At 36.4% G+C, this 70,895-nt stretch overlaps 8 protein-coding genes across 8 annotated transcripts; 3 read left to right on the forward strand and 5 right to left on the reverse strand.

Moving 5' to 3' along the window:
• Positions 1 to 6,503: 6,503 nt before the first annotated feature.
• LOC108821063 (uncharacterized) lies at positions 6,504 to 8,747 on the reverse strand. The gene is made up of 5 exons (XM_018594107.2): positions 8,581 to 8,747; positions 8,325 to 8,384; positions 7,568 to 7,701; positions 7,336 to 7,457; positions 6,504 to 7,232 (listed from the first exon to the last, which is right to left on the reverse strand). The coding sequence occupies exons 1-5, from the start codon at positions 8,594 to 8,596 to the stop codon at positions 6,929 to 6,931; spliced, it is 636 nt and encodes a 211-aa protein (XP_018449609.1). The 5' UTR covers positions 8,597 to 8,747; the 3' UTR covers positions 6,504 to 6,928.
• A 13,216-nt stretch (positions 8,748 to 21,963) lies between these two features.
• On the forward strand, positions 21,964 to 23,508 carry LOC108820190 (protein FAR1-RELATED SEQUENCE 5-like). The gene has a single exon (XM_018593166.1). The coding sequence runs from the start codon at positions 21,964 to 21,966 to the stop codon at positions 23,506 to 23,508; it is 1,545 nt and encodes a 514-aa protein (XP_018448668.1).
• A 1,433-nt stretch (positions 23,509 to 24,941) lies between these two features.
• Positions 24,942 to 26,384, reverse strand: LOC108820192 (uncharacterized protein At3g43530-like). Its single transcript, XM_018593167.2, has 3 exons — positions 25,878 to 26,384; positions 25,644 to 25,805; positions 24,942 to 25,340 (listed from the first exon to the last, which is right to left on the reverse strand). The coding sequence occupies exons 1-3, from the start codon at positions 26,382 to 26,384 to the stop codon at positions 24,942 to 24,944; spliced, it is 1,068 nt and encodes a 355-aa protein (XP_018448669.1).
• A 48-nt stretch (positions 26,385 to 26,432) lies between these two features.
• LOC130499019 (nonsense-mediated mRNA decay protein 2-like) lies at positions 26,433 to 27,618 on the reverse strand. The gene is made up of 3 exons (XM_056992908.1): positions 27,444 to 27,618; positions 26,993 to 27,363; positions 26,433 to 26,657 (listed from the first exon to the last, which is right to left on the reverse strand). The coding sequence occupies exons 1-3, from the start codon at positions 27,616 to 27,618 to the stop codon at positions 26,433 to 26,435; spliced, it is 771 nt and encodes a 256-aa protein (XP_056848888.1).
• Positions 27,619 to 34,502: 6,884 nt separating this feature from the next.
• Positions 34,503 to 37,641, forward strand: LOC108821656 (sugar transport protein 5). The gene is made up of 4 exons (XM_018594652.2): positions 34,503 to 34,839; positions 34,925 to 35,244; positions 35,713 to 36,348; positions 37,021 to 37,641. The coding sequence occupies exons 1-4, from the start codon at positions 34,701 to 34,703 to the stop codon at positions 37,444 to 37,446; spliced, it is 1,521 nt and encodes a 506-aa protein (XP_018450154.1). The 5' UTR covers positions 34,503 to 34,700; the 3' UTR covers positions 37,447 to 37,641.
• Positions 37,642 to 42,625: 4,984 nt separating this feature from the next.
• LOC108818739 (uncharacterized) lies at positions 42,626 to 44,157 on the forward strand. The gene is made up of 7 exons (XM_018591663.2): positions 42,626 to 42,781; positions 42,891 to 42,942; positions 43,024 to 43,273; positions 43,365 to 43,517; positions 43,611 to 43,716; positions 43,793 to 43,907; positions 43,985 to 44,157. Exons 2-7 carry the CDS (start codon positions 42,892 to 42,894, stop codon positions 44,021 to 44,023), a joined length of 714 nt encoding a protein of 237 aa, XP_018447165.2. The 5' UTR covers positions 42,626 to 42,781; position 42,891; the 3' UTR covers positions 44,024 to 44,157.
• Positions 44,158 to 44,168: 11 nt separating this feature from the next.
• Positions 44,169 to 45,843, reverse strand: LOC108818738 (5'-adenylylsulfate reductase-like 4). The gene is made up of 4 exons (XM_018591662.2): positions 45,364 to 45,843; positions 45,094 to 45,281; positions 44,881 to 45,005; positions 44,169 to 44,795 (listed from the first exon to the last, which is right to left on the reverse strand). Exons 1-4 carry the CDS (start codon positions 45,562 to 45,564, stop codon positions 44,359 to 44,361), a joined length of 951 nt encoding a protein of 316 aa, XP_018447164.2. The 5' UTR covers positions 45,565 to 45,843; the 3' UTR covers positions 44,169 to 44,358.
• A 21,805-nt stretch (positions 45,844 to 67,648) lies between these two features.
• LOC108820197 (uncharacterized) lies at positions 67,649 to 68,383 on the reverse strand. The gene is made up of 2 exons (XM_018593173.1): positions 67,820 to 68,383; positions 67,649 to 67,741 (listed from the first exon to the last, which is right to left on the reverse strand). The coding sequence occupies exons 1-2, from the start codon at positions 68,381 to 68,383 to the stop codon at positions 67,649 to 67,651; spliced, it is 657 nt and encodes a 218-aa protein (XP_018448675.1).
• Between the last annotated feature and the right edge of the window lie 2,512 nt (positions 68,384 to 70,895).

The raw sequence follows: 70,895 nt of genomic DNA on the forward strand, positions 1-70,895 counted from the left end.
TGCTGATTGGGCAGGAGACCGAGTTGATAGAAGATCAACTACTGGCTATTGCACTTTCATTGGTGGGAACTTGGTTACTTGGAAGAGTAAGAAGCAGAAGGTGGTCCTCTTGCCCAGGTGCAGAAACTGAGTATAGAGCTATGCTGAAGCTTACAAATGAGCTGGTGTGGATCAAAGGGATTCTGAAGCACTTGGAGATTGATCAAGCTACACCAATGACCAATGCATTGTGATAAACCAGCTAATTGCACATCCAACTCAGTGTTCCATGAGAGGACCAAGCACATAGAGGTTGATTGCCACAAGGTTAGGCAGATGATTGTGCTCGGAGTAACTTTACCTTGCTACACAAGGAGTGAAGATCAGTTGGCTGATTGTGTTCACCAAAGCAGCTAGGCAGAAGACAATGGAGTCCATACATATCAGACTAGGACTCATTGATCTTTCTCCTAGCCGGAGCTGATCCCTTAGCTATGGAACTCTCACTCTTTTTTCCCTCATCAAGGTTTGTCCCACTGGGTTTTCCTTGGTGAGGTTTTAATGAGGAAGTTTCATGGCTTTCCAAGCTTTGACTTGTTCCATATGGTCAAGCTTGAGGGGGAGTGTTAAACTGAAGTGTATAAATGGTGAGGAAGAGTTCAGGATGAGTCTATGAAGCTAAGGGATCATTTGGGAGAAGTGGGTAATAGTAAATAGTGCCATGACAACTATTTACTATTACAAATGGTACTATAACACTGTTTGGGAGACTTGGAACACAAGTGAAGTGCAAGATCGATCAAAGGAGTAAGATAGGAGCGCTTAAGGTCTAAGAGGAAGAGTGGAACTGTTATTGACCGTTTAAGGATAAGGTTTCTTATCCCTTAACCAAAGCAAAAGCACAGACAGGCTGTAAAGAGAACTCGCAGCTCTTCTTCCCTTGACCAGGCGTGTGTGCATTTTGAGCCATGTATCCCATTGACTTCACATGCTTTCAATAGTATCCTGAAAGCCCTAGTCTATGCTTTCCTTTCCTTTATATACTGATGTATTGTCGAACTTTGAGAGCTAAGAAATAAGAAACACTTTTCTCTTAAGCTTTGCAACAATGGTTACATAATCTCTCTTTACAAACAAACTCTCTACTCGGATTCTCCTATTTCTCTTCTATTCTCTCAATACCAATCTTATTCTCTAAAATCATATGGTATCAGAGCCAGGTTGCTTTGGTATTGAGATCTGGGTTTGTGTTCTTCAGTTCGATTCAAGTAAAGATTCAAAAGTGTTCTTGGCGGGAAGAAAAACATGGAGGATAACTACAACAACAACAAGGTGATCTCGGTTCCGGTTGCTCTCAAGGGAGGAAGCAACTACTTGCTGTGGTCTAGGCTGGTGAAAACAGCTATTGGAGGCTAGGGCTTTTGGAGTCACATCACGGATGAAGCTCAAACAAAGCCAGTGGCCAAGGAAAATGAAGATGAGAAGGAAAAGAGCAAGCTTTAGCTGAGTACAAGCGATGGGTGAAAGATGACCTTATGGTGCTATCCGTGCTTCAGGGATCTCTTGAGCTGCATCTCCTTGAAGCCTACAGCTACTGCGAGACTCCTAAGCATCTATGGGAGGTGCTTCAAAAGACTTATGGTAACAAAACCAACTTAAGTCGTGTGTTGAGTTGAAGGGAGCTATCAATGCTCTTGTTCAAGATGGTGAGGAGTTCGCCAAGCACTTAGGGAAGTTCAGAGCTCTTTGGAACGAGCTGGAGGGCTTGCGACCCAACACTGCTGATCAAGAGACACTCGCAGAGAGAAGAGAACAAGATCAGGTGTTTGGACTGATGATGACTTTCGATCCAGCCTATAAGGATGTGATAGCACACATCTTGAGGTCTCCTACACTTCCATCCATGGAAGAAGTGTGCGCGCAGCTACAGAAGGAGGAGGGATCTATTGGTCTCTTTGGAGGGAAAGAAGGAACTTTCCTTGGCGCACAAGGCTGAAGAAGTACAAGCTAACAAGGCTATGTACAAAGGTGGAGATAGAAAGTATGGTGAGAGGTTCTCGGGTGATTGTGATCATTGCAAGAAGACAGGCCATAGGAAGAGCCAGTGCTGGGTCTTACACCCACACCTCAAACCGGTGAAGTTCACAAAAGGTGGAGATGCAAGAGCTAACCTTTCTGCTGAAGCAAATGGAGCTGGTCCATCCGGAGCTAGTCCAAGTGTGAAGGTGGGTGAAAGCGAGGGTAAAGCCATATTGGGCAGTAAAGAGTGGAGACAATGAAACCATAAGGAGGTCTGACATCGAGTCCCTCATCAAAGCTCTTAAGGAGTCTGGTAACACACTCGGAAACACTCTTGGTTACTCATATAATGCTCATCTTGTATCAAAATGTTCCTGATAGGTTGCTAGACATGATTGAGCATGCTTGTAGTTTCTGAAAAAGCCTTGAATGTTTCTGATAAGTTGCTAGAAGTGATTGAAAGCTTGCGGAATAGAAATGATCATCCTAGGACTCATATTGCTCAAAAATGCATAAGCCTTTGATTATTGATTCATGTGCATCTTCACATAATAAGTGATTGTAAGCTCATTAAAGATTTAGAACCGGCTCAAGGGCATGTTATGATTGCGAATGGTGCTAGGATTCCTATCAAAGGAGTTGGAAACTCAAGTTGTTTGATAGGGATTCTAAAGCCTTTTACATGCCCGAGTTCACTTCTTAATCTTTTATCTGTGAAAAGATGCACTAATGATCTTCAATGCAATGTTATTTTTCACCCCTAATGAGGTTATGTTTCAGGATATTGAGAGTAGAAAGCTCATTGGACAAGGTGTTACCAAGGAAGAGCTTTATCTACTTCAAGACACTTTACCCATTTCTAGTTCCTGTTGTTCTTTCAATTCGGTTCTTCTAATAATGATGCATTGTGGCATGCTAGACTAGGTCATCCTCACCTTAGAGCTTTAAGCTTGATGTTACCAGGTGTTGTTTTTCAAAACAATGATTGTGAAGCTTGTATTTTGGAAAACATTGTAAAAACTGTGTTTCAAAGATCAACTACTGTTTATGAAAATTGTTTTGATTTAATCCACTCTGATGTGTGGACATCTCCTTGTTTATCCAGAGATGGATACAAGTACTATGTCACCTTCATTGATGAGAAATCGAAATACACCTGGATAACTCTCATTAAAACAAAGGATAGGGTGATAGATGCATTCAAGAATTTTCATGACTATGTGACTAACCAATATAATGCCAAGATCAAGATTTTCAGGTCTGATAATGGTGGAGAGTACATAGGTCATGCCTTTAAAGACTATCTGTCCAAGCATGGGATCTTGCATCAAACTAGATGCCCTTACACACCACAACAGAATGGTGTGGCTGAGAGGAAGAACCGGCATCTGATGGAAGTTGCACGAGCTCTTATGTTTCAAACGAGTGTACCAAAGAGATATTGGAGTGATGATGTCTTAGTAGCTTGCTACTTGATCAACAGAACACCAACCAAGATACTAAAGGATCAAGCACCTTTTGAGGTACTTAACAAGAACAAACCAGTGCTAGATCACTTGAGAGTATTTGGTTGTGTGTGTTATGTGCTGGTACCAGGAGAAACAAGGAACAAGCTTGAAGCAAAGAGCTCTAAGGCAATGTTTATTGGGTACTCTACATCCCAAAAGGGATACAAGTGCTATGATCCGGATGCAAGAAGAGTACTGGTTCCAGAGATGTTAAGTTCATGGAGGAGAAAGGATATTATCAAGGCAAGAATTGGGAGGAGCTAGAAGAACTAGCTAGACCATCTGATAGAGCAGCCAGTCTACGGATGATATTTGAAGGACTTGGGATAGGAGTGACCCAGGATCAAGGGAGGCAACACACACCTCCTACAAATGGAACTGAAGAACCCACTCATCTTGATCATGAGGGAGGCAATACACCTGAAGCTGGAGGTCAAGGAGATCAAAGTTCAGGCAGTGGTCATGATCAAGTTGAGATGGGAGAAGGAAATGAAAGTCAGTCTGAGCAAGAGGATCAGACTCAACAAGAAGAAACGAGTGGAGTTCAAGAGGTACAATCAGAACCAGTGCAAGAAGTTCAACAAGTACCTGTCTTAAGGAGAAGCACACGGCAAAGGAGAGATGCTTCCAACTGGGTAAACACGAGAGTGTACTACAATGCCCAGGCTTTGGAGCATCCCTCTCAAGCTGTGTGCTCGTTTGCTGAGTTTCCAGAAGAGCATTGTGCCTTTCAAGTAAGCTTGGATGAAAGTTATGTTCCAAGAAGCTATGAATAAGCAATGCTAATACAAGAATGGAGAGATTCAGTCAATGCTGAGGCAGATGCTATGATTAAAAATGATACTTGGTATGAGAGTGAACTACCTAAAGGGAAGAAGGCAGTGACTAGTAAGTGGATCTTCACCATCAAGTATCTTCCAAATGGCAAGATAGATAGGCGCAAGACCAGACTAGTTGCAAGAGGGTTCACTCAGACATGGGGAGAAGATTATATAGATACATTTGCTCATGTTGCTAAGCTCCATACAATCCGGGTTGTGCTATCACTAGCTGTGAACCTAGAGTGGGAGTTGTGGCAAATGGATGTCAAGAATGCTTTCTTGCAAGGAGAGCTTGAAGATGAGGTCTATATGCTTCCACCTCCTGGTCTTGAACACTTAGTGAAGAAAGGGAATGTTTTGAGATTGAAGAAGGCTATCTATGGTCTCAAACAATCACCTAGAGCTTGGTACCATAAGTTAGGCACCACACTGAATGGAAGAGGTTTCAGGAAGTGTGAACTCGATCATACCCTCTTCACTTTGGTTACACCATCAGGTATCATTGTAATCCTTGTATATGTGGATGATATTATCATTACTGGTTCTGATAAAGCAGGTATCAAGGAAACTAAGGACTTTCTCAAATCTGTTTTTGAGATTAAAGACTTGGGAGAGATGAAATATTTCCTTGAAATTGAGTTATGTAGATCCAAGGAAGGCTTGTTCATCTCTCAAAGGAAATATACACTTGATCTCTTGAAAGATGTAGGTGCATATGGAGGCAAGGTAGCTAAGATGCCCATGGAGGATGGGTACAAGGTTCCACGTGAGGGGGAGATTGAAGATAGCAAGCCATTCCATGATCCAAAGCTTTATAGAAAGCTTGTAAGTAAGTTGATTTACTTAACCATCACACGGCCTGACATTTGTTTTGCTGTGAATCAGGTGAGTCAACATATGCAAACACCAAAGGAGCATCACTGGCGTATGGTGGAAAGGCTGTTGATGTATCTGAATGGAACTCAAGGTCTTGGTGTTTGGATGGGTTGCAACAAAAGCACTGAAGTGGTGGGCTACTGTGATGCTGATTGGGCAGGAGACCGAGTTGATAGAAGATCAACTACTGGCTATTGCACTTTCATTGGTGGGAACTTGGTTACTTGGAAGAGTAAGAAGCAGAAGGTGGTCTCTTGCTCCAGTGCAGAAACTGAGTATAGAGCTATGCTGAAGCTTACAAATGAGCTGGTGTGGATCAAAGGGATTCTGAAGCACTTGGAGATTGATCAAGCTACACCAATGACCATGCATTGTGATAACCAAGCAGCTATTCACATTGCATCCAACTCAGTGTTCCATGAGAGGACCAAGCACATAGAGGTTGATTGCCACAAGGTTAGGCAGATGATTGTGCTCGGAGTAACTTTACCTTGCTACACAAGGAGTGAAGATCAGTTGGCTGATGTGTTCACCAAAGCAGCTAGGCAGAAGACAATGGAGTCCATACATATCAGACTAGGACTCATTGATCTTTCTCCTAGCCGGAGCTGATCCCCTTAGCTATGGAACTCTCACTCTTTTTCCCTCATCAAGGTTTTGTCCCACTGGGTTTTCCTTGGTGAGGTTTTTAATGAGGAGAGTTTCATGGCTTTCCAAGCTTGACTTGTTCCATATGGTCAAGCTTGAGGGGGAGTGTTAAACTGAAGTGTATAAATGGTGAGGAAGAGTTCAGGATGAGTCTATGAAGCTAAGGAATCATTTGGGAGAAGTGGTGTAATAGTAAATAGTGCCATGACAACTATTTACTATTACAAATCGTACTATACACTGTTTGGGAGACTTGGAACACAAGTGAAGTGCAAGATCGATCAAAGGAGTAAGATAGGAGCGCTTAAGGTCTAAGAGGAAGAGTGGAACTGTTAGTGACCGTTTAAGGATAAGGTTTCTTATCCTTAACCAAAGCAAAAGCAAGACAGGCTGTAAAGAGAACTGCGCAGCTCTTCTTCCCTTGACCAGGCGTGTGTGCATTCTGAGCCATGTATCTCATTGACTTCACATGCTTTCAATAGTATCCTGAAAGCCCTAGTCTATGCTTTCATTTCCTTTATATACTGATGTATTGTCGAACTTTGAAAGCTAAGAAATAAGAAACACTTTTCTCTTAAGCTTTGCAACAATGGTTACATAATCTCTCTTTACAAACAAACTCTCTACTCGGATTCTTTCTATTTCTCTTCTATTCTCTCAATACCAATCTTATTCTCTAAAATCATAAGTTAATGATAACTTTCCTTTATGGAAATAGAAAACTAAGAACAAAAAGGTAAAATCAAAACACGAAAGAAAAGGAAATTTTAAACTCATCGAAGATGGTGGCGTGCCGATAAAGCTATCACGATGCTACATCACCAAGCCAATGCTTAATTCAGTCACATTTTTTCTTTTGCTATTAATATTTTTCTAGAAAAAAATCAGATATAAAACAGAATCGGGAACACGCCTCCCCTATACTTCTGCTAGGCAATAACTTTAGGTAACAAGCCTCCTCTACGCATCCTCAATCTTAAGATACTGGTCCGGAAGAGAGCTTGGAAAGTAGCTTGTCGTGCCAGAACCAGAATCAGGGCCAGAGCAAGACCCTTTTCCTCCATCCTTATCTTTCGTCTATGCGTCCAATCTAACTTTAATCTTAGGAGATTTGTCAAGAAGAGAGCTTAGCTCTGTAATATAGCTTCCCAAGTCATTTGTGGCTGAAACAGATCCAGAACCAGAACCAAGACTAGAGCCAGGCCCTTCTTCTCCACTCTTCTCTTTCCCTTGCTTTGTAGTCAAAGCTCCATAAAACAGTTTCAATGCAGTTTCAGTTGAGATATCATGCACAGAACTATGTAATTTCTTAAACTGGTCTCGAGTTTCTTGTTCATCGATCACCTTTTCTCTTAGCTCATCTGGGAGAAACGCCAGCGCACTTCAAAAAAGGTCAAAACAGAATATGCATTAGACTACTACTCCTGCATATACTCAGCTATATGTAACACATCACAGCAGGGCAAAGCTAATTTAGTAATAACCTGGAAACACCTCGAACAATACCAAACTTGTAGCCAGCAAGAACTGATTCCTTATAGCCGACGTTATAACCTTCTTGCGCAGCAGCTTCTTGTCCAGCAGAAATCCCATCACGGTATCCAAGCTATGATATGGAATTACCAGAAAAGCCAATCAATATATATATAAGTTTATGGGGACAGTAAAAAAATAGTCAACGTATATGCGGAAAATAATAATTTTAAAAAAGAATACCATGTGGAATTTTTCACGTCTGTTCTCAGTATCCTTTTTCATAGAGTAAGCTTCACTTGGTTCTTCATCTGAACTTCCATAAAAGGATCCATAGTCATTCTCAAGATTACCTAAAGAAAGAGATGATTCTGTTCCTGAAAAGGAGGAAAGCCAACGTTAGTAATGCATTTTAATATCCAAGACAACCGCCCTTCAGAGACCACAAAGGGACAGATATCTCACTCACACAACTGATATGAATAACAACACATAAAGTATCTCTACTAAATCTGAAACACTAAAAAAAAGTTGTGTAACAAAGCCTCAGGGCATATCATGAAATCCAGTATCACAAAAGAAGACAAAACAAAAATTTCATCACAACAGGTGATTAAGAAACATGACATATTTATTGTAAGTGAAAAGAAAACTCTACACACACTTTATTTCTGAATAGCATTCAAACCTGTTTAGAAGTGAAAATAAAAGCCTTGGCATTATCCTACGACTACGAGTGACACTTGAGTATATGTTTGATGAAAGAAATTAAAGTTGATCATTTGCAGTACGCACAAGGCTCTCCCTTTAGTAGTTATATATGATCATTCGAGCTTATCTAGCACAACATTAGTACAGATACTGTAAGGTCAGTAATAGAAGAAGAAATTTCTCTCAGACAGATTAAACTGAAACCTTATGATAACAGGAAAGGGCAAGAGACAAAAAAACCTTAAAGGTACATTAATTTACATATAACATATGAAGGTGAGATTCTCACCAGGTTTTGAAAGCTGAAAACTTTCTTCGTAAAGCTCTTTGGCGAAATTAGACGACCCATCTGTATAATCAGAAAAAATAACATTGTTTTTCTAGTCAATACAATACAGTGGGGCAGACTGAAATAAGTAGCAAAACAGTATCGATATTAACTCCGAAATTGAAAGCTAATATGGTAAAAAAAATTGGCTCTTTAGCTTAACAGGAACGAACATAATAAAATCAGAAATAGTAAAACTTGTATCGTGTAAAATAACCTTGGGGTGGCTCCATCGCTTCTACGGCGATTATATAGCAACCAAAGTAAGTCAGAGCACGTAGAGACTTCGACGGCCACTAGATCGAAGAAGAGAAAACAAACCTCTGGTTCCTAAAAGAAAAAAAAAAAAAAAAACCTCTGGTTCCGGGCATCATTATTAGAGGGACTAGACTTTGTCCCTTAGCTAAGGATTTTTTGTTTTTTTGTTTTTTTTTTGTTCAGTAAAAAATAAGGATCAGCCTTTTCCCTTCTTTTTCCTCCTCAATTCTCACATTTTCCCTCATAAGGGCTTTGCTAAGGAACATCAATAAAGTTGGTCTTAGACCATCTTTATTGATGTTCCTTAGCAAAGCATTGGAGTCCGGCCTTTGTATTTATAAAAAAAATTTCGGCCTTATGTTTCAGTGAGTACCTTTGGTGTAGTGGTTAAGTGTCTCTCCTGATTAGTATACACTCGGGTTCGAAACCAACAGATGCCAATATTTTTTTCTGGTTATTTTCGAAAATATTTTTTATATATATGTTCAAGTTTTTTTATACGAAAAGCGGCCAATTTTTTTTCTTCGCTTTTGGTCTTTCAAAACTCAAGACCGGCACCCTTTTCCGAATTTTAACGAATTTTGATTGCAAGTTTTCTGAAATTGTTCTTTTTCTTCTGTCGACCAAAGGTTTTCTTTAGAGGATGGGCCAAAGTACAACATTGGTCATTTGGGCTTAACCCCAAACGAAAATCTCTTATATATATTAAATCACAAGTTACTTAACCAATTAGATTTGGGAAAATCGCATAAAAAATTCTCAAAGTGTCACTTACTAGCACTTTAAACCTCGAAGTTTTTTCACTAACACTTTTAACCTTCAAAGTGACATTTGTATCATAAAAAACCTCTAAAGCAAAAAGTTGACCGGTTCAGCATGTAATTTTCAAAAATAATTATTTAATTAATAAAATAAACAAAATAAATAAATAAAAAATCCAAAAAAATAAATAAAAATCGAAAATTTAATAAAATTTATAAAATGAAAAAAATCAAAATAAAATTTTAGAAAATTAAATAAATATTTTTAAAATTAAATAATTTTCTAAAATAATAAAAAAAAAATTAATAATAAATAAGATTAAACTTAAATAGAGAAGAACTAAATAAAAAGTTCATAAATTTTTGAAAAAAAAGGAAAATAGAAAATTCAAAATTCAAGTGAAGATGACGTTTTCTCACATAACCATTAACAATGACGATAATTGCCATATCTCCAATGATAGTTTCTAAAATCATTGTTGAAAATGACAAAAAAAAAATTCAAACTTTTGAATTTTCATTTTTTTTTTGAAATATATGAATTTTTTTTATCTCAATTATTTTTGAATTTTGATTTTCTAAATATTAATTAAATTTCTGATTTTTTTCTAATTTTCTAATTTATATTTAATTTATGAGTTTTATTAAATTTTACGATTTTGAAATTGTTATTGTCTACGATGATATGATATATTTTTGAAAAAATATTTTAATTAAAAATATTTTTAATTTTCTGAAAAAAAATTGAACTTTTTATTTAGTTCTCCTCTATTTAACTTTAATTTTATTTATTATTAAAAGTTTAGTTATTTTTATTTTGTTAAAATTATTTAATTTTCTAAAATTTTAATTTAATTTTTTTGATTTTTGATTTTTATAAATTTTTTTAAAAGATTCGATTTTTATTTATTTTTGGATTTTTTATTTATTTATTTTGTTTCTTTTATTAATTAAATAATTATTTTTGAAAAATTACCTGCTAAACCGGTCAACTTTTTGCTTTGTAGGTTTTTTATGATACAAATGTCACTTTGAAGTTTAAAAGTGTTAGTGAAAAACCTTCAAGGTTTAAAGTGCTAGTATGTCACACTTTGAGAGTTTTTTATGCGATTTTCCCAATTAGATTTTGACATTTCTCATTTTTCAAAAAAAATTAAAAATAAAAGAATTATACCACAATTTTCTGTTGACAAAATAACCACAATTTCTATTACAAATATTTTTATAACTGCAAAACTTCAGGTTCCTGATTTTCTCCCACTACAAATATCAACTGTTTTTCTTTTAAGTATATAACATTCAAAAAACAATTATTTTCTATATTGGTTTCCTCTCTTTCTCCTTCTTTCTTTTTCTTCTGTTAAGAGTGTTCTGTGAATTATGCATGGTTGTAGATGATTTTATCGTACTAATATAATGGTGAAATCAGAGCTTTGTTTAGTATCAGAAATCTGCCGTTATTTTCAACATGAAAACTTATCTTCAACTTTTCTTGAAAACAGGTAAACACACTTATATTTAAAATGATAATATCTATGTGAAAAATTGTTAAAAATATCATTTTTATAGTACCACTTTTCATGTTTACACTAACCATTTTACTACCATTTTTAACGAAGGGTTTAGATTTGAAGGTTTATGATTTAGATTTGATATTTTTGAGTTTAGGGTATATAGTTTAGGGTTTAGAGTAAAGGACTTAAGGTTTATAGTTGAGATTTTAGGGTTTAGGGTTTAAGATATTGAATTTAGGGTATATAGTTTAGGGCTTAGGATTTAGAGTTGAGAATTTATGGTATAGGGTTTAGAGTTGGGGATTTAGAGTTTAGAATTTGAGGTTAGAATTTTGAAAAGCATATAAAAACAAAGATATAAGAGTCTTTAATCTTTTAATAAATAAAATATTTTTGAAAATGTGTCTTTATTGATGGTAAAAATGAATAATGGTATTTTTAAAGTGGTATTTTAAATAATTCTCTTTTTTTTTTTAACACTGAAGAATTGTTTTATTCCGAATAATCTGTCTACAATAAAGCGTACATCATGAAACACTATAGATAAGAAACTAAACATATCCATGCACACCACTAGGGGCTATGGTAAATGATTAAATTTCAAAGAAAGAACTAGATCCCAACAAAATAGTTCTTAAAACTTGACGGACGATAAACAGCTTGAGGATAGACCAAACATTGCTGTATAGCAATGTTATACAGCAATGTTAAATAGGCAAACTCAGTTTTGTTTATGTTTCTTATATAGCAGGGAAATAGATGTCAAACTTTTCTGAAACATAAACTGATAAAAACAATATTTAAAGGGAATTAGAAAAAGGAGAATGTGAGTAATTTCGATTCGTACATATGAGAAGCTTTATCGGGAGAGCAAATTCCAATTTATATACTGTGTGGTCAAGCTTGAGGGGGAGTGTTGAAATGTGGTGAAAAGAGATGAGGAGTATTGGTATATTAAAGAGGAGATGAGAAGAGAAGTAACTTGTGAAAAGTTACCATGCAGTAAAAATAAAGTTACTGCATGGTAAATGGGTAAAAGCAAGAGTGTGAAGGTTAAAGTGAACTATGAAAGACTTGGGTTGAGGGAGAAGGATTGCATAGTGAACTAAACCAAAAGGAAGAAGAGAGGCGCGCCAAGTCTAGTGACCGTTTGTGGATAAGGTTGCTTTCCAGCCTGGTTAAAGCAAGGCAAAGCATGTGATCACTCTCAGCCTAGTGTTTAGCTTTAGTCTCTTGACCACACATGCTTGTAATAGTTACTTAAGCTGCGCAAACCCTTCTTAGCTCGTCTATATATATTTGTAACTCATCTCATAATAAGATTAACACTTTGGAGCCTCTTTCTCTCTAAGATCAAACATGATACTATTTAAGCACTATTAGATCTAGAAACTCTTTTCTCTTATTCTCTCTCGGATTCTCTCATAATCTCTCTTAATCTCTTATCATTCTCTTAATACCTAATCTATTCTCTAAAATCATATGGTATCAGAGCCAGGTTGGCTTTGGTATTAAGAGATTTCATCCGATTCTCTCTTGTGTTCTTGCTACTCTTCAAAGTGTTCTTTGTGTTCTTGCGGTTTGTTCTTGATTCTACCAGTTCTACTTGCTTGAGATACTTTGTTCTTGAGTTGTTGAGGCGTGTGGAGTCTACTTACTGTCAAAGATTGAAGCTTTGTGGTGTGGCGAGTCTGAACAAGAGAAGATGGAAGGTGGAAAGCTAGTTACAGTTCCAGTTCAGTTAAAAGGAGGTGGAAATTACTTGTTGTGGTCTCGGCTTGTGAAGACTGCTGTGGGGAGGTTAGGGCTTTGGAACCACATCACTGATGATGGTCCAGAACCAGTGACCAAAGAAACCAAGGAAGGTGAAGATGCAAAAGAGCTTGCGGTTACTGCAGCTAAGAAATGGATTCAAGAGGACCTCATGGTGTTGGCGATTCTTCAAGCTTCTCTTGAGGTTCCTATCCTAGAGAGCTACAGCTACTGTGAGACTCCTAAGCACTTATGGGAGACTCTCCAAAAGACATTTGGGAACATCTCCAACTTAAGCCGAGTCTTTGAGCTAAAGAGAACCATAAACACTCTTGCTCAAGGAGATGTGGAGCTTACTACACACATGGGAAAGTTCAAGTCAATGTGGACTGAACTTGAGAGTTTGAGGCCGAACACTACTGATGAGGAGACCCTTATGGAAAGGAGGGAACAAGATCAGGTGTTTGGTTTGCTAATGACTCTCAATCCGAGCTACAAGGATGTGATCAAGCATATCTTAAGGTCACAGAAGTTACCATCCATGGAGGAGGTTATGTCTCAACTCCAGAAGGAGGAAGGATCACTTGGCTTGTTTGGAGGAAAGGGTGAACTCACCATTGCTCATCAAGCTGAGGAGATACAAGCAAACAAAGCCGGGTACAAGAGTGGAGAAAGGTTTGGAGGGAGTTGTGATCACTGCAAGCGACAGGGTCATAAGAAGCATCAGTGCTGGATTCTTCATCCTCACCTGAAGCCTACCAAGTTCAACCGAGACAGAGAAGCAAAGGCCCACCTTTCTGCTGAAGCAAGTGGAGCTGGATCATCCGGAACCACTCCTCATGTTCAAGCGGGTGAAAGTGAAGGAAAGGCCTTGGCATCTCATCACAGTGGAGGCAAGGGCATTGATCATGATGTGATCAAGAAGTCAGACATTGAGGCTCTCATCAGGGCACTCAAAGAGTCTGGTAACCCACTCGGAAACACTCTTGGTTACTCTTATACTGCTTATAATAGCTCTAGTAAGACTGATAGGTTGCTAGACATGATCAAGAGTTCTCATGTTGTTCATCAAACTAGAAGTGTCTCGGATAGCTTGCTAGAATTGATAGGAAATGTGAGAAATGAAATTGACTTGCCTAGGACTCATCTTGCTAGAAACATGTTTAAACCTTTGATCATTGATTCTGGTGCATCTCATCACATGATTAGTGATAATCATCTCATTAAGGATATAGAACCTGCTCATGGTCATGTGTTGATTGCAAATGGGGATAAAGTTCCCATTAGAGGTGTTGGCAAGTTGAGATTGTTTGATAGGGATTCTAAGGCATTTTATATGCCCGAATTCACTTCAAACCTTCTATCTGTCAAGAAATGCACCACTGATCTTCATTGCAATGTCATCTTTAGTCCTAACGATGTGAAGTTTCAGGATATTGAAAGCAATAAGTTGATTGGACAAGGAGCAACCAAGGGAGATCTCTATTTGCTGGAAGATTTAAGTCCAATTCCGAGTTCTTGTTTTTCTTTTAATTCTGTTTCTTCTTTGAGTAAGGATGCATTGTGGCATGCTAGGCTAGGCCATCCTCATTCTAGAGCTTTAAGCTTAATGTTACCAGGTGTCATGTTTAATAAAGATTGTGAAGCTTGTATCTTGGGTAAACATTGTAAGACTGTCTTTCAAAGATCATCTACTCTTTATGAGAATTGTTTTGATCTTATTCATTCTGATGTGTGGACAGCTCCTTGTTTATCTAGGGATAGTTACAAGTATTTTGTCACTTTTATTGATGAAAAATCCAAATACACCTGGTTAACAATGATTAAAACAAAAGATAGGGTGCTAGATGCTTTTAAAAATTTCCAAGCATATGTTTCTAACCATTATAATGCCAAGATAAAGATTTTCAGGTCAGATAATGGTGGAGAGTATACTGGAAATGCTTTCAAAGATCACCTAGCCAAGCATGGGATTCTACATCAAACTAGTTGCCCATACACTCCTCAACAGAATGGCGTTGCTGAGAGGAAGAATAGACACCTTATGGAAGTTGCAAGATCCATGATGTTTCACACCAGTGTCCCCAAGAGGTATTGGAGTGATGCTGTAATTGTTGCTTGTTATCTGATCAACAGGACACCAACCAAGATACTAGGAGATCAATCCCCATTTGAAGTATTAAACAAGAGTCGGCCAGTGTTGGAACACTTGAGAATCTTTGGCTGTGTGTGCTATGTGCTAGTTCCTAGTGAGACCAGAAACAAGCTTGAAGCCAAGAGCACCAAGGCTATGTTCATTGGGTACTCTACAAGTCAAAAGGGTTACAAGTGTTTTGATACTAAGGCAAGAAGGATGTTGATCTCCCGGGATGTGAAATTCATGGAGGATAAGGGCTACTATGAGGGTGAGAACTGGAAGGATCTTGAGGATTTAACTCAGCAATCTGACAGAGCCAGGAGCTTGAGGATTATTATGGAGGGGCTAGGCATTGGAGTGTCCCAGGATCAGAGTAGTCAAGAACACACTACTCGGGAAGAACAAGATATCTCCCACCTTGAGCATGAGGGGGGAGATGAGCATGAGTCTGAAGCTGGAGGTCATGGAGATCAAGGCTCGGATCCTGCTCAAAGTGGAAGAAGATCAGATGATGAGCCAGCTGGTGATAGTGAGAGAGGTCAAGTGGTTGATCAAACTGAACAAGAAGAGACTAATGAAGGTCAAGAAGAAGCTGGCAGTGAACAAGAAGTGACTGAACAGCAAGTGGAACAGCAAGTGGAAGTTCCTTTGAGAAGGAGCACTAGAGTAAGGAAGGATCCTTCCTCTTGGGTAAACACAAGAGTGTACTACAATGCCCAAGCAGTGGAGCATCCTTCTCAAGCTGTATGCTCCTTTGCCGAGTATCCTGAAGAACATTGTGCTTTCATGGTGAGCTTGGATGAGAGCTACGTTCCAAGAAGCTATGAAGAAGCTATGTTAATTCAAGAGTGGAGAGATTCAGTCAATGCAGAGGCTGATGCAATGATAAGAAATGACACTTGGTATGAAAGCAAGTTACCTAAAGGGAAGAGAGCAGTTTCATGCAAGTGGATCTTTACCATAAAGTATCTACCTAATGGTAAGATAGACAGGAGGAAGACTAGACTGGTAGCAAGGGGCTTTACACAAACTTATGGAGAAGACTACATAGATACATTTGCTCCAGTCGCCAAGCTTCATACTATCAGAGTAGTGCTGTCTCTTGCAGTCAACCTTGAGTGGGATCTATGGCAAATGGATGTGAAGAATGCCTTTCTTCAGGGGGAGCTAGAAGATGAAGTCTACATGCTACCACCACCAGGAATGGAAGGGATGGTAAAACCAGGAAATGTTTTAAGACTGAAGAAAGCTATCTATGGGTTGAAGCAATCACCAAGGGCTTGGTATCACAAGCTCAGCACCACTCTGAATGGTAAAGGATTCAGAAAGTGTGAGTTGGATCACACACTCTTCACTCTGGTTACACCAGGAGGTATCATTGTTATTCTTGTATATGTTGATGATATTATCATTACTGGTTCTGATAAAACAGGTATACAAGATACCAAGGACTATCTCAAGTCTGTCTTTGACATAAAAGACTTGGGAGAGATGAAATATTTTCTTGGGATTGAGTTGTGCAGGTCCAAGGAAGGCTTATTCATATCTCAAAGAAAATATGCACTTGATCTTTTGAAAGATGCAGGTGCTTATGGAGGAAAGACTGCCAAGATGCCCATGGAGGATGGGTACAAGATTCCAAGAGAGGGGGAGATGGAAGATAGCAAGCCATTTCATGATCCCAAGTTGTATAGGAAGCTGGTGGGGAAGCTGATTTACCTTACTATCACTCGGCCAGACATATGTTTTGCAGTGAATCAAGTCAGTCAACATATGCAACAACCCAAGGAGCATCATTGGAGAATGGTGGAGAGAGTGCTGATGTATATCAATGGAACTCAAGGGTTAGGTGTATGGATGGGGTGCAACAAGAGCACTGAAGTGGTTGGTTACTGTGATGCGGATTGGGCTGGTGATAGGAATGATAGGAAGTCTACAACCGGGTACTGCACCTTCATTGGAGGAAACATGGTTACTTGGAAGAGCAAGAAGCAGAAGGTGGTGTCATGTTCAAGTGCTGAGGCTGAGTATAGAGCTATGCTGAAGCTTACTAATGAGCTAGTGTGGATCAAGGGGATCTTGAAGCACTTGGAGATCGAGCAAGCTACACCAATGACCATGCATTGTGACAATCAAGCTGCCATTCACATTGCTACAAACTCTGTGTTTCATGAGAGGACAAAACACATCGAGGTTGATTGTCACAAGGTAAGACAGATGATAGTTTTGGGAGTGATCTTGCCATGTTACACTAGAAGTGAAGATCAGTTGGCAGATGTATTCACCAAGGCAGCAAGGCAAAAGACAATGGAGTCCATACACATCAGGTTAGGACTCATTGATCTTTCACCCACTCAATAGTCCCCTGATCATGAGGTCTTTACTCTTTTTTCCTCATCAAAGTTTTGTCCCAATGGGTTTTCTTTGATGAGGTTTTTAATGAGGAAGATCTCATGGTCCTTCCAAGCTCGACTTGTTCCACATGGTCAAGCTTGAGGGGGAGTGTTGAAATGTGGTGAAAAGAGATGAGGAGTATTGGTATATTAAAGAGGAGATGAGAAGAGAAGTAACTTGTGAAAAGTTACCATGCAGTAAAAATAAAGTTACTGCATGGTAAATGGGTAAAAGCAAGAGTGTGAAGGTTAAAGTGAACTATGAAAGACTTGGGTTGAGGGAGAAGGATTGCATAGTGAACTAAACCAAAAGGAAGAAGAGAGGCGCGCCAAGTCTAGTGACCGTTTGTGGATAAGGTTGCTTTCCAGCCTGGTTAAAGCAAGGCAAAGCATGTGATCACTCTCAGCCTAGTGTTTAGCTTTAGTCTCTTGACCACACATGCTTGTAATAGTTACTTAAGCTGCGCAAACCCTTCTTAGCTCGTCTATATATATTTGTAACTCATCTCATAATAAGATTAACACTTTGGAGCCTCTTTCTCTCTAAGATCAAACATGATACTATTTGAGCAATATTAAATCTAGAAACTCTTTTCTCTTATTCTCTCTCGGATTCTCTCATAATCTCTCTTAATCTCTTATCATTCTCTTAATACCTAATCTATTCTCTAAAATCATATAGTATTTATGTATATATTATTTACTATATTTTAACTTTAGTAAACTACCATTGAAATTCTCTGCAGATGCATATTTTAAATATGAAAGTGTGTGTTCAGCTAAATATCTATTTTTTGATACCAAACAATCATTCTATTACATAAACTTGAGGTGATCAAGATAACTAGAGTAGAATAAAATAACCAACAAAAAATAACTCCCTATCAAAGGATCTAGCTGTTCTAGCTAAAAAAATTCTGAAATCTGATTATGAGCTCGTGGAACATGAATGATCTTAAAGTCCGAGAAGCATATAAGCAGCGTCTCTGTTCTCTCCAATTCCGTTGCAAAACTCGGCCAAGCATTAGGATCATGTATCATGGCTATCAATTCCTTGCAGTTTGTCCCAAACCTCTGGCACGAAGAGTGTTTAAGCATATTCTCCATCGTCCATCGCAGTGTCTCTACTTCCGAATGCAAGGCTGATTCGCGACGACTTAGGTTACGAGTCCCCATAAGTTGAATGTTTCCAGCACTATCCTTCCAGACCCATCCACATCCAGTAAAAAGTGCAGAGAAAATCCAGGATCCATCTACCAAGCAAATATTACCTAAACTTATGATTTGGAATTCTTCACGATTCTCATCTTGTACCACAATTGGAACCTTTTCATTTGCTTCAAACCAGGCTTGGCATTCACTTTCGGCATATCGAACTAGCTCCATAGGATCTCTATCTATTTCGTTGAAGAGTTTATCATTCCGAGGCTTCCATATATACCAGATAATCCAGGGATAAGGGTTCTTGTCTTATATTGGTTCCATAATGACGTTCTTCCTCCAGAATAGGTAATCCATATTTGTATAGACGCTTGACACATGAAATATTTCCAGACTTGTTGGAGTTGTCGATAATGCCCAAGCTTGTAGAGCCGGTGGGCATTCGAAAATGGCATGGGTTACAGACTCTTCTGGCTCTCCACATCTTGGACAAAATTATCACATCTCATATTGCATCTTGCTTAGTTCCTCGTAACCGCCATATGACCAGTTAACAGTTTCCAAATGAAATGGCATATCTTCTTGGGCGCCTTTATCTGCCAAACAAATGTTTGAAGTCTAGTGATACTTGGCTCCAATACCTCCTTATCATCATCTGGTATTTATGTATTTTAACTTTACTAATCTACTATTGAAATTTTCTGCAGATACATATTTTAAATATGAGAGTGTGTGTAGGTAAATATCCTTTTTTTGACATCAAACGGTCATTATATTACACAAACTTGAGGTGGTCTGGGTAACTAGACTGGAATAGCATAACCAACAAAAAATAACTCCCTATGAAATGATCTAGCTGTTTTAGCTAAAAGAAATCTGAAATCTGATTATGTGCTCGTGGAACATGAATGATCTTAAAGTCCAGGAAGCATATAAGCATCGTCTCTGTTCTCTCCAATTCCGTTGCAAAATTTGGCCAAGCATTAGGATATTGTATCATGACAATCAATTCCTTGCAGTATGTCCCAAACCTCTGGCACAAGGAGTGTTTAAGCATATTCTCCATCGTCCATCGCAGTGTCTCTACTTCCGAATACTAGGCTGATTCGCAACGACTTAGTTTACGAGTCCCGTAAGTTGAATGTTTCCAGCACTATCCTTCTAGACCCATCCACATCAAGTAAAAGTGCAGAGGAAGTCCAAGATCCATCTACCAAGCAAATATTGCCCAAACTTATGACTTCGGATTCTTCACGATTCTCATCTTGTACCACAATTGGAACCTTGTCATTTGCTTCAGACCAGGCTTGGCATTCACTTTTGGCATATCGAACTAGCTCCATAGGATCTCTATCTATTTCGCTGAAGAGTTTATCATTCCGAGGCTTCCATATATACCAGATAATCCAGGGATAAGAGTTCTTGTCTTATATTGGTTCCATAATTACATTCTTCCTCTAGAATAGGTAATCCATATTTGTATAGACGCTTGACACATGAAATATATCCAGACTTGTTGGAGTTGTCGATAATGCCCAAGCTTGTAGAGCCCGTGGACATTCGAAAATGGCATGGGTTACGGACTCTTCTGGCTCTTCACATCTTGGACAAAATTATCACATCCCATATTGCATCTTGCTTAGTTCCTCGTAACCGCCATATGGCCAGTTAACAGTTTCCAAATGAAATGGCATATCTTCTTGGGCGCTTTTATCTTCCAAACAAATGTTTGAAGTCTAGTGATACTTTGCTCCAATACCTCCTTATCATCCTCTGGTATTAATGTATATATTATTTACTATATTTTAACTTTACTAATCTACCATTGAAATTTTCTGCAGATGCATATTTTAAATATGAAAGTGTGTGTGCAGGTAAATATCCATCTTTTTGACATCAAACGGTCATTCTATTACACAAACTTGAGGTGGTCTGGGTAACTAGATTGGAATAGAATAACCAACAAAAAATAACTAGCTGTTTTAGCTAAAAAAAATTTGAAATCTGATTATGAGCTCGTGGAACATGAATGATCTTAAAGTCCGGGAAGCATATAAGCAGCGTCATGGGTAAATCCCTTATGGGTCTGCATAATCCCCTATGCCCCTGATTCATTAAACCGATGTGATAAGTCGAAATTGCCCTTCGTTCAAAAAAAAATTAGATTGAAAACCGAAACCGGTATCTAGGAGGTGTGTCGAATTCGTTTGGTGAGATTTGGTTTGGGTTTGCAACAGGATTTGATTGGAAACTTGGTCTGGTTTTGCTTAAAAAAAACAAACCCAATCGAACAAGAACAATTAATTCCCAATTAATTGGATTGGGAGCTTCTCCTTCCTTCTCTCTCTCGATCCATCCGCCATTGATCCTCCCTCCCTCTGTCCACAGCTCGTGCTCGTATTCCCAAAGACAGTGGAGCTCCGCCGTCTCTTGTCAGAGATGAGTCCTTTCCATACTCCCTTCCAGCAGGAGCATTCCGTCGAAGGAGGCGGTATGTTGTGTTCTCCGCCTTGTTCTTTCATTCATCAAAGTCTGGGTCTGGGTTGATTCGTGTCTGGGTCTATCAGTATAGTAAATTGGTATAAAATGGGAGTGAATTGGCAGTAGAATAGGGGAGGAAAGCATAGATTGTCTTGTTCGTCGGACAAGTGATAGAACTGAGTATAACTTGGGAACACTATTAACATCCGGTAGTACTATGTTTAACTTGGAATAACTCGGAACAACTTGTAGAACTGTAGATAACTGAAGTCTGTTTGTTGAATGTGTCCTATTTTTTGGCAGGATATAATGAGAAATGACGTCAACGTGCATTTTAAATTCAAAGAGCAGATCTTCGCTATAAATATGAAGAAATCAGTGGAGAAAATTACTTTGTCAATGATAAAAGAGAGGATCTATAAGAAGCTTGGGTTGGATGAAACAAAGGAGACACTGGAATTGAGCTACAATCCAATCGTCGTGGTAGGATGTGAGATACCTTCCAATATTATTGATGATGAGGATCTTTATATTTACCTAACGGGCATGGATAAAGAGAAGAGAAGGAGTCTTTTACTTGTGGAGACTACTGTTATATCAGAACCGGTAGATAAACTCTTGATTGTGTGTAAAAGTTCTGTTGGTATGAACTATGAAGAGTTGGAGCCATTGGAGGATGAAATTGGACATAATGCCATAACGTTGTACGTAGAAGAGAAGGAGGGAAATAACGAGGTGATAGAGGGTGATAAATACATGGTACAACGGAAGATGATGTTATGGAGACGGATACTGGTTTGGAGAATGGCATCGGTATGGAGACTGATACCGGAGTGCAGACTGATACCGGAGTGGAGACTGAAACCGGAATGGAGAATGGGACCGGTATGGAGACTGATACCGGAGTGAAGACTGAAACCGGAACGGAGACTGGTACCGCTGCGGAGACTGGTACCGCTGCGGAGACTGGTACCGCTGTGGAGACTGCTACCACTGCGGAGACTGATACAATTGTTCCAACTGCTGAAAAATATGCTGAACAGCCACCTGCTAATAGAATCTGCAAAATATATAGAGGAGTGGGGTGATGGGTTGAGTTTGAGTAAGCATGACGAATTTCCAAGTAAGAAGGCAGTTCAGGAGATGGTCGATAGAGCTGCATTTGCTGAATGCTATCATTATATCACTAAAAAGTCTGATCGTAACCGATTGGTGGTAAGATGTTCGCAGCCTAACTGTAAATGGGGATTACGAGCTGCAAGGATTGGTGAGACTGAAATTTTCTCCATTAGAAGCTACACGAAGATGCATACATGCTTACGGAGTAGCCAAAGTAACAGCAACGATAAGAGAAGAGGGTCTGCAGAACTAGTGTCAGCATTTTTGATTGAGCAATATCCAGGAGACATTGAAACTCCAACTCCGAAAGTGATTACGGGTCTCGTTAAGTTCCATCTTGGTGTCATGATATCGTATTCTACAGCGTTGCATGGGAAGAATCTGGCGGCTTGTGAACGACGTGGTAGTCCAGAAGATAGCTACAAGATGATGAATTGCCATTTGCACATGGTAGAGCAAGTGAATCCGGGAACAAAAACCTGTTTGAAACTGGATGAGGCAGGTAAATTCAAGTACCTGTTCATAGCCTTGGGAGCTTGCATTGAAGGATTCACAGTAATGAGGAAAGTGATAATCGTTGACGCGACATGGCTTAAGAACGGATATGGGGGTGTTCTTGTTTTCGCAAAAGCTCAAGATCCTAATCTTCACCATTATCCACTTGCGTTTGCAGTGCTAGACGGAGAGAATCATGCTAGCTGGACTTGGTTTTTCGAGAACCTAAAAAGAGCTATACCAGACTCTTCAGAACTGGTTTTCATGACTGACAGAAATCAGAGCCTGATCTTCGCTATAGGAAACTTGTATCCACAGGCTCACCATGGTCATTGTTTATGGCATTTGAAGGAAAATGTGAAAGGGCATGCTTGCAACGTCAACAGAGATGTAGTCGGGCATAGATTCATGGAGCTGGGCAAATATTACACGGTGGCTGACTTCAACGCTGCTTACGAGTCATTTAAGAGAAGATATCCTTCGGCTTGGCAGTATGTGGAGGAGCACACCGAGAAAGACAAATGGGCTAGAGTTTTTTTTTCACGTGACAGGTACAACTTGGACACAAGCAACAGTGTGGAATCAATGAACAATGTGTTTAAAGAGGCAAGGAGGTGGGCTTTAATACCAATGCTGGATTGTATCATCAGGACATTCTCTGATTGGTTTAATCAACATCGGAAGGATGCTGCTTCTGGGTCGCTCGAAACGAAACTGGTGCCTCTTGTTGAGAACTACTTGCACGATCTATGGGCTGTTGCACGAACGCTGCCTGTGCGGGAGCTTAATAGTTACGAGCTTGAATACGAGATCACCGGCAATGATGGAAATATGTATTTGGCAAGCTTGGTTACAAAATCATGTTCTTGTAAGGTGTGGGACTATGAGAAGTTTCCTTGTATGCACGGACTGGCTGCTTACATATATTACACAAATGACGTTGATGGCGGCGTTGGCAGGCGCCGTGATATCCACATTGTATATCATGAGCTCTGCTCCCGATACTACTGGACAGAAATGTGGGCATTAGCATATTCAAGGATGCTTTATGTAGTTCCAGACAGGTCTTCGTGAAATGTACCTGATCATATCAGAGAGGTTCAGATCATACCTCCCGATCGAATCACGCGGAAGGGAAGGAAAAGATTTAAAAGGCATCCATCTTGTGGCGAACGGCATAAAAGGACACAGAACAAAAGGCGGCCAAGGCAAAACTATGGTTTCAATTTTTTGTTATTTGGAAATGGCAGTGCGGCGACAGCCTGAAAGTTGGTTATTTGTGATGTATGGCTCGGGTTCTGTTTGGTAAAACTTTGTAAAACTTGTTTTCTGTGTAAAACTGCGTAAAACTTGATTATCTGCTTGGTAATACTCTGTGTTTTGTTTTTAAGAGAAATTAGTGTTATTTATATCAAAACTTGTGTACCATAGTTTTACATCTTGATTCCTCGACTCTAACATATATTCAAACGTGTTTTACCAAAAAAAAAATAGATTTTTTGTAAAACTCGAAACATAGTCAATACAAACCTTGAGTTTCTACTCACACTTTCTCAACAAAGATCGTGATGATCAATAAAATTTTAAAATTTTATTACAACCGTAATATTTATACATAGTATATCCTGGGTAACATTTAAAAATAATTAAATCGAAAGTAAAACTTAAAAAAAAATTGAAAGGGTTAGTAACACTAAATTTGTTAGAAATCACCAAAAATATAACTATGAACAAAGTTCGTAACACCAGTATATTTGGTATAACTAACAACGAATCTTTGGGAAGGAAATGAATATTTCGTTTGGCGCCTAATATTTTTATTTTTTTATCAAACCAAAATTTTCAAGAGTTCCAAGAGGATCTCTCTCTCTCTCTCTCTCTCTCTCTCTCTCTCTCTCTCTCTCTCCTCTCTCTCTCTCTCTCTCTCTCTCTCTCTCTCTCTCCTCTCTCTCTCTCTCTCTCTCTCTCTCTCTCTCTCTCTCTCTCTCTCTCTCTCCCTTCATTCCTTTTCTCTCTCTCTCTCTCTCTCTCTCTCTCTCTCTCTCTCTCTCTCTCTCCTTCATTCCTTTCTCTAATTTGTCAATGCTCATGGAGTTCCAAGAGGAATGGTGTCACTCTTCTTTCCACAAAAGCATGGAAACAACCACTTGGCCAAGCTTGATGGATAGTTTGTTTTTGTAAAGTTTGTTTTTTGTTTTTGTAAAGTTTGTTTTTGTTCTTCAATTGATGTATAGTTAGTTCCTTGTTTTTGTTCTTCAATTTATGGATCTAAAGATACAAATTGTCTTTTTGTGAGCATTTTCAATTGATGTATTCCGGTTCTCTCTTCCCTTTGATCTATAGTTTGTTTTTGTTCTCCAATTGATGGATCTAAAGTATTTCTATGCTATTTTAGGTAAAGTACATAAAATACATTAGACAAAAGATAAATTAAAGTACATAATTCCATCCGATGAACATAATAAAAAGAAACAACACTAACATAATAAAAAAAAACAACAACTACTTTAGTTCTTCTTAGATCCCTTCTTTCCCTTCTTCTTACCCTCAACCGTGGCCAACCTTTCCTCAATGACGTTCTGCCTCTCCAACACGGTCTCCAGCTTATTTCCAAGACTTTTCACGAGCTTGACCAAGTCCTCCAACATCTTCTTATGTTCTGCCACTTCTTCAACTGGCGCAACGTCTTCAAGGACTGCCTGTGCTGCTGCAGTTGCTTTCCGAGCTTCCATGTCTTCTTCATACATGTCTTTGAAAAAGACTGTGTATCCTTCATTGATACGCTGAATCCAGCTGTCCACAGCAATATCAGGCTTTTCGTCGTCGTCATCCTCTTCCCATACATCAGCCAAAAGAGTCTTTTCTTCATCATTCAAGGTAGGCACGATGCTGTCGATTTCCCGTGGCTGACAACAAAGATTAATTAAAAACAGTTCTCAAAGTTTTACATATCTAGATTACCTAGTTTTACATAGTTCTCCAAGTTTTACCTATCTAGAATACCTAGTTTTACATAGTTCTCCAAGTTTTATATATCTAGATTACCTAGTTTTACATAGTTCTCCAAGTTTTACCTATCTAGAATACCTAGTTTTACATAGTTCTCCAAGTTTTACCTATCTAGATTACCTAGTTTTACATAGTTCTCCCAGTTTCACCTACTTAATATCCCGATTACGAATGAACTTGGTAGGAGGAAGAACATGTACCTTTATCTTATCCAGTTCTTGATTAACACTTGATAGAGGAAACCCTTTCATTTCTGTCTTTTTGAACTTTGACCGGCACATCCTCGGACATTCTGGATTAGCTCCTTCAACCGGTTCTGTAAACTTAACTCCCAGCTGAGGTATTGCCTCGAAAGCAAGACGCTACAAAACCCACATTAAAAGTCAAAAACAATACTAAAAGTTAGATAATTTTCTAATTTTTTATTACTTTACCTCTAGTGGAATACAGAAACCCGGAAGTGGCCATAGCGTCTTCTCTTTCACCAATCCTCCAAAATGATCCATTGTGTGAGAGATCTCCTTAACCATATAATCAAAGGAGTATCTCCCCCATGGAAAGGTCTTGCAGTATCCAAGATCATCGACAGCTCTTTGGAAAAAATCCAATACATCATTGGCTCCAGGACCGACTTTCATTTGGGCACAAACAACACTTCCTAAAAAGAAGAGAACCATCATCTTCAGCCTGTCTTTGTGGCCTCCCATTGCCAACAGTTTCGCTTTCACATCCTCCAACCTTATTGATTCGCCGTTCTTGAAATGACGCTTCACAAATTTCTTTTCACCAAAATCCTTGTATCCGAGAGGATAGTTGCGGCAGTTTAGGCCTGATATCAATGCGTGTTCCCTCAGCCCATAACGGATGGGAACACCATTGACAACAAACCACACTTCTCTCATCTTCTGAACATCAACAGTATGCAGTAGCAGCATCCACATTCCATGAACCTTGTGGTTTGAACTCTTCTTCTTCTTCCTCCTATTGAACTATTCTTGGGATTTTGCATCCAGTTGCTTGTGGAACAAGTGACAGAATTGTGGATGCTCCTGAAACCACCTCCTCTCCGAATTAGTTGCCTCTGGGCTCAGTGAAAAAAACGTCTCAATAACGTCTGCTATCATAAATCTTGTCCCTAGCTTGATTTGTTTCTTGTACTCCGATACATAGAAGAACATCCTAGTTGGCTTTACTGCCTCGGTTTCCTCAACTTCCTGCAATTAACATGTAGTTGTACGTCAGTGATTCAATATTGTTTTACCAAGTTATATATAACTCCTATATCCATAACTCCTAGTATTCCTTATTCGAGTTTAAGTATTACTAGTTTTATCAATAATTTTACTCCTAGTTTTCTTTGTATACCTAAGTATTACTAGTTTTATCAATAATGTTAGTTCTAGCAGTTGTAAATTAGACTCCCTAGTATTACTAGTTTTTAATTCCTTAGTATTACTAGTTTTACAGTTGTTCCATACAGTTATACTCATAACTCCCTAGTTTTCCTTCACCATAATCGATTCCTAAATTCTAAATTCTAAATTCTTACCTCATCCGTCTCTCTCTCTTCTTCGACCTCTGGTGTGGACTTTGGTGCTGCTGTTTCCTCCTCCATGTCTTTATCCTTGCCTCCTAAAACCTCATCACCGTTTACATCCGATGCAGACGCATCTTTGCCATCTCCGCTTTCACGCGCCTCGTCCTCTCCACTTTCATGCGCCTCTTCGTCCTCCTCGGAGCCTTCTTTCTCACCATCGCCGTCTTCCTCGTCGTCCTTTGTTCCCTCGATGTCTTCCTCGTCGGAGCCTTCTTTCTCACCATCGTCGTCTTCCTCGTCGTCGGAGCCTTCTTTCTCACCATCGTCGTCGTCCTCGCCGTCTTCCTCGGCGTTTTCCTTGCCGTCTGGGTCGCCGTCTTCCTCTTTTTCTTCCACATAGCTTCCTCTTGTTCTTCCACTGACGGCGGAACTGGTGGAACTTCAGTTTCCGTTTCCGGCGCACCTTTGTTCCCTTTAGACACAACAGCCGCTGCAGCTTCCAAGAGGTAGTTCATCGGCGCCGTCGAAGATTCTTCCGCCGTCTCCTTCGTTTTCACCGTTTTTTTCTTCTTTGTCTTACTCTCTGCTTCTTTCCTCGGAATCTCTTTCCTCTTCCCTCCTCTTCTTGTTTCAACCATCTTCGATCGACGAAACTTCCCAACCAAAGAGAGAGAGCAAGTTGAATGGACGGAAAATTGATTTGGGTTTCTAGGGTTCGAAAATGGGGAAAAGGGGGAAGAAGGCACAAAGAAATCGAAGAAACTGAAGGGTTTATGGAAAACGGTTAAGTAAATAGATGGATGGAACCGATTCAAAATTAGCTGAACCAGGTTGATTTGGTTTGGTTTCTTCGATTTATCAATGATTTACGGTTTAGGTTTGGCTCTTCAATTTAGATCGGTTAGAGCCGAATAGAGCCAGGTAAAACTCGTAAATATGTCAAGTTTCCTACGGTTTTCTTGTCTTTTACTTATTTTCTCACTTAAACATTTTTTCTTTTTCTTCTGTTTTAAAATAGGTCCTTCGAAGATTGATGTTCAAGATATAGGGGCAGTGGTGCACTTGTCCCTTCGACGGCCACTAGATCGAAGAAGAGAAAACAAACCTCTGGTTCCTAACACCTTTTTCCGAATTTTAACGAATTTTGATTGCAAGTTTTCTGAAATTGTTCTTTTTCTTCTGTCGACCAAGAGTTTTCTTTAGAGGATGGGCCAAAGTACAACATTGGTCATTTGGGCTTAACCCCAGACGAAAATCTCTTATATATTAAATCACAAGTTACTTAACCAATTAGATTTTGATATTTCTCATTTTTCAAAAAAAATTAAAAATAAAAAGAATTATACCACAATTTTCTGTTGACAAAATAACCACAATTTCTATTACAAATATTTTTATAACTGCAAAACTTCAGGTTCCTGATTTTCTCCCACTACAAATATCAACTGTCTTTCTTTTAAGTATATAACATTCAAAAAACAATTATTTTCTATATTGGTTTCCTCTCTTTCTCCTTCTTTCTTTTTCTTCTGTTAAGAGTTTTCTGTGAATTATGCATGGTTGTAGATGATTTTATCGTACTAATATAAATGGTGAAATCAGAGCTTTGTTTGGTATCAGAAATCAACATGAAAACTTATCTTCAACTTTTCTTGAAAATAGGTAAACACACTTATATTTAAAATGATAATATCTAAAATATGTGAAAAATTGTCAAAAATATCATTTTTATAGTACCACTTTTCATGTTTACACTAACCACTTTTACTACTATTTTTAACGAAGGGTTTAGATTTGAAGGTTTATGATTTAGATTTGATGTTTTTTGGTTTAGGGTATATAGTTTAGGGTTTAGAGTAAAGGACTTAAGGTTTATAGTTGAGATTTTAGGGTTTAGGGTTTAGGATATTGAATTTAGGGTATATAGTTTAGGGCTTAGGATTTAGAGTTGAGAATTTATGGTATAGGATTTAGAGTTGGGGATTTAGAGTTTAGAATTTGGGGTTAGAATTTTGAAAAGTATATAAAAATAAAGATATAAGAGTCTTTAATCTTTTAATAAATAAAGTATTTTTGTAAATGTGTCTTTACTTGTGGTAAAAATGAATAATGGTATTTTCAAAGTGGTATTTTAAAAAATTCCCCAAAATATGTTAAATAGGCAAAACTCAGTTTTGTTTATGTTTCTTATATAGCAGGGAAATAGATGTCAAACTTCTCTGAAACATAAACTGATAAAAACAATATTTAAAGGGAATTAGAAAAAGGAGAATGTGAGTAATTTCGATTAGTACATATGAGAAGCTTTATCGGGAGAGAAAATTCCAATTTATATACTTAGTATTTATGTATATATTATTTACTATATTTTAGTTTTACTAAACTACCATTGAAATTTTCTGCAGATGCATATTTTAAATATGAAAGTGTGTGTGCAGGTAAATATCCTTTTTTTGATATCAAACGGTCATTCTATTACATAAACTTGAGGTGATCTGGATAACTAGAGTAGAATAAAATAACCAACAAAAAATAACTCCCTATCAAAGGATCTAGCTGTTCTAGTTAAAAAAATTCTGAAAACTGATTATGAGCTCGTGGAACATGAATAATCTTAAAGTCCGGGAAGCATATAAGCAACGTCTCTGTTCTCTCCAATTCTGTTGCAAAACTCGGCCAAGCATTAGGATCCTGTATCATGGCTATCAATTCCTTGTAGTTTGTCCCAAACCTCTGGCACGAGGAGTGTTTAAGCATATTCTCCATCGTCTATCGCAGTGTCTCTACTTCCGAATGCAAGGCTGATTCGCGACGACTTAGGTTACGAGTCCCCATAAGTTGAATGTTTCCAGCACTATCCTTCCTGACTCATCCACATCCAGTAAAAAGTGCAGAGGAAAGGATCCATCTACCAAGCAAATATTACCTAAACTTATGATTTGGAATTCTTCACGATTCTCATCTTGTACCACAATTGGAACCTTGTCATTTGCTTCAAACCAGGCTTGGCATTCACTTTCGGCATATCGAACTAGCTCCATAGGATCTCTATCTATTTCGCTGAAGAGTTTATCATTCCGAGGCTTCCATATATACCAGATAATCCAGGGATAAGGGTTCTTGTCTTATATTGGTTCCATAATGACATTCTTCCTCCAGAATAGGTAATCCATATTTGTATAGACGCTTGACACATGAAATATTTCCAGACTTGTTGGAGTAGTCGATAATGCCCAAGCTTGTAGAGCCGGTGGGCATTCGAAAATGGCATGGGTTACAGACTCTTCTGGCTCTCCACATCTTGGACAAAATTATCACATCTCATATTGCATCTTGCTTAATTCCTCGTAACCGCCTTATGACCAGTTAACAGTTTCCAAATGAAATGGCATATCTTCTTGGGCCTCTTTATCTTCCAAAAAAATGTTTGAAGTCTAGTGATACTTGGCTCCAACACCTCCTTATCATCGTCTGGTATTTATGTATTTTAACTTTACTAATCTACCATTGAAATTTTCTGCAGATGCATATTTTAAATATGAAAGTGTGTGTGTAGGTAAATATCCAATTTTTTGACATCAAACGGTCATTCTATTACACAAACTTGAGGTGGTCTGGGTAACTAGACTGGAATAGCATAACCAACAAAAAATAACTCCCTATGAAATGATCTAGCTGTTTTAGCTAAAAGAAATCTGAAATCTGATTATGAGCTCGTGGAACATGAATGATCTTAAAGTCCAGGAAGCATATAAGAATCGTCTCTGTTCTCTCCAATTCCGTTGTAAAATTTGGCCAAGCATTAGGATATTGTATCATGGCAATCAATTCCTTGTAGTCTGTCCCAAACCTCTGGCACGAGGAGTGTTTAAGCATATTCTCCATCGTCCATCGCAGTGTCTCTACTTCCGAATGCAAGGCTGATTCGCGACGACTTAGTTTATGAGTCCTGTAAGTTGAATGTTTCCAGCACTATCCTTCTAGACCCATCCACATCCAGTAAAAAGTGCAGAGGAAGTCCAATATCCATCTACCAAGCAAATATTGCCCAAACTTATGACTTGGGATTCTTCACGATTCTCATCTTGTACCACAATTGGAACCTTGTCATTTGCTTCAGACCAGGCTTGGCATTCACTTTCGGCATATCGAACTAGCTCCATAGGATCTCTATCTATTTCGCTGAAGAGTTTATCATTCCGAGGCTTCCATATATACCAGATAATCCAGGGATAAGAGTTCTTGTCTTATATTGGTTCCATAATGACGTTCTTCCTCCAGAATAAGTAATCCATATTTGTATAGACGCTTGACACATGAAATATTTCCAGACTTGTTGGAGTTGTCGATAATGCCCAAGCTTGTAGAGCCGGTGGGCATTCGAAAATGGCATGGGTTACGGACTCTTCTGACTCTCCACATCTTGGACAAAATTATCACATCTCATATTGCATCTTGCTTAGCTCCTCGTAACCGCCATATGACCAGTTAACAGTTTCCAAATGAAATGTCATATCTTCTTGGGCGCTTTTATCTTCCAAACAAATGTTTGAAGTCTAGTGATACTTTGCTCCAATACCTCCTTATCATCCTCTGGTATTATGTATATATTATTTACTATATTTTAACTTTACTAATCTACCATTGAAATTTTCAGCAGATGCATATTTTAAATATGAAAGTGTGTGTGCAGGTAAATATCCATCTTTTTGACATCAAACGGTCATTCTATTACACAAACTTGAGGTGATCTGGGTAACTAGAATGGAATAGAATAACCAACAAAAAATAACTAGCTGTTTTAGCTAAAAAAAATTTGAAATCTGATTATGAGCTCGTGGAACATGAATGATCTTAAAGTCCGGGAAGCATATAAGCAGCGTCTCTGTTCTCTCCAATTCCGTTGCAAAACTCGGCCAAGCATTAGGATCATGTATCATGGCAATCAATTCCTTGCAGTCTGTCCCAAACCTCTGGCACGAGGAGTGTTTAAGCATATTCTCCATCGTCCATCACAGTGTCTCTATTTCTGAATGCAAGGCTGATTCGCGACGACTTAGTTTACGAGTCCCCATAAGTTTAATGTTTCCAGCACTATCCTTCCAGACCCATCCACATCTCGTAAAAAGGGCAGAGGAAGTCCAGGATCCATCTACCAAGCAAATATTACCCAAACTTATGACTTGGGATTCTTCACGATTCACATCTTGTACCACAATTGGAACCTTGTCATTTGCTTCAGACCAGGCTTGGCATTCATTTTCTGCATATCAAACTAGCTCCATAGGATCTCTATCTATTCCCATGAAGACTTTATCATTCCAAGCCTTCCATATATACCAGATAATCCAAGGATAAGGGTTCTTGTCTTATACTGGTTCCATAATGACGTTCTTCCTCCAGAATAGGTAATCCATATTTGTATAGACGCTTGACACATGAAATATTTCCAGATAGTTGGAGTTGTCGATAATGCCCAAGCTTGTAGAGCCGGTGGGCATTCGAAAATGGCATGGGTTACGGATTCTTCTGGCTCTCCACATCTTGGACAAAAATTATCACATCTCATATTGCATCTTGCTTAGTTCCTCGTAACTGCCATATGACCAATTAACAGTTTCCAAATGAAATGGCATATCTTCTTGGGTGCATTTATCTTCCAAACAAATGTTTGAAGTCTAGTGATACTTTGCTCCAATACCTCATTATCACCCTCTGGTTTTAGTAAATTCTGAGTTACCCAATATCCAGATTTGACAATATATTGTCCATTCCTTGTGTAGTTCCAGCAGTAAGTATCCTGACGATGTATAGAACTTATGGTTAAACTCTTTATAAGTGGAATATCATCAGGACCAACATAGTCCTCCAGTAGATCAACGTCCACTCCTTTGATGTCTGATTTATGAGATTGCTTACTCGCATATTCGGGTGCATGATAGGTGCTACAGGGGTAGCCGATCTAGCGGGTGTTGTTGGAATCCATGGATCCACCCACACCTTAACATCATATCCAGAATGTATCTTCTGTCTAATCTCCAATATCAGTAGCTTTCTTGCCGCTGAAATGCTATACCACACATAAGATATGCAACTAGCCAGATTTACTCGTAATGGCGAACTTAATCTGTAATATCTTCCCCTCAAGACCCAGGCGATCAGCGAATTAGGATATTGGACTAGCCTCCCTAGTTTTTTTGCCAATAAAGCCAGGTTGAACTCAAGGATCATACGGAAACCAATCCCACCGTCATCTCTTGATAGACAGATTTTCTCTCATTTTGTCCAGTGTATTCTTCTTTTTGATGGATTTGAGCTCCACCAGAATTGAGCAATAGCACTTGCAAGCTTTTCACAAATCTCCAAAGTAAGCAGAAACGTAGACATAACGTATGTCGGAAGAGCAAGTAAAATTGACTTAATTAACACTTCCTTCCCTCCTTTTGAGAGCCATCTCCCTGTCCACCCATTCACTCTATGCATTAACTTGTCTTTTAGGAACGCGAAAAAATTGCATTTGGAACCACTAATATCTTCTGTGATACCTAAGTAGGTTCTCATCCCACCTTCGTTATGTATTCTAAGGGCATCTTTAATCTCTTGTCTAGTAGTTACGTTAATCCGCTTACCAAAGAATAAGGAGGATTTATCGAAGTTGATACATTGGCCTGATGCTTTACCATATATCCTGACCATTTTCATTACTTCTTCACATTCACGGGGCTACGGCTTACAGAAGAAAAAGTTATCATCAGCAAAAGAAAGGTGGGATACTGATGGACACGCGCGTGTGACACGCATCCTTGTTACCTTGCCTTGGCTCTCTACATGATTAAGAAGGCTAGCGAGCGCTTACGTGCACAGAATAAAAATGAAAGGAGACAAAGGATCTCTTTGGCGTAGACCTCTACCTGAAACAATATTTCCTCTTGGCTCACATTAGCACTTTATATTTTATCAACAAAATGCAACGCATTATCCAAGAGATCCATATCTCTGAAAAGCCCATCTTGCGCATGACGACTTCAATAAACGACCATTGCATCCTATCATATGCTTTGTTCATGTTCGTCTTAATGGTCATCCTTTTATTGCGTTCACTTGGTTTAATACGCAGGACATAAAATATCTCTTGAGCAATCATAACATTGTTCGATATCTGTCTTCCAGCAACGAAAGCAGACTGGATTTCTGATATCAAACTTGATAGCACTTTCTTTAATCTAATCTCTGCCATAAGACTTTAAAGATTATTTTGTAATTGATATTACACAAGCTGATGGACCTAAAATGAACCATTTCATTGGGTTTTGTTGTTTTCGGGATTAGACAAATATTTGAATTTATTTTCATATTTTGTCAACTATCACAAGGTAAGAACGGTGGTTTGAAAAAGTAATGATGGTTTGTCTTGTAGGAAGCTGGGGTTTAGAACGGTGGTTGGCATATTTTGTACTCAATAACCTTTCATCTATACATATACAGTGTTCTTTTAAGAAAGTGAATTAGTTAGTACATTTATAGGTTATGCTCTTAACTAAGAGATAAGTGGTTGCATACTTGGGTTGCCAAAAAAAAGTGGTTACACACAGCCCACTTGCACCATCAAATCACAACGCCAGCTAACAAAAGAGACCACCTAAAATCCCTCTTTAATGTGTTATCTTTGTTCATTGGTTTTGCAACAAAGATAGAAATGCAAGCATAAGGCAAAAACAAAATGGCTATCGGAGGATCAGCTCTTGATGTAGCCGGCGGCAGCTGCAATATAGACTCCAAGATCACAGCCACAGTGGTCATGACATGCGTTGTGGTCGCTTCTAGCGGTCTCATATTTGGCTACGACATTGGAATATCAGGTTACAATTTAAAGAAAAAAAAAGTAAGTTTCGAACATGAAACGAAACATTTTAATTATATTTTTTCTATTCCAATTTAACAAAGGGGGCGTAACGACGATGAAGCCGTTTCTTGAGAAATTCTTTCCAACCGTTCTCAAAAAAGCTTCGGAAGCTAAGCCAAATGTGTACTGCGTCTATGACAGCCAACTTCTAACGGCCTTCACATCAAGTCTTTATGTTGCTGGCTTAGTCGCTTCCTTAGTTGCTAGCCGTCTCACGGCAGCTTACGGTCGCCGCACCACCATGATTCTTGGTGGTTTGACTTTCCTATTTGGTGCCGTCATCAGTGGCTTTGCTGCCAACATTGTCATGCTCCTCTTCGGACGGATTTTGCTAGGATTTGGTGTTGGTTTCACCAACCAAGTAATATTTCAATCTCTTTAAATTCCATAATCTGTTTTTTTTTTATGTTGATAAGTATCCGTTTTATAATTGGAATTCAGGTTGATTTTTCTTCCTTTTAGGTCTTACAATAACTAAAAAGTCTAAATCCAATCAAAACATAAATTTCAGTTTGGTTATGGTTGGGATTCAGAAAATTTAGTTCTGATTTTCGGTTTGAAAAAATGAAAGATAAATAAATAAAGATTTAATCATATTATATTTATGCAACTAAATATGTTTTATGAACTCTCTGTTCATTCGATTTGGTGTACTTTAGTTAATACCTTAATAGGTCGGTTCCAGTTTCACGGGTGAACCATGTAAACAAACTTGGGTTGGATTTTTATCGGTTTATGCATCATATATAGTGTGGTATACTTTGGTTTTTACTTTTTACAGTCACGGTGAAGAAAATACTAATTTTTGAATGTCTACGGGATACGCTAGGCTGCGCCGGTATATCTCTCGGAGGTAGCACCGCCGCAATGGCGTGGAGCCTTCAATACCGGTTTTCAGTTCTTCATCGGCATCGGAGTTGTAGCAGCCAATTTGTTAAACTACCTCACAGCCAACCACCACAACGGCTGGCGTATCTCACTCGGCCTAGCCACTTTACCAGCCATGATCATGACCGGTGGTTGTTTATTCATCTCCGATACGCCTTCTAGCCTCTTGGCCCGTGGTAATCACGACCTTGCTCGCGTGTCTTTGTTTAAAATACGTGGTGCCAACAATAGAACTGACGTGGAAGCCGAACTAGCAGAGCTAGTTAAGTCGAGCCAGTTAGCTACAGAAGCTAGAGCCGAGCCGTTTAAGACGATATTGAAGAGGCAGTACAGGCCCCAGCTTGTGGTTGCTGTCGCGATACCTTGTTTTCAACAATTAACGGGTATCACGATTAATGCGTTCTATGCGCCGGTTCTATTTAGATCTGTCGGATTTGGTTCTGGTCCGGCTCTTATTGCGACGTTAATGCTTGGGTTGGTTAATCTTGCTTCGATTCTTGTTTCAACGATGGTTATTGACCGGTATGGTAGACGGTTCTTGTTCATTTCTGGTGGTATTCAGATGTTTGTCTGTCAGGTACGTTCTAACTAAGTTACGAATTAATAGTGTATGCAAATACCATTTACACGCACTTTTTTAATGTTTATAACTGATAGGTATTTTCATAAGATGAATTCAACATTTTCTAAGAAACTTTATGTTAATAATTTAAATGCAAATTATTTATCATATTGCTCTTCACTAACTCTGGTTATACAGTGTGCCAATACTACATTCGTCCCGTATGTCTAAAACGATTTACCATTTATTTCTGCTTCTTTTCAGTTTTATGTATATTTTAGCTCATTTTGGTCAACTGTCTCTAGAATATTCAATCTGTATTTTGGTCAAATGGATTTAAGACATTAATGCAAAACTAATTTACTCATTATGTTGAACTATTAAGTTATGTTTTAGTAGAAAGTATGTTTCAACTAGGTGATGTTTCAGACTTTATATAAATAGATTTTAAAATCACCTCACATTCACATTAAATATCTTATATAACAAAACAGGGAGAATTTTTTTTTTTGTTGTTTTGATTGCCGTTTCTTAAACTATGCTAAAAAGGAACCAATATAATGTTAAAAAAAGGAACAAAATATACGGAGATTAAATGCTAAAAGGTTGACAAAATAAAACACACGTGTTTAGTCCGTTCATGGACTTTAAGACAAGCCTGCGTCGCTAACTCTCTCGCATGTACAGGTGGCAGTGGCTGCATTACTAGCAGCAACAGTAGGAGCCGCCGGAGACGGAGAGATGACGAAGGGCTACGCCGTCACAGTTGTGGTGTTGTTGTGCATATACGCAGCTGGATTTGGTTGGTCTTGGGGGCCACTGAGCTGGCTGGTCCCGAGTGAGATATTCCCGCTCAAGTTACGCCCGGCTGGTCAGAGCTTAAGCGTTGCCCTGAACTTCGCCGCAACGTTCCTTATCGCTCAGACTTTCCTTGCAACCCTTTGCCATTTCAAGTTTGGTGCATTCTTGTTTTACGGTGGATGGATCTTGTTAATGACGGTGTTTGTCGTGATGTTCTTGCCGGAGACCAAAGGGATCCATGTGGATTATATGTACCAAGTTTGGGAGAAGCATTGGTTTTGGGGACGATTCACCAAATCAACTTCAACTTGAAAATGAAAAAATGGTGCACTCTTTTGCGGCTTCCATGGATATTACTTTCTTGATCAAATTAGCATCGTATATGTATATTTCGATCAGAAACTTTCTATTGCTGTGTTTAATCTTGTGAGTTGATATAGTTATTCTCTGATTGATATCTTCAGTAAACTAGACCAATTACATGTAATAACTTTATGTTTCTCACTCTATTCTTGTTTAATCAGAATTCGGCAGGCACATACAAGAAGTATTCACCAATACGATGGTGAGTTAATTGAAAAATGTTTATTGATGACCGAAATAGATGATTACAAGAGAAAAATACTTCCTCGGTTTTATTAAAGTGTCACTTATACATATTTACTATTCACGATGATTAAGATAAAATATAAAAATGTATCCTCATTTAATGTATGATTATCTAAACGAAAATGATTCAAATAAATTTGTATTGGTTAGTCAAAAGAGTAAGAAAGAGACTATGTAAAAAAAAATTACATTGAAAATATAGAATGACATTTTTTTGAACAAGAAGAAAATGATAGAATAACACTTTTTAAAAAACAGAGGAAGTAAGAAGTAGATCAAATTGACAAGAATAAGGATAACGGCGTAAACCTTAGATTTTGTGCCAAATTATATGTAGTATTTGTGAATATCCTTCCTCGGTCTTCGGTCTACCCCTTATATACAAGTCTTCGTTCTTTTTTTATCTTCTAGTCGGTCATAAATTGTGCCGACTTCATCTTTGAATAGGCTGGCTTGAACTCAATTGGACTCAATGGTGAGAGGGGACACCATTCTAAATGAATTTGCAAGAATTTGTACAAAGAATAAATATCTCGGTGCTTGTTTTTCAAACGAAGCAGAACTTCCTTCTTGGCCAATAATCAAATTGTAGCTTGGTTTAGATTAAACTGTTCCGGATTGGTTTAAAATTAATCAGTCAATAATTAATCCATAAACCGGGTCTCAGTTTACTTTCGGAAGTGGGAACATTGCTTCTAAGAAGACGAGAAACATGCCGCTGTTTTAGGTTTAAGTAGGCATAATGATGATGTCTCTTCGCTCTCGTACCTTCTTATTATAAATAAAGAGTTGAGTGCGGGGTCGTTCGTAGCCAAGTGGTTACTGAGCTCTGCCTTCGGGTCCTGGCGTGAGGGGTTCAACCCCTCCCTACTTCAGTTTGAGGATTAAAGGTCCAAAGTTACCAAAATTGACAAAAAAATAAAGAGTTGAGTTGTCATTCCTTCATTTCTTCTCACGATTAAATGATAAAATCCTCAAAAGTCTCTTTCTCCTCATCTTTCAATATATTATTTTCTGTTATGCTACCGTTGTTTAATTAGATTTTACGATCTGTATTCTATGTCAGTTCTTTGTATATGTTCAAGGAAAGGAAAAATAAACATCTGTGCTTAAAATTTGCATTTGGAAATGTAGAATGACATTATTTTGAATACGTCATTCTACATTCCAGTGCAATTTTTATCATAGATCTTCAAGGAAGGGAAAAACAGCTATCTTTTCAATAGTAGATGTTCGAGGAAGGGAAAAACGATATTTGTTTCTTCAAGTCCAGGTCCAGACATCTCTGGTTGTTCTACTCCTGCTACTGATCTACTTAAGACTCATCTAAATGCTTTGAGAGATATAGCCGGTTTAGATTTCTATCATCAACAGCTGGTCATATATGCCGATGAAACGTGTAAAGCTGATTGAGATGGTCAAGAGGCAAGACATGATCATACCACATCAAATGTTTTCGGCAATGACTCAAAAGAAGAAAAAGAAATATGATATCCTTCAGACGAACATGTTCACCCGATTTGTCTATACCGAAATGGATGCTTTGTCTACCATCCTGCTGTTGTTGTTGATCAAATCAGTCCGTCAACTGTGGTAAAACAAGATTGGCCAGAAATCGAGCTGACGCGGTCTGATTCTTTTTGGATATAGAAAAAGTTGTCATTTTCACTATTTTGTGATTTCATTTGTTTAATGATGATTTCTATTCTTCGTATATATTATCAATTTTTTAAAATATCAAAATATTTTAATTTTTTAAGTTTAAGATGTTTTAAATTTGAAATATATATTAATATTTTGTTTAAAATAATATAGAGAAAAAATATGAGATAAAATAGTGAGGTGATGTGTTAAATTTTATTAAACAAAACATCATAGTTGAAAAAAATAGATAGTTGTTGAATTATTACGTGGAAAAAACTGATGATGATGTGAAATATAAAAAGAATAACGTAGGGTGTTGAAAAATAATGACCATTGTACATAGTCTAACAAGTAAATCTCATCCGACAGATTTGTGGGTATCTTAGATATTATTTGTAAAGTGATTTGGACACATATTTTTTACACAATCATTTTCGCTAAATAAATGTGACATGGCGTATAGTTCAAACTGACATGGATGATTATATTTAGTGTTAACTTATATTTTCGGTAATTATTTTTAGAATATGCTAACTATTTGATTTATAATTTTGATAATTTTTTAAATATGGTATTAAATTATACATCACCATTAAAGTAAATACATTCAAGTATGACATTATATAATATAAATATAATAATCTTTTACAAATTGTGAAATATGATGATTTTTATATTTACTTTTATAATTATACAATTTTACTAACAAAAAAATATTTAAAAATTTGCTATGATATTTTAAAAATAATAATTTTAATCATAATATCATTGGTTTCTTTTATATATCTACAAATTTTAGAAATACGGTTTAGTTTTACTTTTGAGAATTATATAACTTTTATATCAATTTTTTATTAACTTTATACAAGTTAATTTAATATATTTTATTCAAAAAATAAATAAAAAATCTATCTAAGATTATAATTTTAAAATATATATTCATATATATAATTTAAAATAAAATTGTTTAATTTATTTTAATTTTGTGTTAAACTTAATCAAAATTTATCTCAAAATATTAGTAAGAAAATAATAAAATCTAAAATGATTAAAAAATATTTTTAAATATAATTTAAATATAAAAATAATATTGCGGAATAGGAAAACATTGTATTTCCATTGGCTGACATTCCCGACCTCCTTTTAAGCCCTCGTGCTGAGTCTCAGACTGTTTCGCCTTCTACCTTTCTCTCCCGCCAATAGAAAGATTTACAATAAACTAGGGTTTTCGAAGCTAAATCGTCTCCGACTCTGCATCTCCCAGTTTCTAATTCAGGTGAAATAATCTCGAGCTCGTGATTTTTCAATTATAATCTGGTTGTTCTCCGAAAACATTGAAATTCCACTCTTAATTCAAGCCTAATCTTGTGAAAACTCAAGACGAAAACTTTGCAGCATCTGGTTACACAAAACCCATACCTGAATCATCTACAACATCATTGACCACAATCCTGGGTTTCTCTACAAACTGAGTAAACAGGTTCATTCCCTCTTTCCCTTTCAGATGTTTGCAGAAATATTTCACAGTCCCATCACTTGTAATCAGCACCGGTGGAGTCCTAATCCCAGTCGCCAGCTCCAAACTTGTAGGTGGCCAGTAGCTCAACGACACACCAAAATGAGCTTCATCGACTCCAAACTCTCGCAGGACGTTGCGTTCAAGTTCCACACACCCAATGCTCTCGTATACATGCACCATACGACCATGCGATGCTTCTCAATGATGACATCTCATTTTCCACCATCTCCACAGATCCACTCACGGCTTAGAACCAGGCATTGGTCGTCCATCCTCAAAGTTAGCTCCTTCAGAAAAGACACAAATTTTCATAAATTTGACAACCAAGGTTAGATAATAATTGGATTCACCGGTTTGTTAACAAGGTGAAGCAAGATTTAACTTAAGGAAACAAGAAAACAATTACCTTTCTTCTCCACCGGCTGCAGCTACCTCCTCTTCTCCTTGCAGAAAAGAGATAATATGCATTTATTAGCTGACCTACTTTTTTCAAACACAGCTATCCTGGCCATACGATTATTGTCCATCCAACGGTATGTGTTTCTAAAACCCAAGAAAAAACCTTAATATCTCAGCTAAGGAAACACATCTGCTCTCTTTTTGTCCGAGCTGACAGAATTATATATTAGTAAAACAAACTCAACTATAAAGAGCCTTAACCATAGTGGATTGGTATTTGGGTAAGAACACTTGAGGGGAAGAGGTGGGAAGTGTCCTTCAAGTGGAAAGTGTCTAATGAAGTAAAAAAAAGAGAAAAAGTGTCTGATTTAGTATTCAACTATTTTATTATTTCGTATGATTAATAACAAAATGGAAAAAAGTCTCACATCGTTAAGGTAGGAAAAGAGAGGCCAAATCCTACTCTATATTATAGCATACATGTATTGGTGTTGGCAAAGTGATTGGGCTTCCGTCTTTCAGTTAAAGCCCAATAATTACTATGACAAGTTTAAAATTTAAGCTTCATTACTCTTTAATTGGGCCGATTAGTTGGTTAATGAACCGATTGATCGGTAAAACGGCTGAGTAATCGGTCTAATGGACCGAGTAATCAGTTTCCAATTTTGTGGACCGCTTATGCCAAAATCGCAGCGGTGATGGTCTGCATTGCGATTAGTCGGGTGGCTAGGCGCCCACCGGGTGGCTAGGCGCCCACGTTTTTGAACATAGGTAAAAACTAACCAATAAATTATGTTAAAGTAAATTTCAAAACTAACCACAATTTCAGCATCACAAAATCTGAATACTTACTTCTAATATTAACAGTATCAACATGAAACATATATGGAACATTTAGCTACCCGATTAACAAATTAAACCATTAGTATTTTATAATTTTTAGTGATGTTTTGATGTAAAAAGTTTTTTTTTTATTTTATTAAAAAATGAAGTTTATTGATGAATAAAATTTAAAATTTATTAAAAAACAATAAACACAAAATCGAATGCATGGCTTAAGGAAATTTTAGGGCATGATTAACCCCGATCTTTTAGCCGGAGTTCTTAACTTATGAGTTGATATATATATATATATATATATTTTTATATTTTTCAGTTAAGAAATAATTCTTATATCTTTTATTTAAGAGACAGTTCTTATATTTTTTTTAGTTAAGAACTTCCGTTAAGAGAACGGATTTAATCGTGGTCTGCCACTGGTAACAAGTAAATCTCAACCGTCAGATCTGTGGGCCTCCTATATCTAAGTGTTTCCATTGGCTGACATTCCTCACGTCCGCTTAAACCCTCGTGCTGAGAGTCTGAGACTGTTTCGCCTTCAACCTTTTTCTCCCGCCAATAGATTTACAGTACAATAAATTAGGGTTTTCGAAGCTTAATCGTCTCCGACTCTGCATCTCCCAGTTTCTAATTCAGGTGAAATAATCTCGAGCTCGTGATTTTTCAATTATAATCTGGTTGTTCTCCGAAAACATTGAAATTCCACTCTTAATTCAAGCCTAATCTTGTGAAAACTCAATTGCAGAATGGCTGATGAAGAAGCAGAACCTCTTTCTCAATTTGGTATATCGAAGGAGGTACTCTTACACTTTCTTCCTATTTTGTTTCCTATATATATCGGAGATTGTTGGTTTGAAAGGAAGGATTTTTGAAATCAGGAAACGGATAAGCTTGTTTCGGAGGTGATTAGATTCATACTCTTCAAGTCCCATCAAAACTCGGGATGCCCAATTAAAAGAGAAGATTTGACTCAGATTGTTACCAAGAACTATCGTCAACGTAACCTCGCCACTCACGTGATCAACGAAGCTAAGACCAAGCTCTCAAGTGTGTTTGGTTATGATTTGAAAGAGCTTCAGCGCTCTAGGACTACTTCTAATGCTCAAACAAGGCTTCCTCAGTCACAGAGTGAGACATTGGTTTGATTAAAAAAAAAAGTAGCTGGCTTTTGATTTAAACTCTTTACTGTTAGATTTAGCTAAAATGTTGTTCCCTCCAGGTAATGCTGACTCTAAATCGTATGTGCTTGTGAGTCAATTGCCGATTGAAGTGTTCAGGAAACATGTGGTTGAAGAAACAACGAGTCCTATGACTGGCTTTACGTTTGCGGTTCTTGCTGTTGTGCAGCTTGCAGGAGGGAAAATACCTGAAGGTATGTGTGTTTTGGTTCCATGCTTCTGATCTTGTCCTTTTCTTGCATTTGCTAATGTAGTATGAGAATATGAATGTTGGTCTCTTTCCGTAGAAACCCTTTGGCATCATTTGAGGAGAATGGGACTGCACGAAAGCGATGAGCATAATCCTGTGTTTGGGAGCAACAAGCAGGCCCTAGAGACCTTAGTGCAACAAAGGTGAGAAATGTTTAAAATCCGTTAGGGAATGAATGGTCTTTGTAGTTCCTCCTAAAATGCTTCTTCATTTGGACAGGTTCTTGCATAAGGAGAAAGTGAGTGGCCCAGAGGGTACTACTCTGTTCTACGATCTTGCTGAGAGAGCTTTAGATGCGCAAGTTAGCGAGAGAGTGAAAGATTATATTTCACAGGTAATGCGAAAAGAACATGCATCTTCTTTGTGTATGTTGATCTTAAGCAGATTTGATTAATAGTTGTTAAATTGCAGATCCTGAAGAATGATGTCTCTGTTGTTGAGCTCGACTGATTAGTGGAAAATTAAGGATTGGAGACTAACCAGATAGATTGGTTCAAGTCTTTGGCTTATGTATTTGTAATATTCCTATGATTATTCAGTGTGAAACTGTTTTGTGGATTTTAAAAGCAAAAATTAGGATATAATATTGGCAGAATAATCAGGAACTGACTTTATATAATATTTGCCATCTGACTGATTTTTGGTACAAAATATTTGGCTATGAATTAACCCCAATCCAGAGGAACCGCTGATTATACAGGAAAGAGACAACTTTATCTTGAAAAGTGCCTGATACATCCAAACATTTTAGCTGATTAAATTTGCTACCCTAAAGCAGTTTCAAGTCATTGAGAAGCTGAACTTGCTCTGTTTGATGAGCTGGACTCCCCAATTGTGACAGTTGCCAACGACTTGGAGGCCCATGCTCTAGCGTTCATGGCTCCTCCCTGCAGGTTGCTCCTCTTGCAAGGCTCTTTAAGATACAAGCATAGCCGGCTCAGAAATCCTACGGTATGTTCTTGCAGGCTTTCTAATCTCATGTTTCGAGCAATCCGTGGCCAAGTAAACTTGGCAAACACAACCAGTGCAGGGAAAACGAAATGAAGCAATCTCAACAGTACGAATAGGATAGCAAGAGTTAGATAGGTTTCTTGTCGAAGCATATTCTCAGGCGATCTTGCCCATGTGAAAGGGCAGTTCTCTGGCTCAGTGTTGTTTCCGTTCCCGAGATGAGGAACCAATAAGCTCCTCTCGAGAGAAGCCTGATCCAGCGTTTCAATGCCTACAAATTTCCTTGTTAGTTCACTGATTGAGCTATTTATATAAACAGCTAAGTATCCACATGAGGGTAAGTAACAACATCTTACCAGTAACATCTCTGTAGAAGGCAACAAGAGAATCAAGCATTCTGGTGCCTCGGTATCGTGCCCGCATAGTTGAATTCATAAGTAAGAGAGTAGGAAACCCATGAACTCCATATTTAGAGAGAGTACTGCACGACATGACAACAAGCAATTAAACGAGACAATTAACCAAAAAAATCTAAACCAGCATAAAGATTTGGGAATTTATTAACCAACCTTGGCTTAACGGATGATTCCTTAATTGCAAAGTGAGGAATGGAAGAGTAGAGAGAAGAGATGAGATCAAAAGTGGGTGTAAAAGACCTTGAGAAAGGACACCATGATGCATAGAAGAGCAAAGCCACATAGTCACACTTGTTCTTATGAATCATATCAAAAGCTATTTGCAACCAACGCTCATCACCCTTCACCAATAACATTCACATCCAAATTCAGAAACCAATCAATCAACATTAGATAACATAGAAAATTTCATCCGGACGTTACCTCGGTGAAATGAGGACGCTCGGGTAATTTATCATCATCATAAACTGGACAAGACTGATCCCGAAACCCTAAGGTGTAATCTTTAACAGACCTCATAGCACAAACTGGAACCCTAACGGTAACGGATACACCGTCAACGGCGGTGAACGTTAAATTCCAAAACAGAATAACCAACAGCAACAAGAAGATCCTTTTCTCCATTAACGAAATTCTAATTGATACCCAGAAGCTTGGCTCCGCAGCGAGAATCCCAGAAAATGAAATGCTGAGCTGAGAAGTCGAATTTTATGCGAGCGAATTGAATCGAATCAATGGCGTTTTGGCAGAGATAATTTGTGATGGGAGGATATCAATAGAAAATGAGGATGAGGAGAATAAGCTCTTGTGGTTGCTGGGTACTTGAGATTGCTCGTAACCAACATAGCAAATCCTTAAAAGAAAAAATATATAGAATGTAATTACCAAATTTGTCATTTTTTTTTTGTCGGCGTGAGAACCAAAAATAATATAAACCGGAAATATATTTAGGGCTCTGATAATGATTTAGATTCTGTTTCGGTTTAGGTTTTTGCGTTCCCTTTTTCCTGTCAACTCATATGGGCTATGGTTACAAAACATATTATACTAAACCCAATACCGCAAAACCCATCTTTAACCCAAACCATATAAAAATTTTGAGTAAGTTACGGGTGCTTGGAAGTTTATGATACATTTTATACTAAACCTGAGTTTTCCTCGATAATTACCATTTTATGCCACTATCATTAAAACATTGTCGTTTTAATACATTCAATAGTAACCCTTCCATTTCGTTGGCCAACCCATAAATTCGCCTGTTAATTTGTATTGGTTTGGGCTTAATATAACTATATGGCCTGGATAATAATCATCCTTCCATTTCGTTGGCCAGCCCTTCCATATATTTTTTTTCAAAACAAATCGTTAGATAGATACATGAGGAATGTTAGTAATGTATTCGGTTGAAGATATATAAAATATTAACCAGCTCCACAACATATTGCAAAGATCAAACACTTTACTTCTAACCAGTGTTTTGAAAACCGGATCGGACCGGCCGGTCGAACCGGTCCGATCGTGACTCGCTGAAGAAGCCGAGTCCGGTTCGGTTTAAAACCCGGATTTGATAAAAACCAGTAAAACCGGCTGAAACCCGGTAAAACCGGTGATCCGGTTTAATTTTCAAACCCGGTTCTTGAAAATTATCATATAATTAAGTGTTTTTAATTATTACTAGCTAAAATTTAATATTTTATAATTAGTGTTCAACTATCACTATTTAATTGTTCTAAGAAAAAATGTGAAAAATATATTTTGACTCTCATATACTATTTTTATTTTACCATATTCTTAAAATTTGAAATGTTAGTTGTAAAAATAAATAAATATGATTGTTTTAGCTGTAAATCATTTGTTTTTTTAAATTTTTAGTTTACATACTAATCAGATTTATGTTTGTTGGTTATTTTGAGTTAATAAAAAAGAATAGAGAAAGTATTATATGTAGAAGTAAAGGTTATATAGTATAAATATATAATTATATATATTTTTATATAAATAAAAAGCCCGGTTCGACCGGTTGAACCGGTCTAACCAGTCAACCAGTAGCTTCACCGAGTCGGTGTCCGGTCCGGTTTTCAAAACATTGCTTCTAACTTAGCTTAACAACATCCTGATTTTTGGCTATCACATAAAACAAAAAGATTTTGATCTTTCACATATAATCTAGATTTACAATCATAATATTCATTTTCTGTATAATATCACATAAATGGAAAATAAATTAACTCTCTTGTGAAGAAATTTTATCCACTATCTATATTATTAAAACTGAAGTATAAATTAGGTTTGTTTGAAAACATAGATAACAATTTTTTAAAAATGTTTGTTTTGAAAACTTGTATAGTAGATTAAAAAATAGATTTAGTTTGAAAACATAAATAACAGTTTAAAAAAATTGTTTAGAAACATGAATAGAAATATAAAAAAGATATAATATTGTTTGAAAATATAGATAGCAGTATATTAAGAAATAATGAATTTATTTTATTAAGAAAAATATAGAAATCTATTATATATGAGAAACTATATATTTAGGTCAAATTTAAAATATACGAAAATGAGCTAATCTAATTATCCAAAATATCATTGTCTAAAATAATCATAAAACAAATTAAACTTTACATATATATTTCAAATCAAAATAATAATTTAAAGTTGATTTATATCAAAAATTGATTCAAAATATAGATATATTCAAAATTTAATTTTTACTAAAATATTTTTCAATAACCATAATTTTAAAAAATGTTTTCAATATATTTAAGAAAATACAATACAAAGTCCAATTTCATATACCAGCTTATTATAATTTTTATATTTCATATTAAATTTATAAAAATATAATATATGTGATTATTTATATAATAGTACATATAAAATACTATTAATTATATGTTTGCTCTGTTTTAAAAGAAAAATAGATTGTGAATTATGAGTATGCGTTCTGGGTGCCCATTCGGGTTTGGTTGGATCTATTTGGGTTTCGGTTTTGGAGTCAAAGATTTCAGTACCATTCGGATATTTCTAAATTTTGGTTTGGATTCGATTCAGATATTTGTGGGTTCGTTCGGGTTCGGATAACCCATTTAAACTATTTTTTAAAATTCATTATATACTTTAAATTTCTCAAAATCTATAAACAAAATAATAGACTACATATAAATATGAATAACATATGTTAGAATACCTAAACTTAATATATAATTAGTTTGATTTAAATATTTGGATAGAAAATCAGTAATTATTTTGAGTATTTTTGGTATTTTAAGTATACTTTGACTATTTTAGATATTTACATTTGACTATTAAATTTATTTTCAATTATTTAAACCAACTTAAATGTATCATATATATTCTAGATGTTTTATATACACTAGATCTAAAAAATATGATATATATATATATATATATATATATATTATATATATATATAAGTATATAAATCCATTTTGAATACATTCGGTTACTCGAAATACTTTGGTTCGGATTGGATTCGCTTTGAGTTTTCTAAATACAATTTTTTGAATAATTTAGGCATTTAATCAATTTCTGTTCGGGTTCGGTATTTTTTTTGGATCGGTTCGATGTTTTGGATTCAGGGTTTTTTCGTAACTCTAATATTAGCATGAAAAAAAAAATAGCAACATATTTTATAAAAATATACCCGCACGGGCGTGCGGGTCAAAAATCTAGTCTATCATTATTTCGCTATTTATACAACTTATACAACTATTATAAAGAGACATGGGAAAAACCCTAGCCGCACAGAAAAGGCGATCAATGGCGATTTCTTGGTCTTGACTCCATCGACGCAGCTCCCTCCCTCGACGATCACGGCATCATTGCAAGGGAGACTACCACACTCCTTGCAACCTCGTGGCTCTCTGGGGTGCTTTTACGGTTCGATCTGACGGTTTCAATCGCCCTCTGTTTGAATCATTATTCAGTGATCAATCAGCCTCTCAAAATAGAGTGACCTTTGTCATCTGTTATGCCTGCTCCTCTGACCCGTGACTGAATAACTGATTGTGCCCGATCTGTCCTGGTTCTCATCAGTTACGCTACTCATCAGTTATCATCAGTTTAGGCAATCATAGTTGCATTACTCATCACGACTCTTAGCCAGGATTCTTCTCGATACTCTCTTTAGGGATCGAGTGCTCTGTGTAATCAGAGTGTTCCGGTGATTAAGAAAGGTTCTTACGACCGATCTGTGACTAATTTTCGATGGCTTTAATTAATTGCTAATGTAATGTCAACACTATTTCATAATGAATATAAGATTTAAAATATACATTAAAAGTAGGTTTTAATTATTTAATTAGTGACATGAACTACACTGAAATACTATGAAGAAGATAGTGAAAACAAATGCAATTAATATGTTTTTGGAGATACTCATTTTGTATGAACTTTCTTAATTTTTAGTGTTCTATTTTTATGGGAAGACGTGCTATTTCCCCATGAGAAGTATCGTATCCTCCCATTTGTCTCCCAAACTATGACCTCGTCCTATATCTCCCTGAGTTGAAACTTCGAAATCAATTTTCCCATGAAACTCAATCCGATATTGGTTAAGACAATTCTCGGTATAATCGCAAAACCAAACCGAAAAAACCCCGAACCATACCGAAAACCGTTTCAAAAAAAAAACCCAGATTTGACCCGACCCATAGCCCCACTCTCTTAAAAATCCCAAATCGTAATCTCCCCGTAGCTCGACGAACCCTAAAAACCCCAATCAACTTTTATTCTCTTCTCCCCCGAATTCCCAACTGTGAGAGTAAGAATGATGTCTGGGTCTTCAAATGTCGTGTCTGGAGCTTCCTCTGGATCATCGAATGGGCGTCGAAGAGGTAGACGATTTGCAGGTGTCCCGAAGAAATGTTGGTGTGGTGAATCCATCATTCCATTGATGTCAAAATCGACTCCCAATCCCTACAGGAGATACTTTCGATGTCTGTATGCTGCAACACAGAGGGTAATTTTGTTATAAGTCTCATTTCAGAAAGTTGTTAAGATCATTTTTAGCTAGAGAATGATGATTGAGTAATGCTTTGTTGTGTATGACTATGTATAATGAATTGTTTAGCTGGAGAATGATGAGCATATATTCAAGTGGATAGATGAGGCAATATTGGAAGATTTAGAATCACTTGAATCCAAAAATGTAAGTATTGAGCAACATGTGAAAGAGATTGCAAGAGAGAGATTGTCCCTTGAGCAGGAAGTACTTGATCGAGTTGAGGAAGTGCTGGCTGAAGAGAAAACAAAGATGAAAAGATGATGGCAGTCATATTCAGTGGTTGTGCGATTTGTGTTGTGTCAATGGTGCTTCTCGTCAAGAAATGGTGAAGCATGATGAAGAATGTGTTTGTGATCAATGGGTTTCGGTTCTGTTTCTGTATTGAATCTCATGTATGAACTTGATGTTAGTTTCTGTTTTGGTATGAACCTAAATATTGTAAGAACTTGAATCTCTGTTGTTTTTTTAGTTATGTAAGAGGATGATCTTTTAAAAAATTAAGTCTTGTTCTAGAGATTTGTTCCATTTAAAAAAAAAGAAGGTTAAAGACACTAACCTTTTGGCGATCAGACACAAGAACAAACCCCTCGCCATCCTCAAGTCCTAAGTCTTCCTTTACCATTCTCACAAACCATGACCAATTCTCTGTATTTTCAACTTGAACTACACCCCATGCCACTGGATAAATGGCATTATCTGCGTCTCTTCCTAATGCCACCAACACTTGTCCTTTGACCTTGTGTTTAACAAAGCATCCATCAATTCCAAGCAAAGGTCTACATGTCTCCTTCCATGTCCTTCTTATGTTTTCAAAGCAAACGTAGAACCTGTTGAACTCATCTTTTCCTTCTGCATTTTTCAGAGTCTCAATCACCACAGTGGAGTCTGCGTTTGATTCAAGTATCTCAGCCGCATAATCTCGAAGACGAGCAAACTGGTGATCATACTCAAACTCAAGCCACTTCAGCGCCTTAGTTCTAGCAGCTTGACACTGAGGCCTTGATGCCGTGATCCCCCATTTCTCTAGAATCAGTTCTTCAATCTTCATAGGCATGTAATAATCAGGTTCTTCTCTGATTTTATCAATAAACAACCTAGCTATCTGTGGAACCCTCAGCATTGAACACTGTCCGTTAGGCACACAGGAATGAGTCTCAACAAACACTCTCACTTTCCACACATTATCACTTGGCAGAACTGAAGCATAGATTTTCCACTCACAAGTTCCTTCTTCATTAGAACCCAAACACCTAAAGCCAATTTTATCCTTATCGTACCTGTACTGCTGGATATTGCGGCCCGTTCTAAGAGCATAGTCAAGCACACAATATTTGAAGCCAACGCCGTTTACGAATGTCTGCTTCTGGTATAACCTTCCATCACCGCGCTTGATGTGAGTTACATCTGCTGGTTTCTTTTTGCAGCCTTTCTCTTGCTCGTCATCACTCTCAGGAATCTGATCGTGGCGAATCGAAGGCTCATCGACGAACTCCCTAAGCAACTGCTCGATTTCACCTTGATCTCTCTCTTCTGCTTCTTCATCGAAGGTTTCGCCCCCATCGACATCATCAACTGAAGCCATCTCTCTGCTTTCTTCTTCTCCCCACGATTTCTCTGTTCTTTCTGTTCTCTCTGCTTTCTTCTTCTCCCGACGTTTTCTCTGTTTCTATTTCTAGGGTTTTTTTTCTGTTGAAATCGGGTATAAGTGAAAGGGGTAATGGGGTTTTCGGATCTTAATCTCAGTTTTCTGGTTTGGTTATTGTAATCGGATCTTAATCGGGTATAAATCGAGTCATTATTGGTCTAAAGTTGGTTTAGTTAACAATAACGGTTTTAGTTTATCTGACAAAATCGAGTAATTTAATTTCATGGGGTTAAGGCTTTCGAACTTTAATCTCGGGGAGTTATAAGAGTTTTGATATAGTTCCATGGGGAAATTGATTTCGAAGTTTCAATTCGGAGAGATATAGGACGAGGTCATAGTTTGGGAGACATATGGAAAGATACGATACTTCTCGTGGGGAAATAGCACGTTTTCCCTATTTTTATTTATATTGTATAATATATATATATATATATATATATATATACACATATATATATATATATATAGTAGCATTAATTTGCCCAAAATAATTTTTCATTAAAATATCCTTGAGCTTAATTTCTTGGATTATAGTCAAAATAAAATTAAAATAAATTCCTTACCGTATAATACTTTATCATATTATTTTATCATTGGTTTCAAATATTATTCTCTTTTCTTTATAGAAAATATCTTGTTAATATACAGTTTGTTATTTGTTAGTGATTTTGCAAGGTCAATTGGTTTATAGGTTTAGATTAATATTATGATTAAATATTACCTTAGTTTTAGTCAAAATTAATTAATTTTTATTATTAATATTTATTTTTAATATACATATATTTAATGTTAGGATAATCCAATAGTTTATTTAATAAAACTTGGCATCTGAGGTTTTTTATACATGTATGTTATTATTTTAGTTCAGTAGAATCTTAGAAATTTTTATTTTTAATGTAGTAAAAATAAATGCATTAATTTGCAATATCACTAATAGAGAATTTTATTTTGAGTATTTATTTCTAGTTTTAATTTCTTATAACCATTTTCAGGTTAACATAAGACAAATATGTCATACATAATATATTTAGACTACAATATGTTTATGGTTGATTTGTTCTACACAAAAAGATATTATTATTTGCTTTTCTAATATCGACACATATTTCATAATGAATAAAATATTTAACATATATAACAAATATTAGATAATAATATGTAATTAGTGACATGAACAACACCTATACAAATCATTTTTCATATTTTATTTTTGAAAATTATACGCGATAGATGTATTAGTAAAAAAAATTAAGTTGTATGAAAATAATTATGGGTGCAGTAAAAATATATTTTAACAATAAAATAAGCTGCCAATATGGTTTGTCTAATCAATTTAAGACTTTGATGCGAAGTAAACAGAAAATATATATAGTTTCTGTGAGAACAAGTAAATGGTGTTTCAACGAAAAGTTTACCATCAAAACCAAACTCGCAAATGTTTTCTTTTACAATTTAACATATCAAATCCAATTGTGTTGAGTCGATTAAAACAAGAGAATCAAAGGTTTCCCACCAAAAATATCAAATTAACGAAACTTAATATTCTAGCTATCCAAATAATTATCGAATTTACCATTAGTATATGAAGACTTGCTTCACTAGTAATCTTGATATTTTAAAATTATATATCTTATATGGTGAATTAATATTTTTATTTCCTTTAAGCAAAAATTTTCTTTTCATGTAATTTCAGGTTGTTAATTGTTTTGAATTTTTGTTATAGTATTCTTGACACTAGTACAAAAATTATAATATCTAATAGTATTAGTTTGGCCTTTTTTGACCTACAACAACATTTTCTAGAACTACAATCGCCAACTAACTGAATGGTCATAGCTGCACAAAAATTCTCACATGCTTGGTCATTTGGTTTACACGGAATATTGTCGTAGCATTTTTTGTAGTCCTGTTTTACTTCAAAGTCTGTTTAAAATCAAAATGATTACAATGTTGACAGTAATAAAAAGATAAATATATGAGTATAAATAAAAGTAAACTGTAAAGTGAAATTAAATACCTGGGTAACAATGAACATTAGATACTACGAAGAAGAAGATAGTGAAAACAAATGGGATCAATATGTTTTTGGAGATAGCCATTTTGTATGGACTTTTTTTAATTTTTTTAGTGTTCTATTTTGATTTATATTGTTATATATATTATAACATAAATTTTCAAAAAGTAATATTTCATTGATGAAGAAGAAAAATTTCATCAAAATATCCTTGAGTTTAATTTTTTGTATTATAGTCAAAATAATATTAAAAATAAATTCCTTACTCTATAATATTTAGGGTTAATTTGCTTAAAACCAAGGGAAAATTGGCTGCTATGCCCATAAACACACCCGTAATTAGCGAAGTACCTTGAGGTGAAGTAAATATTTTGTTCCGATTTTGACCCTACTGGTAGCTTACTAGGTGTGTCAAAGTGTTGTCAGCTTTCCTGTTTGTGTCAGTGTGGTTGCCAGTCTTCTAGCTTTCTATATATATCTCTTATTATCCTAGTTCTAGTTTTCTTTTTCCTCTATCCTCTTTTTCTTCTTCCTCGATCGAAGTTCTTTTCATTTCTTCTTTAGTTTCTTTTTGTTCTTCTTTTGTTTTTTTTTTCTCTTCATCTTCTCGAATTAAGTTTTTTTATCAAATTCATTTTTTTAACATTCTATTCGCTACCAGTTACATAATCTTAAGGAATTAGATTCTTAAAGAATGAAGATGAAGATTGAGAGGAGGCAAGCAAATTCTACCTAAAACTGGAAAGTTTTTAAAGAATCAAGATGAAGATTAAGAGGAGGCGAGCAAATTCTTGATTTTATTTTCGATAGTTAACATTTAGGTTAACAAATATTTAACTTGTTGCACGATATTAGTTACACAAGTTCATAAGTGATTTTTTGGTAAAATTTTCACTATGACTGTCTAAATTTGAAATAAGGTTATGCATTTTATAGTTAATGTTATTTTAATGTTAATAAATCTTGTATCATATTACAAAATTTATTAACTCCCTAACATATTTCGTAACATGTTAACAATTTTTTTAACATGTTAACAATTTTGTATCTTGTTACGATTTTTGTTAACTCGCTAACATATTTTGTAAAATGTTTGGTGGTCCAATTATTGATGAGTTATAATGTAGTTCTATCATAAACTTAGTAAAAGTAGATGTTATTTTAATGTTAACAAATTGTGTACCATGTTAACGAGATTATAGTTGATGTTATTTTACAGTTAACAAATTTTGTATCATGTTACAATATTTGTTAACTCGCTAACATATTTTATAACATGTTAACAAATTTAGTATCTTGTTACAAAATTTTGATAACTCTCTAATATTTTGTGTAACATGTTTAGTGGTCAATTTTCCCGTTTATTTATGGATTAATATCGTAAATGGAATGAATGAAAAAAAAATAAAAAAACCTGAGAAGAAAGAAATGAGATAACGAGAATATAGATGATTTTACAGAAGCTTTATTTTCTGTGTATGTTTAAATATAAAAATCTAAACTGTATCATGAAAAAGAAAAGAGAGCAGTGTGTTCTTAGAGATAAACTGTAGGAAGAAATATGAAGTAGGAGAAAATAAAATGAAAAAAAAAAAAGAAGAGAACGGAGGTAAGATAAAAAAAGAAAGCAATGCTACATTATTTAGCACACTAAACCGAGCAAACGAGTGGAAGAGAAGTCATATAGCTGGAGGCCTAAGATACTAAATAGGAACCTATGATATCAGGTATGTATCTTCAGAAGTCAGACAAACTGACACAATTGCTGAACATCATGTCAAAGAGAAGGACAATTTAGTAACTATAGAAACCGAATTGTATGCTCTTGATCTATAATATCAATCAATGGATACTTTCCTAATATAGATCTCCAATATGGGTATTACACTAATTCTCCCTAAAACCAATAGAAAAGAACGAAACTAATGGACTACCAAAAATAGGTAACACATGGATATGGCTTCATCACGTGGAGATAGGGATTTGTCAATAATACCCTTCTTACTAATTGACGTAGGTTGTAGGTGTAATCTTATATGAAATCTAGAAAAGTACAAGGAGATATTATATTAGATTTAGGGAATAAACATCGTTTAGAGATATAACTATTTTTTCCAGCAGGTGTTATCTTCTCCTATGGCGATCTGACACATTCAGCACCTAGTGGGTAACATTAGAGAATCCAGGTTTGAGATTTGCATCAATAACCCACACAGCATGGGTAATAGAAAACTTGTACTGTTCATGAAACATTGGGTGTCTATAAGATATACACGTTTAATTTTTAATATAATATATACACGGTTAAAATTTCCGCTTAGCCAGATACTTTTTGAATGATCCGAGTGTTGTAATTGTTGACCGACCAATTCGATTGTTTTAATATTAAAGGTACATAGGTTAATAAACGCTTAACCCAAACAAAAAAAGTCCAATGCCTTGAATACTAAACTCTAAATTCAAGATACTAAACTCCAAACCCAATAGAAAGCCCACAACCCAAACCCTAGTCACTAAATCCTAATCCCTAAAACCCAATAGGAATCCCAAAACCCAAACCATAATCACTAAACCCTAAACCAAAAATACTAAACCCTAAACCCAATAGAAACCCCTGAACCCAAATCCTAATGTCTAATCCTTAAAAACTAAACCCAAAAAACTAAAATCTGAACACAATAGGAACCCATGAACCCAAACCCTAATGTCTAATCCCTAACCCTAAACCCAAAAAGATTAAAACCTAAACACAATAATGATTAGACGTTAGGTTTTGGATTATGAGGTTCCTATTGGATTATTAAATATGTTAGCCGTTTAACAATGGATTGTCATAAGTTATTAAATATGTTAGCCATTTAACAATAGATTTAAAATCTAATTAAAGGAATGTTATTAAATATGTTAGCCGACTAACACTGAATCTCACAAACTAACTCATAGATATATCTAAATATATGAATAAATTGTTATAATCTATTACAAATGTTAGCTGCCTAACAATGAATTTTAATGTTATCAAATATGTTAGAAGGCTAACACTAAGTTGTTATATGTTATTAAATATGTTAGCCGACTAACACTGAATCTCACAAACTAATTCTTAGATATATCTAATTATATGAATAAATATTATAATATAAAGCTAATTATATACAACTACGTGTATCAAATGTTATTAGTCAGCTATAAACATTAAATATCATGGCTAATAAATTATTTAACCATATGTTGTGGTTTGTAAAAATACCAAATATTATTGTAACCGGCTAACCTAATTTACATTACAATGAGATTTCTAATGGACTAGAATTTTTTTAATTATTTACAACCATGATTAACAAATATTGTTAGCCAGCTATAAACATTAAATACCTTGAACATAAAATGATCATACCCCTATACACTATATCATTTTAACCATAAATCGAAATCCCTAAATCCCCTACATTTCTGATATAAGATTGCTTGTTAATTTTTTAGATGGATGTGTAACTGGTTTGATAGCTTGTTAACGGTTATTTGATAGCTTGTTAATGGTTTTGAGAAACCTAACTTTCAATTATCTGAAATTCACTCTTATAGTACAATAATTATTCTGCCTATCTATTGAATAAAATTTTCTGTTAACAATTTTTTGAGCTAGTAATAAATTTAATTATCCAAGTACTGCGTAGACAATAACTATTGCTTTAATTACAGAGCTTCAATCTTGGGACAAGAAAAACCTATCTCATGATCTTTCTTCTCTTGATTGTGATGATCTATTTCAGCTTCTATAACTTCAATCTTGATAGCTTCGCTGGAACACAACAGCTGAGAGATTCACCAGAGACGCATATACAGAGATCTTGACCTGATACGCAGAGTCCACACGATTCACGTGAGACGCGGTGGCCGTGAGCTTCACAGGAAAAGCATCGGTAAGGTTTATCCTGGAGCTGGGCTCTTTCTCAGATGGTTTCTACTTCTTAGCGAATTTAGTATTTATCTAATAGCATAGGGTTTGTGTTACAGTGATACCCTCACTCCGACTCGTTCTTCACGCCCGGCGAACTCTCTGGAATGGGAAGTTGTGGAGCTCGGTGTTCGTCGTTTTTTATTTGGTGTCTCAAGTTATAAAATCTAGAGTTTGTCACATGATTGAAGGTGTTTTAGAGAGGAAAAAGGATGGATGAAGAGAGATGTTGAGAGATCTTTTGGATTAGTGAGTGATAGGATTGAAGAAAGAGAAAAAATGGAGATATAAAAATTTTGAAATCGTAAATGGGATAAGGATTGTAATTTTGGTTTAAATAATTTCTGTGACAATCCTGTGAAAATCTTCAGAAAGATCTTGTGTATAGTTTAGATAGCTTTTGTTTAGGCAATCTTGATATGAAGCTATAGGGGTATCAGTGTCTTCCGAAATTGTTAACAGTGCAGAAAAAATGGTCTCTTGGCATGGTGCTAAATAGCGTATAAACGGTTGGTACACAGCCTAATTTCTCTAATATTTAATCATTGGTTTCAAATGTTATTCTCCTTTTTATAGAAAATATCTCGTCAATATATGTTTTGTTATTTGTTACTGATTTTGCAAGGTCTATTGGTTATAGATTATTTCCTTAGTTTAAGTCAAAATTTTTAATTTATATTATATATTTAATAATATAAATTAAATATTTTTAAAAAATTATATATTTAGTTATAGACGAATCCAAAAGTTTATTTAATAAAAATTTCGCATATGAGGTTTTTCATAAGCCAAATACATCATGCATAATATATTTAGAATACAATATGTTTATGGTTGTTTTGTTCTACACAAAAAGAAATATTATTAATTGCTAATGTAATATCAACACATATTTCATAATGAATATATGATTTAAAATGTACATTAAAAAGTAGGTAATAAATATTTAATTAGTGACATGAACTACACTGAGATACTATGAAGAAGATAGTGAAAACAAATGCAATTAATATTTTTGGAGATTCCCATTTTCTATGAAATTTCTTATTTTTTAGTGTTCTATATATATATATATACCCACATATATATAGTAGCATTAATTTGCACAAAAGAAATTTTCCATTAAAATATCCTTTAGCTTAATTTCTAGGATTATAGTCAAAATAAAACTAAAATAAATTCCTTACCGTATAATACTTTATCATATTATTTTATCATTGGTTTCAAATATTATTCTATTTTATTTATAGAAAATATCTTGTTAATATACAGTTTGTTATTTGTTACTGATTTTGCAAGGTCAATTGGTTATAGGTTTAGATTATTATTATGATTGAATATTACCTTACTTTTAGTCAAAATTAATTATTTTTTATTATTATTATTTATTTTTAATATACATATATTTAATGTTAGGATAATCCAATAGTTTATTTAATAAAAACTTGGCATCTGAGGTTTTTTATACATGTATGTTATTATTTTACTTTAGTAGAATCTTAGAAATTTAATTTTTAATGTAGTATAATAAATGCATTAATTTGCAATATCACTAATAGAGAATTTTATTTTGAGTATTTATTTCTAGTTTTAATTTCTTATAACCATTTTCAGGTTAACATAAGACAAAATGTCATACATAATATATTTAGACTACAATATGTTTATGGTTTATTTGTTCGACACAAAAAAAGATATTATTATTTGCTTTCGTAATATCGACACATATTTCATAATGAATAAAAGATTTAAAATATATAACAAATATTAGATAATAGTATGTAACTAGTGACATGAACAACACCTATATAAATCATTTTTCATATTTTATTTTTGAAAATAATAGGCGATAGATGTATTAATAAAAAAAAATTGGTTGTATGAAAATAATTATGGGTGCAGTAAAAAATATATTTTAACAATAAAATAAGCTGACTATATGGTTTGTCTAATCAATTTAAGATTTTGATGTGAAGTACACAGAAAATATATATAGTTTCTTTGAGGACAAATAAATGGTGTTTCAATGAAAAGTTTAACATCAAAACCAAACTCGCAAATGTTTTTCTTTTACAATTTAACTTACCAAATCCTATTGTGTTGAGTCGATTAAAACAAGAGAATCAAAGGTTTCCCACCGAAAATATCAAATTAACAAAACTTAATATTCTAGCTATCCAAATAATAATCGAATTTACCATTAGTATATGAAGACTTGCTTCACTAGTAATCTTGATATTTTAAATTTATATATCTCATATGGTGAATTAATATTTTTATTTCCTTTAAGGAAAGATTTTCTTTTCATGTAATTTCAGGTTGCTAATTGTTTTGAATCTTTATTATAGTATTCTTGACACTAGTACAAAAATTATAATATCTAATAATGTTAGTTTGGCCTTTTTGACCTACAACAACATTTTCCAGAACTACAATCGCCAACTAACTGAATGGTCATAGCTGCACAAATATTCTCACATGCTTGGTCATTTGGTTTACATGGAATATTGTCGTAGCATTTTTTGTAGTCTTGTTTTACTTCAAAGTCTGTTTAAAATCAAAATGATTATAATGTTGACAGTAATTAAATGATAATATATGAGTATAAATAAAAGTAAACTGTAAAGTAAAATTAAATACCTGGGTAGCAATGAACATTAGATAATATGAAGAAGATAGTGAAAACAAATGCGATCAATATGTTTTTGGAGATAGCCATTTTGTATGAACTTTTTTTAATTTTTTAGTGTTCTATTTTGATTTATATTGTTATATATATAGTAATATAAATTTTCATAAAAGGAAAATTCCATTGACGAAGAAGGAAAATTTCATCAAAATATCCTTGAGCTTAATTTCTTGGATTATAGTCAAAATAATATTAAAATAAATTCCTTACTTTATAATATTTCATCATTGGTTTCAAATGTTATTCTATTTTTTATAGAAAAGATCTTGTCAATATATGTTTTGTTATTTGTTACTGATTTTGCAAGGTCTATTGGTTATAGATTATTTCCTTAGTTTAAGTCAAAATTTTTAATTTATTATATATTTAATATTATAAATTAAATATTTTTAAACTTTTTTTTCTATATTTAGTTTTAGACGAATCCAAAAGTTTATTTAATAAAAACTTGGCATATGAGGTTTTCATAAGCCAAATACATTATGCATAATATATTTAGATTACAATATGTTTATGGTTATTTTGTTCTACACAAAAAAATATATTATTAATTACTAATGTAATATCAACACATATTTCATAATGAATATAAGATTTAAAATATACATTAAAAAGTAGGTGATAAATATTTAATTAGTGACACGAACTACACTTAGATACTATGAAGAAGATAGTGAAAACAAATGCACTAATATGTTTTTGGAGATACCCATTTTGTATGAACTTTCTTAATTTTTAGTGTTCTATTTTTATTTATATTGTATATATATATATATATATATATATATATATAGTAGCATTTAATTTGCAAAAAAGAAAATTTTCATTAAAATATCCTTGATCTTAATTTCTTGGATTATAGTTTAAATAAAATTAAAATAAATTATTTACCGTATAATACTTTATCATATTATTTTATCATTGGTTTCAAATAGTGTTCTCTTTTCTTTATAGAAAATATCTGATTTTTTACCTTCTAAGACACATTTTGTCTTCTGAATTACTCATTTAGACACTTCCCACTTGGGAAGCACATTATAACTGTCTAAAGTCATCATTGTCCTCATTTAGACCACACCATACTTTACTAACCATGGTTCCTATTTTTTAATCATTTTTTTTTTTTAATGGTTTGTCGGACAAACCAAGACAACAATTTCCTCTCTTCTTATCTCGTTATTCAAAACAGATCCAATCCTCTTTTCCCCAATTCAAAGAAACCCTTACCGGATCTGCCCCGAAATTGATGAAGTTAATGGCGAAGAAGAAATCCAAGTCTTCTCTCGCAGAGGCGAAGAAGAATTCCGGTGCTTCTCAGGAACCAGACCTGCCGCTTTCTTCAGCAGGTTAGCCATTTGGGAAATTTCCGGTTTATCCTTTCGCTAATTTCTTTGCTTTCCGACAAAAAAGTTTCAAGCTTTCTGAAGTTCTAATCTTCTGTTTCAATCCCCTTTGTGATTTCTTCACCTTCTTAGGTTTTTTTTTCTCAATTTAGGGTTTTTTGTCGGGGTTGTTTTTGGGTTTATTGGAGTCCGCCTTAGTAGCTTTTTCCGTTTTAATCTAGTCCCATGCGATTTCTTTACCTTCTTAGGGATTTTATTCTTCCCAATTTTTGGGTTTTTTTGATTGGATTGTCTTTCGGTTTAAGTCATCTTTTTGGAATTTTTCTCGGTTAAGGGCTTTTGAAGATGATTACTGACGGTTTATTGTTTTGTCTTCTCACACTTTTAGCAACCATGCAACCTGACAAGCGCCTCCCTTTGAGGCTTTTTGCGACTGATAGGTTCCCCATCAGCAAACTTAACATATACTCTTCGCTGGAGATCCTCCCATTCCTTCGTCATGTTCTCAGAGGCACTCCGGAGTTCGAAACCATCCGTCAATCATGTTTTGGAAAGCTATTCGACATCCCTTCCCGACAAGCTCCAATATCTGCAAAGCTCATCCACTCGTTCCTCGCTCGCCAACTCCTTGGTGGTGACGAGCACACGCTCTGGTCGGTTTTTGGTGGAAACCCTCTCCGTTACAGTCTCCCAGAGTTTGGAACTGTAACAGGTCTGAATTGTGGCTCTTTTCCAGAAGGATATCATCCTTCCACCGCCAAGTCGGTTGTTGCGGACAAAGATGGAATTAGGAGAAACTTTTTTGGGAAGAAGACGACGATAACTATAGCTGAGCTCTGTTGGATGCTTGAGAAAGATAAGGGCATGTTGGGTTGGAAGAAGATTCATATAGCTCTGATTATCATAGTCGACGGTGTTCTCATTGCGCACAAACAAGAAGCTCACCCCACTCCTAGATATGTGAGCATGCTTAGAAGTCTCACAACCTTCTATGCCTTTCCTTGGGGTAGAGAATCATTCTTGAAGACCATCTCCTGCATGAAACCACCCAAACCTGTGCCACCGAAGATCAAGGATCCTGTCGCTTGGCTCGTGCGCAAACTCAAGCAGCGATCTTTCCGTCCGCAGGGCTTCCCTCTTTCACTCCAATTGGTTACCTTCCGCGCCAACCCCAACTGCTTGATTTCATCCCTGCTCCTCTCGACAACCGCACGCTGATGGACCTTGAAGATGGTTACCTACCCCAACACGGCTCCATCAATTCCCTTGATATCCTACGCGTCGAATTCTCCTCTAATGTAAGTAATCAGCCTACTATATAGATTATTTGGTAGTACTAAAAGCGTTCAAAACTTCTATCTAAAACTCATTTTACACTTATAAATAACGTCCACGTCCACAATCCTAAAAACTTCTATCTACAACTCATTTTACATTTATAAAAAATGTCCACGGACACAATCCAATTTTTTTGTTACTCATAGTGCTTAATCATACATAGATAAGCTTTGTTAATTATTATTTTTGTTTAATCATGTTCTCAGCTTGCTGTTTCACCGGTCATAGCTATCGAAAGCCAAGCGGAGTCTGGTTGGGGAGAGTGGCCGAATAAAACCACGGACCACCGTTTTGTTTACATGGAATCTTTGATATCTGATAGGTTCACATTCAACAAAGCTATGTGGCCTAGTGGGGTAAGAACGGAGACCATGCTTAAAAAGCCTAAAGATCGTGGTCACCGTAACGGGAAGAAGAAGCTCAATCGAGTCAAACAATCTCTCAAACCAAAGCCGGTCATCAAGAAAGAGGTGTCTTCAAAGAAGCAAAGGCGCATAAGTTCAAGAGTTTCACCAACGAACAACTCACGGAGATTGTGTTGGGACTTCAAGAGCAGATGAAACAGTTGCAAAAACTACTACCGAAGAAGAAGAGAAAAGCTCATGGAAGGCAATCATCATTTCATACAGTGCTGTCTCGTAGCAAGAAGCATCGGACATCTCATCAGGAAGAACCCATCGATCAGGTATAATGTGTTCAATAAGATCAAAGTGTTCGCTAATTGTTTCTTGATTTATGTACCCTTTCACTTCTGCTTATAGGATTTTCGTGCCACACATCACATCGTTGTTGAGCCTACAAATCTCGATATCGATACTCCAACTGAAAATGTGATGTTCAATCACCATACAACCGATATCCTATTATTATAAAAAAAATTCTTATAAATATTATGTTTGTGCGTCCCTTGTTGGATGTTGATGCTATGGACAGAGATGATCATGAGGACCCCCAGTCATCTATCATAAGTCAGTACACAGCTCATCTCCACCACCACACTTCTGAAAACATGACCACTCCTGATGTGAATCCCAACGAAACTGTTCATTTCTATGCTGACCTCAACACAATCTTTTCCAACAATCGAAGGACACTGAGATGATCACTGATAAGCTGAATCCCACAGACCAGTTGAAGTTCAATCATTCCTGGTTTCATATAGAATTACAGCTGCCAGTTTCTGCTAATGTGACCACCTTAATAAACCCCCTTTCTGTTCTCATTGTAGGATGTGGATGGTAAGGTAAAAAACACAGACGACGTCCACAGCTTACCTGGCCACACTTCAGATGACGATCAGGTGGAACCTGTTTTCATAACAACCATACGTCATACACCACTAGTCTCTGAGATGATCACTGATGACCACAATTCAGATGACGACCAGGTGATGTTCTATGATTCTATAATTCACTTTCTACTCTTTCAGTTTCTATTCTTTGATTATTCCTTTTTTGGCCAACCTTGACTAATTCTTTTCGTTTATCATTGCAGGATGTGGATCCTATGAACCACGTCACAGAGGATCTCCCCATTACAGATGATCCCAAATCAAATGATGACGAGTTGGTCACTGCTGAGAAAAATGTAACGCACCAGGTGATGTTCACACACACTCTTTTTCATATATATTTGCAGTCAGCAGCCTATTCTCATTCGACCACCTAAATTTACTCTTTTTGGGTTTCCATGATAGGATGTGGAATGCTATGGATCAAGAAAAAGAATATGTCCACAAATCACCTGACCACGACACAGAAGATGTGCAGCCACAACCCCAGTCACCTACAACATGTCAGAATGCCGTCACCAATGAGCCTGAAGACCAAATCCAGACAAATCCTCCTCGTGAAGAAACAGTTCAGAAGACCTCAGAGACTCGTACTTTTGGGACCCTAATCTCGGGTAGATTGGAACCGACTTCTTAAATCTACGACAAAGCTGATCACCCAGACAGCCCCAAGATTAGCCACATACTCCATCATGGTCTCAAGATTTACGATCCAATAAGCATAGACCCACTTCTATCAGCAGGTCCAATGTTCGACCAAATGGCTGGTCCATCCTCTCCGTCAGGCATTCGTTTACGGTTGTCACCACTTCCTTTCACTCCACTCACATCACCGGTCAAAAGTTCAGACAGCGGTCTTGGTTTCGCGAGTCACGCAACAACACCCAATGCTTTTAAAGCACAGCTTCGCCCAACTCGCCACCATGCATCGGACCTGCTACTTCTGCTGTGGAGGTATGTCTCCTATATAGGAGAGATGTTCAATTTAATCAGCTAAACAATTTTGCTTACTTCACATTTATTGGACAGAAACAGGATATGGCTGCAGGGGATCCTATCGTCGATCTCACAACAACCAAAGATCCCCCAGCACACGTTCCATCTTCCCTCGAGAACCTTCTCGCTAAGGAATTATTCAGCTCTCCACTCATTCCTGCTTTGGATCTCATCACTCCACTCCCGGAGAGGGAATGTGAGCTTTTCGATCAAGTTCTCAAAAGCAACATTAATGTGTAAGCTTTATCAACAACATCTCAGTACCTGTTTCATGCCAAGTTATTGAGTTTCTTTACATTGCACCCCTTATTTTGAAAATTTTGTTGTAACATGTACCATAGCACTCCATCTGATTTGAGTTTTTAAACAAATATCTTCTCGAAATGGCTAAGCCTAAGCAATGGACAACCACTTATGTAAGACACACTATCTATTTTGTTTAAGATCATTAGTTTGCTAGCTATTTTGTTTAACAAGAAACATTGTTAAATGAACAGCAAATGGAAATTCTTGTCCACATGCTCTCGGCGAGACACTCAGAGATTCTTCAGACTGAAAAAGCAGCTTTCGCCCCACCTATCCTTGCTTCCGCAATCAACGACATTTTCAACGATTTCAACAAGTGTCGTAAGAACAAAAAGAACACTTTCGTGTGGGACCAGCGTTTGGTGGACATTGTTCTTTGCCCAGGAAAGAAATGGATGAAGGACATCCACACCATCTACATGCCTATGCTATGGAACGAGTCTCATTGGATTGTGTTAGCAATCCTCGACATGGGATTGATTGAAGTACTTTATCCTCTACCCGCTTTGCATGGAGTAAGACGAATGGCTAAGTGGATGAAACCCGTGCTGGCTTGCCTCCCTTACCTTGTGAAGAAAGTTGCCATGTGTGAGTTAACCCAATTCACTGGGGTCAAGCCGTTTATATGCACGCGTATTCCAGACATCTACATTAACGGTCGCTCCGGTGATTGCGGCCCTGTTACCATGAAGTTCCTAGAGATGCACGCACATGGTGATCCAGCCCCTGGAATGACTGGCATCACAGATGAGATTGTAGACGACATACGCAAGCAATACGCAATGGACATCTACAAGACCATGGTACTTCTTGCTTACTATGCTGGTCACTGCTCTGATCAGTAGAAACTACAATGACTGTCTCCTCCCCATCTTTTGTGTGTAATATATTGGGAGTCTCGGATCACTTAGGTTTTCGATGCTTTTGTTTTGGTAATTTGCAGGCAATGTAGCTAGCGTAAACATAACGCTTTCTTAAACTTTCTTTGTTTAACACTTTTGGTAATAGTTTTGCTTTTACTATCTCTTTCTTAAACCACCTTCGTTTTTACATTTTCAGTAAACAAAAGAAATCCACAAGAATTAATTTCTGTCCACAACCACAACCAACATATATTTTTACATTTTCTCTCCATATCCACAAACAATTAATTATTCATTTTTTACTACATACCGGACCTCATCTACAAATTCATTTCCATTAAGTATCGAGCAGACTAAATCCCTAACACGCTCCCAAATTTCTCAACCAATTTCCTGCTCTTCCATCTCCACACCTCCAAAATTCGACATGAGCTCATCCTTTTCCTCCTCAAGGTCATATTCAGGGAGACAAACAACTGGAATACCCACTAGTTTTTGGTGTGGAGCTCCTCTAACTACATTCGGCGCTTAAACCAAGGAAAATCTTTTCCGCAGATTCTATCGATGCAAGATTGGGGATAAGGTTAGTGCAATTCCAACCATCTCTTGTAAACCGGTATCATATCATATGTAAGCTAGATCTAATACTCGTTCTCATTATCAGAGGAAAGCCGAGCACCACTTGTTCAAGTGGGTTGACGAGGCCATTGTTGACGAGATCAACATGGTTGATGCAAAACACTCCCAACTAAAGGAGGATGTATACTCTTTCAAGATGTACACAGCCAGACGCTTGAAAAACCAGGCCAAACAAATCGAACAGACCCTACACCAGATCAAAACGCTTATGGATGCAAAGACCAACAGCTGTGAAACTCAGCAGAAGTCGGCATTGACCACAGAAGATACTCTTGCCTCCCCAACGAGGCCCTCTGCTGTGTACAACCCTTTGACCAACATCGCAGTTGCAGCCATTGCACTTGGAACGGTGGCATGGATCTACTCTAGGATCAACAACTAAATATTTAAATGTGGGTTTTCCCTAAGTCTCTGTTTCTTAGTCTCCGAGTATGTAATATGGTTCTGCTATCTTAGGATTTCAACTAATGCCTTTGTTTAACTGGTACTCTTTGTTCAATCAACTAATGCCCTTGTTTTACTCTCAACTTGTCATTACTGAACTTGTATTCTAAAGACCATCTCCCTAAATAGGACCATGGGTTAGTAATTGATAATTCAGATCACGAAAGATTCAACATAGGGGCAAAAAAGGGGTCCAACTCCTCCACACCTCCCACATCTGTTCTGATTCACTTTCTTCTTGGGTACCTAACACAATACAAAAAAAATTGCATATCAGCAGTACTTCAATTTCCAACAATGGCAAAATAAAGAAACTTTTCAAACCTTAAACTCTCCAGTTGAGGGTTTGCGTGCCTTCCAACGACGACCAGGCTGCCTCTTGGTTATAGGAGGGTATACAACCATCTGGCTTACTTCCTCTGGTATGTCCACATCCCTAGGGTCTTCATCCGGATTGATCACACCTGCATATGTCTCCCTCCACACCGATGTCTTGTACCAATGACCGCACAGTGTCTCCGTTGACACTCCAAGACCGTTTGCTGCAAGAATAGCATGTCCACAAGGTATTTTGATATTGTCAAAATACTTACAACTACACTTCCTCTCAGCTAGCATTACATTGTCAGACCTCCCAAACTTTCCCAAAACTTGACAAGTCCACTCATTAACAGAATTTATGTAACTTCCATTAACAGTCGCTATGTTTTTTGTCATCTCTTTGTCCATCTCTATCGTGACAGTGCCAGTGTGTTTCTCTGCCTTCTTCCTACGCGCACTGAACCACCGTGTCATCATTCTCTGAATGAACTTTACCAACTCAAGAATGTTGGCTCCCCTCCCCTCCAATAGCGCATTATTCAGCTGCTCATCAATATTGCTAGTCATGATGTTTTATCTCTCACTAGGGAAATTTGATCTTGACCAACGAGCTGTACCAATTTTACCAAGATACCTCCCACAAGCACTATTAGTGGACCTTATCTTCCCATATAGTTCCTTGTACTCACGTGGCATGTGCGCCATCGCTGTCTTCGTCACCAACTCTGCCAAATGCTTACTTGAAAACCTTGAATTCACATTTCTTGCTAAATGAACTATGCAAGCTCCATGCTTAGCTTGAGGATAAATCTTACTCACAGCATTGAATATACAAACAGCCATGTCAGAAATTATGGCGAGAGTTGGGGAATCGCTTAAAATCCTCTCTACTTTTTGCAGAAACCATGTCCACGCATCCTCATCCTCAGCGTCCACAACTGCAAAAGCTAGAGGGTATATGTGACATCCCCGATCGTAGATGACCGGAAATGACACGGTCGATGTTCTCCGATGGTTGACCCGAGGTTCTCGGAATAATTCCGATCACCTTAGACCAACAACCAAAGAACACAGACACTCCTATCGGATATCACTCTCGGCTTTTCAACCCGATAAAGCAATATTCGATAGTTAGTTCATCCCGGACAAGGACTAATATCATTTGAGAACTCGTGATTTACAAACATCTTTTATACATTATTTATTTACTTTAAGCATCTTACAAAGCGTTATAGTTTTATCCTACGGCCCATCGCCCAACAACGTTTTAAGTAAATATACATCAAAAGGTACGTTGCAAGGACAACAAAATACTACCGCTGGTTGGCCATTCCTTCCGTCCAAAGTAGCGATCTCCCAACTAGTGGTTACCTGCACACACAACAATGAGTCATGAGCAACTAATTTACTCAGTGAATCTAGAATCACAACACAATCAATACTAAACAAAACAAATATCAAATGCATACACATGATTGTGCAAGTACTAGTACTATATTTTAGTATATCAATCATCGCTGTGAATTCTTATTTTGAATATCACTTCCACAATTCCCGCCTCTCATCGAACTCATATAATACAATATATATACTAGACCCGAGGAACCACTAAGGCTAACCGAGCCTAGTAAGTTAGCATTACCATCATCCTCGAATGTCCTTATGAACATTCGGAACTGCATCGTCATGCAGTACACGGTCTCCAGGGTGCTACCCCATCATCGTGTCTTCATGACCTTGTTCCATTCGCAGGACCAAGTCACGGTAATGCGGGACTTTAGGGATAGTGAATAATAATAAGACTTCACATGATTTTACTTCCATGATTATTCCAAAATTAATCCTTAGTTAATCCATAATTAATCATAATTAATTCTTAATTAATCAAAGATTAATCCTTAATTAATCTCATATTAATCTTTATTTTAATCCAAGATTAGTTCTTAATTAATCATGATTACTCCTTAAATAATCCAAGATTAATTCTCAATTAAACCAAGATAAATTCTTAAATAAGATTAGTACTTGAGAACAAATACTAATATTAGGATTAACATCAGTTTAATATTTTGATCATATCTTTGAGTTTAAGTGTTTACACTAAGTAAACACCACAAGGTTCATAAAGATTTAGAGACTTTGCTTCATAACTAAAATAGTTCAATTCCTTTTTAATCATACACTCATATGTGATCTATCACCACATCCATCTAGACTCACCTAGAGATTAGTCTTGAAACTGGCTTCAACAAGACTGAAGTTGCACTTGAACAAGGCTGAACAAACTCAAAATCTAAACCGTTAGATGAACTCAGATAGTTCTCCTCTCCAAGGTAAGCTCGCAGCTGGACTTCTGATCTTCCTCACAGAAACAAACAGATCAAGAGCTAGAGATCAATCACCAGCAATTTGTTTCTTGATTTATTTTTCTGATTTTTCTCACTGAATTTTTCTGTTCTTCTTTCTTAGTTCTCTCTGAAATTCTCTGGATTTTTCTGCAGTGTTATGAACGTGGGAAGCAGCTGGAGGAGGGTTTAAACATGAGGTGAGGTTGCTTCAGGTGAGGGTTTCACTCAGGACAAAGCTAGGCTGAGTGTTGACATCTAGCAAGCTGCTTCAGCACTCTCAGCACAAGCTGCTGTCCTTTCCTTACCCTGAAGAAATCTCCAGCCCTTACATGTGCTTATCACATGACAAATTAAGAAACAAGGCAAGCAGGCAGCTTGTGATTGTCATGTGCCATTACTGAAGAAGCTAGGCAAGCAGACAGGTGAATAACATGTGACTTAATACTGAGCAAGAAGGCTGGTGAAGGACATAACTCAGTTCAAAAATTATTTAGGAAGCTGGTGAATAATTTAAATAATTTTTCTACTACTTTTTCTTTTCCTTCAGCTCTCGGAAAATTTTCTCCAGCTTAATAAAAATTCGACCAAATATTTAAGACTCGACCGAAACTATCAAGGGAAAGTATTTCAACCACAAGACAGTCTCATCGAGACATTAATTTACCGATCGATTTTTATTTTATTTAATTCTGATGGAATAAACTCGGAACAGATTTTCAGAATTTCTTGAC

Source organism: Raphanus sativus, chromosome 8 (assembly GCF_000801105.2).
Source record: "Raphanus sativus cultivar WK10039 chromosome 8, ASM80110v3, whole genome shotgun sequence".
Lineage (NCBI taxonomy): Eukaryota > Viridiplantae > Streptophyta > Magnoliopsida > Brassicales > Brassicaceae > Raphanus > Raphanus sativus.

Bases quoted from the DNA above. Each gene is read 5' to 3' on its own strand.
- LOC130499019 (XM_056992908.1), bottom strand. From the start codon at position 27,618: ATGGTTGAAACAAGAAGAGGAGGGAAGAGGAAAGAGATTCCGAGGAAA. The intron at 27,364-27,443 runs GTGCGCCGGAAA...TGGAAGAAAAAG, and splicing joins TGTGTCTAAAGGGAACAAAG to AGGAAGACGGCGACCCAGAC. The intron at 26,658-26,992 runs GTAAGAATTTAG...TGTTAATTGCAG, and splicing joins AAGAGAGAGAGACGGATGAG to GAAGTTGAGGAAACCGAGGC.
- LOC108818739 (XM_018591663.2), top strand. From the start codon at position 42,892: ATGGCTGATGAAGAAGCAGAACCTCTTTCTCAATTTGGTATATCGAAG. The intron at 42,943-43,023 runs GTACTCTTACAC...TTTTGAAATCAG, and splicing joins AATTTGGTATATCGAAGGAG to GAAACGGATAAGCTTGTTTC. The intron at 43,908-43,984 runs GTAATGCGAAAA...GTTAAATTGCAG, and splicing joins TGAAAGATTATATTTCACAG to ATCCTGAAGAATGATGTCTC.
- LOC108820197 (XM_018593173.1), bottom strand. From the start codon at position 68,383: ATGACTAGCAATATTGATGAGCAGCTGAATAATGCGCTATTGGAGGGG. The intron at 67,742-67,819 runs GTTTGAAAAGTT...GTATTGTGTTAG, and splicing joins CCTCAACTGGAGAGTTTAAG to GTACCCAAGAAGAAAGTGAA.
- LOC108821656 (XM_018594652.2), top strand. From the start codon at position 34,701: ATGGCTATCGGAGGATCAGCTCTTGATGTAGCCGGCGGCAGCTGCAAT. The intron at 34,840-34,924 runs GTTACAATTTAA...AATTTAACAAAG, and splicing joins CTACGACATTGGAATATCAG to GGGGCGTAACGACGATGAAG. The intron at 36,349-37,020 runs GTACGTTCTAAC...TCGCATGTACAG, and splicing joins TTCAGATGTTTGTCTGTCAG to GTGGCAGTGGCTGCATTACT.
- LOC108820190 (XM_018593166.1), top strand. From the start codon at position 21,964: ATGGTCGATAGAGCTGCATTTGCTGAATGCTATCATTATATCACTAAA.
- LOC108820192 (XM_018593167.2), bottom strand. From the start codon at position 26,384: ATGTGGATGCTGCTACTGCATACTGTTGATGTTCAGAAGATGAGAGAA. The intron at 25,806-25,877 runs GTAAAGTAATAA...TGGGTTTTGTAG, and splicing joins GTTTCTGTATTCCACTAGAG to CGTCTTGCTTTCGAGGCAAT. The intron at 25,341-25,643 runs GTACATGTTCTT...CTTTGTTGTCAG, and splicing joins AAGAACTGGATAAGATAAAG to CCACGGGAAATCGACAGCAT.
- LOC108818738 (XM_018591662.2), bottom strand. From the start codon at position 45,564: ATGGAGAAAAGGATCTTCTTGTTGCTGTTGGTTATTCTGTTTTGGAAT. The intron at 45,006-45,093 runs GTTGGTTAATAA...CATGTCGTGCAG, and splicing joins GAATCATCCGTTAAGCCAAG to TACTCTCTCTAAATATGGAG. The intron at 44,796-44,880 runs GTAAGATGTTGT...GGAAATTTGTAG, and splicing joins CTTCTACAGAGATGTTACTG to GCATTGAAACGCTGGATCAG.
- LOC108821063 (XM_018594107.2), bottom strand. The intron at 7,702-8,324 runs GTGAGAATCTCA...CCTCCTTTTCAG, and splicing joins TTTTCAGCTTTCAAAACCTG to GAACAGAATCATCTCTTTCT. The intron at 7,233-7,335 runs GTTATTACTAAA...CCTTTTTTGAAG, and splicing joins ATTGTTCGAGGTGTTTCCAG to TGCGCTGGCGTTTCTCCCAG.